We start from the raw sequence: 72,089 nt of genomic DNA on the forward strand, positions 1-72,089 counted from the left end.
ACGCTACCTTTTGAATCAATACATCCCCTCTACCAACAATCTCCCGCAGTACGTGGTACTTCCTCTCGATGTGCTTCGACTTCGAATGGGCTCGTGGCTCCTTAGCCGGAGCGATGGCTCCATTGTTGTCACATAACAACGGGATGGGTGATGTGCTGGATGGAACTAATCCCAATTCGTGAATGAACTTTTTCATCCATATTGTTGTCACATAACAATGGGATCGTGTGTTGTGGAATTCATGGACCCCTATTTGCTGCTTTTCTAGGAAACAACACACGATCCTATCGTTAAAACGTACCCAGATGTAGATTTTCTATCATTTGGATCCGATTGGAAATCGACATTAGTATACCCTTGGATCTGAAACACCGTTAAGTTGTGGTGTAGTAGGAGGAGCCAACTGTGATACTATCCCGTTGACCTTCAAATAGTCCCTAAATTCGTTAGAGAGATACTCACCACCTCAATTTGATCAAAGGGTCTTAATTTCTCTCCTTAACTGTTTCTCGACCTCTTGTCTGAACTCTTTGAACTTTTCAAATGATTTAGACTTGTGTCTCATTAGGTACACATAACCATACCGAGAATAATCATCGGTAAATGTAATGAAATACACATGCTGGTTATTAGTCCTAACACTCAGGGGACCACATACATCATTGTGTATAAGGTCAAGCGTGCCTGCACATTTTTTTAGGTTTACCATTAAATGGCCGTTTCGTCATCTTACCCTGAAGGCAAGGCTCACAAGTGGGAAGATCTTCTACAGTTAGAAAATCCAAAGGACCATCATTTACCAATCTTGTGATACGATCAACACTGATATGGCCAAGTCGGTAATGCCACAAGCACGTGGAATTAACTGTATCACGGATTCTTTTCTTGGGGATATCAGCCGACGTAGTTTTAGCTATGTTATTTCTAGAGAATGATGCAGAACATAGAGACAGTTCTCAAGTTCTTCATATGCGATGAATTTGTTGTTTCTTTTAATAGTAATCGTATTACTAAAGAAAACAAAATATTCATCCGCACACAGTTTTGAAACAAAAAACAAATTTCTTCTCAAATTTTGTACATAAAGACAATCTTTCAGTACAATTGATCATTCTCTAAAAATTAATTCTACGGTACCTATGGCCGCAGCTGCAACACTTGCAGAACTCCCCAAGTAAAGAGTTATTTCTTTGTCACTTAGCCTTTTGCTTACCTTGAACCCTTGCAGTGAGTTGTACGCATGAGTTGAAACCCCAGAGTCAGTACACCAGGTCGTAGAAGTTACCAACAAATTGGTTTCTATGACACAGGATTCGAAATTACCTTTTTTGGATTCAAAGTATTGAGGACAGTTCCTCTTCTAGTGGCCAGTCTGTTTACAAAAATGACAAGCATCTGATGCCCTGTCTTTCCTCTATTTCTTGGGTTTGGTGGCCTTTTTCCGGGGCTTTCTCTATGCCCTCATTTTCTTGCCAGTTTCAACAATCATGGCTAGGGGCTCATCCTTCTTGATCAGTTCTTCGGCCCTCTGCAACATATTGCTGAGTTCCTGAATGCTGACATTCAACTTATTCATGTTATAGTTCATGATGAATGGATTGAAGGACGAAGGCAAAGAGTTGAGAATGGCATCTATCTGGGTCATATGATCCAGCCCGGATCCAAGAGCCTCAAGCTCATTGATGTAGTCCATCATCCGAAGGCAATGGTCATGAACTTGCTGCCCCTTGGACATCTGCGCGGTCATGAATTATTTCAAGACCTTTTGCCAAGTAATGATTCTGCGCTTCATACATTTTCTTTAAACTATCCAATATGTCATCGGTAAGTTCGATCTGATCAAACTGCCTCTGTATCGGATTGTCCAGGGAGGCAATGATATAGCACCAGGTGAGGGAGATTTTCTCTTCCCATTCTTGATAGTCCTTTCTTCGGAACTCTGAAGCCCTATCTACCGGTCGTTCCGGGGTAGGATTCTTAGCCACCTTATCCAATTTTTCAGAGATGAAGACTAGCATTAGGTTACGATGCTAGTCGGCATAGTTTGGGCCTTTAAGCTTATTGTCATCCAAAAGCTTTACAAATTGTCCATTTGTCATTTTCTAATAAAAGAGCAAACATTAGTCCACAACCTAATTTGATTCATGTTATCTACATAGATATGGATTTTAATCTATGTTCTATTTCCATTTATTCATCTTTGAGATTTCCCTCCTATCTTAGTGACAGAGACAACGGCTTATGCCTCTGAAAATGTGAGAAATCACATAGGGTGTATGGAGCCAACTATTTCAGCTGCATAACCCCACCACCTTCCTGTGAAGGCTCATATCCACTCATCGTATGAGTTTTCCCTTTGGCCTCTGTCAGACAAGGTTCATTGCCATTTTCTGGTTAAACTTTTCTGTCCAGTGAGTGCTCACCCATCATATTCGTGAATGCCAAGGTACCATGAGAGAGTCTTCCATTTTCTAGTAAGGCCCCTTCCACATCGGTCTATGATGCCCCTATCATCTTATGAAATACTCCGACAAATCCAACAGCAAATGGGTAACCCAATTTTATGGTGTGTTTCCTCATTACTGAAGGACCCGTCTTCATGAAAATGATGGAAGGCCTTTAGAGAGTTCATCATATGAATCTCCCTATCACATGCACTCATATTTCAGGAAGGAACAAAAGTTACACCCTAGTTTAATTTAGGTCAAACCAAAGTGGCTCCCATTGACTTTCATAAAGCCATATTTCTGGTGGGCCCTAAATGTATAGGGTTCCGCATGTATTCTTTTCAGGGGTATGGGGCCCACTACTAAGGGAGGTCATCCAATGACCCTAAGAGACACCATGGAAACGATGTGCATTCAGCCATGGTGTGCACAAGAGCCACTATCGTATCTGCATGGGCCAAGTACTTATGGCCCATGAATGTAGCACATCACACATCCATACATCACATGCAAGGATATAATTGATCTAATCAATTAATATCTGTAAAGCCCATTATCAAATCCCATTTTCATCCATAATATTACTTATTAATATCATCTAGGTATATGGGCTGAATAGTAGTTAGCAGTTCGACCCATATAACTTTCATGCAGTTAGTGGGCTTTAGTAGTATTAACTCCTTAAAACTGGGCCTTACAGGTGTGGGATGAATTAAGTCTCATTATTAAATGTCAAGCCCTTGACCCAAAAGTGGGAAATTAGGACTGACACTAGCCTCCATCGAACCATAGATCCGGTCCAACCAGTTTGGACCAATTTGGTTCGAATGGGTCTAGGGTTTGATTTTTAATTAAAGATTTAATTCAAGAAATGATATGAAATTAAATTTACTGATTAAAGAACAAACAAGAATCAGTAACAGGGCTATTTGCACATCTCAAACCTGCAAAACAAATGTTAGATCACAGTTTGCAGTTTCATAAACTACAAATCGCATATAGCAATTTTCCAATCTGCGAATTTTCCTTCTCCAACGCATGCAGCTTCGATCTTGAATTAAAATAAAATAGAAAAACCCTATTTTTCTATTAAATATTACATCAGATCGAATACCCTAATTTTCCTGCGCCATTAAAGATTTCGACCTCCTTTTGTACGAACAACCCATAAATCAAGAGAATAATAAATAACAATTCTAAATATATTTCAGATTTATAAAAAAATTAATTTCAGATCATTCACCCTTTAGCTGGGAACCAATTTCTCATAAAAACCCTAATTTCACAAATCGGGTAGAACGCCTTTTGCCCATTTGTGTAGGTTTAGATCTAATCTATTTCGGTTCATGATTTGAACCATGGCTCTGATACCACTTAAGGGATGAGTGATCCATCATATGGATGGCCGAACCCTGCAGGAAGGTAAGGCGAAATTTCAGAGATTTCTCTCTCCCATCTGGGAATCATATTCCCTCTTTTAGAAAATCTGCATTTTCAAGAATTAATCTTGAACCCTAAACCGAACCAGATCTGAAACCAAAAGTAGGAGAGGGATATACCTGATAGAAAAAATAGTATCTCCCAATGAAGGTGTTCACGCCCAAAGAAAATCTCCAAAGACTGTTCCCACTGAAGATGACACAATGTATGGTGGAGCAGAATTAGTAGTGTTCTTCCCAAGAACTGAACCCTTCAGCAAGAATTCGATGGAGGTTGTGAGCACGACTTCAGATCAGCCTTTCTCCAAAGGCTGATATCAAGAACTATTCTTAATCACTCCTACAAATTGGAGATCAAACTAGAAACAAGCGGCAATTGGATGAGAACGCAGGGAGAAGATGGCGCAGTCACAATGTTGTTGTTTTCTCTCTATGTGATCTGAGATCTGATCTCTGGAGTCTTGGATGGGATGAATGGTTCACCCCCTCCTCCTTTTATAGCCCTAAAGAGAGCTCCTAATCTCATTAGGAGTTTCCTAATCCAAAAATGTATTTGGATAAGGAGTTCTCTTTAAAAGATAAGGATAAGTCCTTATTTTATCTACAGATTAGATCAGCTCTCTCCTAATCTCATTAGGAGTTTCTAGATTCAAATCCTTATTTGAATCTATACTCTCTAAGTGGAGAGGGATAAGACCCTATCCTATCTGCTGATCCAATCCTAAATCCGCCCCTCTTTAATTAGACTAACTAAACCAATTCGAAATGGGCTTTAGGCCCAATAAGTCTTATGTGCTCAGTGGCCTTCCAAACTGTTGCCTAGTTGGGCTTCTTTGTATGGCGTGGGACCCAAACATTGATCTACACATCAGTCACATGGGTTCAGCCCAACCTCTGTTACAAGGCCTGGCCAATACATTGTTATGGACAGTGAACCCCTTGAGCCCATCACATGGGCTCCTAATGGGTCCAACACTTACATTAAGTGGTCCCTGGGCCAGACAACCTTATAAAAACCCAGGGACTATGGACAGATGCAAGATTAGCCTATCAGGTATTACCCTTAATGGTTTTATACTTAACCTTTCAGCCCATAATGATCAAACACTACCCGACAAGAGAGGTCCTCTCTCTCGGCTGCAAGGAACAACTTTGCACTCTCTACTCACATGGATCTCAGGAATTAAAACCTTTTGCACACATTTTGGAACCATAATATATATATTGCAAAACAAATTTCAACAATTAAAATCGGTTGTCGGTAGTCTTGGTTTCCATCAGAGAGAGTGCATCCCCGATCATTACCTTTGTCCAACAAAGGGGTTGATCCTATCACTATGATCACCCACTCAGATGAATTCTTAGACTGTCCCAACATACCTAGGTTTTGACCCCCTCTAAGGATCTCACTGATTAGCATATCAAAGACATCCCAATCCGACACCTAGTGCAGTATCATTATCGAGTCTAGGGGTTAGGTGTAACTTTCCAATTTTGCCCATCAATCTCTAAGGTCCAGTTTTGATACCTAGGAAGGGTCACTTTGCCAAGAATAAAATGGCCTAAACATGTTGAAACTATGTTGCATTGGAACTCTTTGTCATCCCACTCCTCCTTCCTCGTCTTGCCCCTCTTCCAATCCGCCTTTCGCAAAAATCTCTGTGTGCTTCTTTTGGTCTTTGTTGTTTTGTAGCTTCCTACCTCACAATAAAGAGGGGCAACTATTAGCACCCGATTTTTGTTTGATTCGCCGCCTAAGCCTCCAATTCACCCCAAACACTCGATCAGACCCTTCCGATCTCAAACCCAGGACCTACCAAAACACCTACTTGTGAAATTTCAACTCAAGATTCCCCTGTTCCCCCCCCCCCCACCTCATCAAACAAAGATTCTATTTTGACCTCCCTCATTAGCCTAAACACCCAGAGCTCAGATTACCTTGATCTTGACACACCGGTACCGATCAAACCACACCTTTAGACTCCAGACACACCAAAACACCTTCCCATGAAGTTTCAACCATAGATTCCTTCATTTGTCCCTCCATTAAACCAAGATTCCATTTTGGAACTCCCATGTGAGCCCCACCTATTGGACCCAGGAGAGGGATGCCTAACCCCTTCCCTCTCCCATCTGAGACCTACCCGGACTAGTTTAGCCAGTGCTTTTGGCTTTGGGGTCACTATAAAAAATAAAAGTGCCTTTTGAAAATTATTCCTACATCACCTCCGATTCCTAAGCTGATGGGTGGCAACTCCATTCCCAGCCCAAATGGCAAGTGAGCCCATTTTCTGACGCTCACAATCAAGTAATGACAAGGAAAGGGAAAGCTATGTCAAGATTACGAATGTGGCCAGGCCAGTCAACATGGACGAGAGAAAGAAAACTACGAAAGTTGATGAAAGATGAAGCTTGTGTCTGTATACCAAATTCCTAGGTGACCCGGAACCCATTAAGGCTATCACTAAGAAAGCATCTGACTGGGAGATAGAATGCAAAACCGATGTGTAGACAATAGGTAACATATATTATCTTCTTACCTTCACGTCAAAATCTGATTATGAAAAAGTTCTGGAAAATGGTCCTCGATTAATAAAATGGCAAATGTTTAGTAATCATCCTTGGAAGATTGTTTTAACCCAATCAAGGCAATGCTCGAATTTGCTGATGTCTGGATTAGGCTCCCAGGTTTCCCCTTGGAGTTCTGGTCTAGAGATGATCTGGGGTACATCCTCCGCGACGTTGGAACCTTCTTAAAGCTTGATGATGATACAATTAACATGCGTAGGACAAACTACCCTAGGATCAGTGTCCAAGTTAAACTCAACAAGCCTTTTGTTCTCACCATTCCAATTAGTTATTGTGGTGAAAATCAACGTATCTGGGTCTTCTATGAGAATTTTTTTGACCGTTGCACCACATGTGGTTAGTGAGGTCATAAGGCAGCCAGCTGCATAAACTCCAACAAGAAGAAATACAATAGTGAATGGGTGATTGTTAATCATAGGAAAAGTGCAGGTCAAAGAAGATTCAACTCTGAGAATAAATTTGGTTTCTCTAATATGAAAGAGAGCTTGGACTAGAAAACGACGTGATTGGGCTGACATCGAAATCCAACATTTTGAAAGAGCAAAGGACCATTCGCGAACAAGATTTTTGAATGTTGGACATGCTACAATCCTGCCTCCCAAGTCTGTTAAACCTAAGATGCAGTGGGGTCAGAAATCAATTTCGACATCAAAGGAACCACCAAGAGGCAAAAGTATCGTCTCAAGTCCTAATATTGCTCCATACCCAAACATAGAGAATGTAGGGAGTGATTTTTCTTTCATTCAAAATAATAATCTTGAGGATGAAAATGAGTTCATTAATGCTGAAGAGGGTGTTGGGGTGGGAAATATGGTGGACGATTGGGATGGTAAAGAGGGGAATGAGGATTTTGACAACAATCACTTAGAGGCCATGATGAATGAGGAAAATGCCAACTGTGACCAAGATGGAGGTCAAGAACAGGACAACATGGGTCCAGGCACAACGAATGTTCTCCAATGAAGACCCTCTATTTGAATGTTCACAGGGCTAGAAGGCCCAAATTTTGTCATTAGACTTTGGAACTCCTGAGGTTTCACAAGCCTAATGTTTGTTGTTTTCTTGAAACTAAAGTTAATCCTAGAAAATCAAAAAAATTATCAGTTCATTTTCTTATTTCAAAGGCCATTTTGTTGTCGATTTGGCTGGTTTTTCTGGCGTTTATGGGTTCTATGGTATAAGAACAAATGCAATATTGATGTTATATTTTATAGCGAAAGACTTGTCCACTCCCTTATTACTGATTTGTCGAACCAGAAATCATATTTCGACACTTTTGTTTATTCTCCCCCTAACAAGACAAGCCAAAAATTGGTTTGGGAACGGACAAAAAACATTGGTGATAATACCAATAGAGAATGGTACCTTATTAGGGATTTCAATGCATTTAGGTCCAGTGAAAGTAAGAGGGGAGGAAGAGCTGTTCTTCCTTCTCATACTAGGGATTTCAATAACTTAATTAGGGATTGTAACCTCCTTGAAATTAACATGATTGGGAATCAATTTACTTGGAGAAACAAATTTACTTGGGAAAGGTTGGATTGGGTTTTTGTCAATGATGAGTGGAGGAGGAAGTTTGCTGATGCAACTCTCACTAATCTTCCTTTCTTATCATCTAACCATTCCCCCGTCCTTCTCTCTACTGATGTGTTAATCCAAAGGGGCCCTAAGCCTTTCAAATTTGAAGCAATGTGGTATGAGGATCCCAATCTTGTTGATGTTATTACCCATTTATGCAGTTGTAATACTACGGGGTATAGAGCTCTCCAATTTATTAAGAAAAGGAATCTACTTGTTCAAAACTAAAAAAAAATGGAACAAGGATCATTTTGGTAATATCTTTACAAAAAAGGAGCTCTTACAAAGGCTTAATAAAGTTCAAAGCAAATTACTAGAGAACCCAAATGATAGAGCCGCCATCAATCTTGAGTGTGCTCTCCACAACATTCTAAAATGTGATGAAATCTTTTGGGCACAAAAATCGAAAATTGATTGGATGAAATTTGGAGACGAAAACAACAAAATTTTCCACATAGTGGTCACTATTAGAAGAAACACAAACAGAATTTTCAGATTAAAAAATGACAAAGATAATTGAATAGAAGACTAACAAGACCAACAATAGTTAACATACTTTATTGTCAAAAAAAATTCATGAGAGATTTCATCAAAAACATAAATCCATGCATTTTGGAGGAGCAAGACAAATTACTTTGTAAAGAAATTACAGACAGGGATTTGGGAAGCTGTAAACTCAATAAAAGACCTCAAAGCTCCAAGCCCAGATGGGCTAAATGCTCTCTTCTTTAAAAATTTTTGGAATATCATTAGAAACACGACGTGCAATGTCATAAGAGCAATTAGAAAATTAAATAAGATTCTTAATGAAACATTCATCACTCTTACTCTCAAAGTTAAAAACCCAAATAATGTTAACAACTTTAGGCCTATAAGTCATTGCAATGTGACTTATAAAATCATTAACAAAATTCTGGTCAATAGACTTAAAACTAATTCTTAATGCAATTATTTCTCTATTTCAGAGTGCTTTGTCCCAAACAGACATATCAATGATAATATTCTTATTGCACATGAAATTCTCCATATATGAAAAAGAAAAAAAGGGAGTTCAGGCTTTTTGTCTTGTAAGGTTGATATGGAGGAGTATGACAAGCTGGAACGGTCTTTTATAAAAAAAAACCTTGAGCCATCTAAGGGCATTAGGAAATGATATCCTCTTTCCTGTGCAATTTTGTATTATATGTTGAAACTTTAACTAAGAACCTAATTGAAGAATCAAACAAGCATAAGAGTCCAATTGGATTTAAAACCTTAAGGGATGGTCCTTGTATCCCAATACTTCAATTTGCAAATGATTGTTTGATCTTTGCAAAAGCTACCATTCTTGTTTGTGTGAAGATTAGGGAGTTTCTTGAAAAGTTCGCTGAAGCTTTAGGTCAAAGTCCAAGGATGCTTAAAATCCCTCTTGAGAGAAAAAATTCCACCTATTTAAGTGTTCCGATCATCAATGGAAGAGTTTGAAAGGAAGTTTTCAACAATCTTAGAGATAAATTAAACAAAAAATTGACCGGATGAAAGAGGAAGACTCTCTTTTTGGCTGGTAGAGCCACTCTTCTTAACTCTACTATTAGCTCTATGCCTCAATTTATGACGAGCTCATTTAAAATTTCAAATAGCATGATTGAAGAGATTGACAAAAGTTAAAGGAATTTTCTATGGTCCAAAGACAATGACAAAAAATCCATTCATCTAATGAGTTGGGGGAAAATTTGCCTCCCTAAGAGATGAAGTGGTATGGGCCTTAAAAATCTTCACAGGGTTAATGAGGCTTGCCTAGCAAAGCAAGGTTGGAAAATACTAAAGGATAAGCATAATTTGTGGGTTAAGTGATTTCCCACAAATACCTTCAAAGTGAATCTTTTTTGAATACCAAGCCTAAAAATGGAATTTCTTAGGCTTGGAGGGGCGTTTTGAATTCTAGAGACTTACTCAAAAAGGGTATGTGTTGGATTGTTGACAATTGGCAATGGAAAAAATATAAAATTTTGGAAAGATAACTAGTTGGACTTGACTCCAATTGAAGGGAATATTGAATAGAGACCCTTCAAGGGTTGTAATTGAGCAAGACGAATTGCTAGTGAGTGATGTTATTAATCATGAAAGACATATTTTGGAGGAGAATAAGATCTATAACTTTGTTCCCCTGACAATTTGGAATGGCATTAGGATCATTTTTATCCCCTCTAACTCGAATGTGGGTAAGTTGATTGGGAGACTGAACCCCAAAGGACACTTTACTGTTAAATCAAACTACAAAGAAGCTATTATTATGCACAGGGGTCAAGGTGATCAAAACCTTCAGCTCAACAAGATTTGGGGGCTTAAAATTCCTCCTAAAATCAAAACCTTTTAATACTTGTTTAATTCTAGAATGCCTTTAGTCCTTCTTGAGGTCTAAAGGTATCTCCATTGATGTTGTTTGCTGCTTCTACAATGCAATTGAAGACACATCACATTTTTAAAAACTGTACTATTGCCAAACAAGTTTGGAGTATCTTAAACCCAAATATTGAGCCTAATGGAAATGATTTATCAATTAGGGAGTAGTGGGATGGCTTACTTCCCAATTAGACCGATTCTATGATCCTTGTGAAATCTTGCTTTATCTTGTGGTAGATTTGGAAAAATAGAAATGAAAAAACCTTCCATAACCATTGTTGCCACCCTTCGGTCAATATACATAGAGCTTTGTCTCTATATGTTAATCACAATGTTGAGAATATTTCTAACTCTAGCCCTATACAAACTAAAGAATGGAAGCCTATCAAATGGAAAGCACCAAAAGGGGGCTCTGTCAAAATCAATTTCGACTGTCTAGAAATGATAAAGGCAATTACGCAATTGCTGCATTGCAAGAAATCAATGGAGGAATGTTCTAGAGACCAAAGCTTATTTTATCGGGAATTCCTCAATTAATGTAACAGAGGCTTGGGCTGTGTGGGAGGCCCATAACTTAGCTCTTAACTATAGGGGTCTCCCCATTTTCATTGAGGGAGATTCTCTTCTAGTGATTTCGTGCTTACCCGTGGAGATTTAAGACCATCATTGAGGAGTGTTTGAAGCTAGCTGGAGATTTGGAATGTAAATTACTTACAACCACGTTTTTAGAGAAGCCAATCAAGTTGCAGACTAGATGTAAAACCAAGCTCTTTCTTCACCTCTTAACACTTCCAGTTTTTGCTCTTCTTTTATCCCTAAGGTTTTAAGTTCTATTTATTTTTGTGATGCTTGGGGCCAAGTTACCTCCCATCTTGTGTATCTCCTCCTATTTCTACCAAAAAAAACAAAAAAAAGAAAGAAAAAGAAATGGCCATGGCAACATTTCTGGTGAAATAGTCAATCGGTAGTCCCAAAATATATATGCACGTAAAGATCAACCTGATCAAGTTTATAAGTATGAGGTCGTGTATTAGGTTTTGCCTTGTCCATAAGGATATAATCATCATCAAACATCCAAGGTCCTCGCGTAGAAACACCATCTCGAACTTCTTGAGAAGGGAACTTTACTCTATAAAAATCATCAATAAACTCAGTAATAGCTGATTTGTCTTTAAGGTGCCAACTCTTCGATAGATCCCCTTTAAGAGATGCCAATTGTCATAGATGGTCAGAGAATATGCCAAAGATTAGACAACTTTCACAATCTTTTTCTTCAATGGCATCTCCTTTAGTTGTTGCTCTGAGAGGTTCAGAAGAGAACAAATCATTGAAACAAGTAGAGAAATCCAATTTGTTTGCCATAGATGAGGCATGGAAGATGGAAGGAGAAAGGGAGGAAGGGAGAATAAAGAACACTTGCCTACTATGAGAAGGAAACTCGGCTAATGCGAGAAGAAAGAACACTTGCCTATTGAAGCATACAATTATTTTAGCACATCATAGAGAGGCTACAATGTATGAACACCTAAAATTCAATTATTCAATCATGTTGAGTATGTGGAAATTTTCCTTTAACGGGTGCTCCTACATGGTTAGAATGCTTGTTTCTTCCAAGAAATTTGAAATATATATATATATATATATATATATATATATATATATATATATATATATATAGTAGAGACAACCAGCACTATCATATCTTGAGAGTAGTAGGCTATGACTCTCCACTTAACATTAAACAAGTGAAAAAAAACCTATAAATCCAATCCTGACCATGGTTCAAAATATCGATATGTATGAAATGCATATGCATGTGTTTTGTTCATGTTGATACTCTTTTTTGAGGCTGTTGTTTCAGGGTTAAGAATGTTGGGAGATGTCAAAATCTTACCATTTACGATACAATTTACGATTTGAACCATGAATTCTTGGGGTTTTAATTTGAATCTTATGTCTGAATCTTTTCTTGTTTTTTTTTTTGCAAAAATCTTATGATTTTTGTTGGAATCCTACACTATGATTCATAAATCTTACAAATTACATGATTTTTATGATTTGATTCGAAAAAATTCAATTAAGAATTAGTTTTTGTATTTAATTTTGCTAATAGAGACTTGTTTTAAATCCCCCTTACTAAACAATAATTTATTTATATTATTTAAAACCAAACATTGGGTTTGTTTTACATTATATATAGGTTGAAGAGCCTTTATATTTAAGTTATTTTATTTTCAAATTAAATTTGATTTTATCATTTTAGGCTTGTACTGTACAAGTGTTAAATTCTATTCTTTTAAATCTATATTTACCATATATGTACCTAAATGAATATTATATTTAATTTTCAGTAAGTTTGTAAAAAATGTAAATAACCTTAATACAATTCACGATTCCATTCCATTAACTTTCTCTATGATTTACTATACAATTACGATTTTCAAAACTTTGGTGCCAAGAGGCCTGAAAATCCATGTAAACATACAATACATATCATACAATATACACCCATACGCTATGATATTCCGAACCTTGACTCTAAGATGATATGGCAATGCCTTGTCAAATAACTAATAGAATATTGAATACCCATAAAAAAATAAAAATAATGAAATATTGCAGATACCCTAGTAAAAATTTGAGAGAAATGCTAGGGTAAAAAGCCATGTATGCTCAAATTCTAAGCATGAGTTATGTAGAAAATCAAAAGTAGCATATACATGAAGCTACTCTCCATAATGGTAAATTATTCATCCTTGTATGGGTACTCTTCTGGGACTTGTTTCAGGAGTTTCACCCGTAACTCATATGCATCATCGCCTCGGAGCATATCTCGAATCCATGTGATCTCAGTCTTCATTGCTACCTGATTTTAGAGGAAGTGAATAGTAGAAAAAGAAACTAAAATCAATACAAGATACTACAAATGGAAATAACAAATGATGCCGTATCTAACAGATATTAGAAGGAATCATGTATTTTGTTAGTGCATCAGTATAACTACAATAAGAATCTACCTCAAAGAGGCATACATGAAACACTTTTTTTTTCTATAAAAAAAAGAACTTTTTATAATCCACTCCCCTTCAGAATTGTTTTATTAATTCCCCAAATGTATTTATTCCCACCCCCTATAAACAACATCCCCATCCCAGTTTGGAATCTTTCCCCTTGAGTTCTGATGGGGACTGAACTCAAATTACGCCCCCCCCCCCCCAAATTACAACAATAACAATAATAATAATAATAATAATAATAATAATAATAATAATAATTATTATTATTATTATTATTATTATTATTATAATAATAAGGCATGGCCCTTTATCCATAGAAGTTCTGCTACACCATGAGACATGGCCCTATATTCAACTTCTACACTCGATTTGGCCACCACACTTTGTTTCTTATTCCAAGTAACAAGATTTCCCCAAAGGCACAATAACCACTAGTGGATTTTCTGTCATCCACAGAGCCAACCCAATCTGCATCAATGTACACTTCAACTTTCATATGCCCATGTTTTTCAAATAAGAGTCCTATCCCTGGGAGTTTTTTCAAATATATAAGAACTCTTTGTATGCTGTCCAGGGAGCATGCATAAACTGATTAAGGACTCTCATTGCATACACAATGTCAGGTCTTGTCATGGATAGGTAGAGAAGTCTGCCCACCAATCTTTGATAATGCTTTGTGTTTGCTATGGGCTCATCACTGCAATCCCCAAGCCTGTGGTTTACATTTATAGGAGTGTCAGCAAGTTTTGCTCCAATCTTCCCCGTATTTTTCAATGTAAAGAGACTGGGCCGAATGGGTCATAATATCTTCTCTTGTAATATTTTTTTCTATTTTCCTATTAGCTAATGGGTCTCTCTTAATGGGCCTGTTATTTCTTTTTGTTTGATTTCTTTATGTTACTGCCTAGCTGGCCGCCCACTTAAGGGCATACTTGTAATTATTTTAACATTAATTTTTAGTAAAAGGTATTAGAGAAGAAAGGGAAGGATTATTCGAACCTTTCTTCTTCTTCCTCCTCTTTTCTCCATCTTCTCTTGTACTACTGCTCTTACTTTTCTTCCTCCTTTTTCTCTCTAATTTTCCAAGTTTACACCTATTTTTGAGGACTAGTTTACATCTTGGTATCAGAGCAGGTTTACTTCTTCCTTTTTTTCTTCTTCCTCTTTTCCCACACACCCTTAGATTAAGAAAGTGTATGGAGAGATAGGTTCTCTATAGCTCAGAGGATCTCTAGCCTAGTTAGTAGAGGGTTTGGAGAGTTTAAATCTGGTTGGATATTGCCAAGAAGTGTTGTTGTTCTGTTGCTACCCAAAACCCTAGCCGACTAGAGATTTTCGAAGGTACAGGTAAAGGTGAAGCTTTGGGTGTGGTGCTTTGTGCTTGGGAGGTGCCTTTTGAATCCTAAAGGAAGGCGGTTCAGATTTGGAAGAGATTGGGAAGCTCTGGTAGGAGCGGCTGCATCTTCTCTCTTCCTCCCCAACAGCTGGGCGGAGTAAAACCCTAGTTTTCAAGCATCTGGGTTATGGCTTGACTTCAAGTAAGTTTATATAGACCAAATTTACGGAAGTGAGTTCAAGCAAGTGTTGGTTTCTGGCCTTGGCTCGGTAGATTCCATTTTGACTGGTGTGACCACAATCAAGCTAGATGGGACAAATTATCTTGCTTGGGCACAACCTATAAGAATTTATGTCTGTAGTAGAGGAAAACTCCGGTATCTCACAAGTAGTAATGTGAAACCCGAAGAAACAGACCCTGAATTTGAGAAATTGATGCAGGAGAACTATACAGTCATTGGATGGTTTGTCAACTCTATGCAACCTCATGTAAGTTAGCATTATCTCTGGGTGTCTTCGGCTAAGGAGATATGGTATAGTGTTACTGAGATCTATTCACAGAAGTTGAATGTAGCCAGAGTCTACAAGTTGAAAAGTGACGTGAAGAACCTAAGACATTGCCAACTATAGGGGGTTACATGTACTTAATCCTTTTTATTGATGACTACTTTCATTACACTTGGATTTATATCATGAAATCCAGGGATGAAGTATCAGCTATTGTGCAAAAATTTCATGAACTCATCCTCACCCAATTTAACACTCAGATCAAAATATTTCGTTCTGATAATGCTAAGGAGTATTTTGAGAAAACCCTCTCTGCTTATCTTGAAACTTTTGGGGCTATTCATCAAAGTTCTTGTTCCTTCATTCCACAACAGAACGGAGAACGGATTGGCGGAAAGGAAGAACCGACATGTGGTTGAAGTTGCTAGATCCTACTGCTACCTTTTTGGGAGATGTTGTTCTTATCGCTACCTTTTTGATCAACCGTATGCCCTCCTTCCTATTTCTCTTCGCAAGGGCAAGCGAAAGTGTACAGCCCATTGTATCTCCAAACACCTGTTTTACAGCCTTCTCTCTCATTCCTACTATTCTTTTCTTGCTTCTGTTTCTTCCCATGTGATACCCAAGTCCGTCCCGGAAGCTTTATCTAAACCTGAATGGAGGGATGCTATGATAACTGAACTGGATGCTTTGCATAAGAACCATACCTGGGATATTGTTGACTTGCCTAAAGGGAAGGAACCAGTGGGTTGCAAATGGGTGTTTACCATTAAATACCACTCTGATGGATCTATTAAGAGGTTTAAGGCTAGGTTGGTTGCTAAAGGCTACACTTAGATGTATGGTATTGACTATCTTGAGACATTTTCTCCTGTAGCTAAGATGACCTCAGTCCGGGTTTTGTTATCTCTAGCCACTACGTTTGATTGGCCCCTACACCAGTTTGATGTTAAAAATGCCTTCTTGAATGGAGACCTACATGAAGAGGTCTATATATCTTTGCCTCCAGGGGTGCATGGGAAGGAAATGTAAGGCAAAGTGTGTAAATTACAAAAATCTATTTATGGTCTCAAACAGTCTCCTCGGGCTTGGTTTGAGAGGTTCAGGGTTGTTCTTGTCTCCTTTGGTTACACACAAACTCAATCTGATCATAACCTGTTCTTGAAGAGAAATGGCTCTCTGGTGACCTTTTTGATAGTTTATGTTGATGATATTGTGGTCACGGGTAATGACACTGAAGAGGTCAATAAACTCAAAAGCTTTCTTAACTCTGAATTTGAGATCAAGGATTTGGGAGATCTTCGGTATTTTTGGGCATTGAAGTTGCTAGATCTGAGGATGGTATCTTCGTTTCTCAACGTAAATATGTCCTTGACCTCCTTGCTGAGACTGGTAAACTTAGAGCTAAACCAATCTCCACTCCTATTGATCCCAATCATAAGCTTTCTGCTACAGATGGTGACCTTTTATCTGATAAGGGGGTGTTTCAGAGATTGCTTGGGAAGTTGTTATATCTTTACATGACTCGGACGGACATTTCCTATGCAATAAGTGTTATTAGTCAATCTATGCATTTTCCCAGAGATACTCATTTAGCTGCTGCAGAAAGGGTTCTGTGTTACTTGAAAGGTACTCCAAGGAAATGTATTATATTTGCCAAACATGGACACATGAAGCTGGAAGCTTTCACTGATGCTAATTGGGCAGGATGTGTTGATGATGGGAGATCCACCTTAGGTTATTGTGCTCTGGTCGCTGGGAACATTGTGTCATGAAGGAGTAAGAAACAATCTGTAGTTGTTAGATCCTCATCTGAAGCAGAATACAGGGCAATGGCACATGGTGTGTCAGAATTACTGTGGCTACGATCCCTTTTAGAAGAATTGGGGGTTGACTATGAGAAGCCAATGATGCTCTACTGCGACAACCAAGTAGCTATCAATATTGCACATAATCCTGTTCAACATGACAGAACTAAGCACATTGAGGTTGATAGACATTTTATAAGGGAAAAAGTTTGTTTTCCATTCATCACATCAGACGAACAATTGGATGATATCTTGACCAAGGGAGTTCCAAGAGGGAAAATGACACTATATAAGCAAGCTGGGCATGATTGACATCTATGCTCAGCTTGAGGGGGAGTGTAAAGAGACTGGGCCGAATGGATCCTAGTATCTTTTCTTCTAATATTTTTTCTATTTTCCTGTTAGCTAATGGGCCTCTCTTAACGGGCCTATTATTTCTTTTTGTTTGATCTCTTTAGGTTACTGCCTAGCTGGCCGCCCACTTAAGGGCATACTTGTAATTATTTTAACATTAATTTTTAGTAAAAGGGATTAGAAAAGAAAGTGAAGGACTACTCGAACCTTTCTTCTTCCTCCTCTTTTCTCCATCTTATTCTCTTATACTGCTGCTCTTATTTTTCTTCCTCCTTTTTCTCTCTAATTTTTCAAGTTTACACCTATTTTTGATGACCGGTTTACATCTTTCAAGAGATCTATAATATATTTCCTCTAGAAGATGAAGATACCCTGATTTGAGCAGGCAACTTAAATTCAAAAGAAATAACGTAAAGGCCTCAAATCCTTCACTTCAAATTGAGTAGCCAAGAATCTCTTCAATCTTTATATCTCTTAGTCACAGTCATTGGTGATAATAATGTCACCGACATACACATTTAAAGATACCATTCTTCCTTGTTCTCTCTTCACAAAGAGTGTGTGATCAGTCTGGCACTACTTAAAGCCCATTTGTTGAACTACCTTGTGGAACCTACTAAACCAGGCCCTTGGAGATTGTTTTAAGCCACACAAATATTTCTTCAGTTTGCAGACTTTCTGCTCATTTCCCTTAGCACAAAAACCTTGAGGTTGGGTCATGTACACTTCTTCTTCAAAGTCACCATTCAAAGAGGCATTTTTAATGTCCAGTTGATGAAGCTCCCAATCTAGATTTGTTGCTAAAGAAAGGAGAACTCAAATAGAATTCATTTTTACTACAAGTGCAAAGGTTTCCACATAGTCAACTCCATACACTTGTGAAAAATCTTTTACAACTAGTCGGGCCTTGTACCTCTCCACTGTGCCATCTGCCTTATGTTTCACAGAGAATACCTATTTGCACCCCACATGTTCCTTTCCCTTAGGAAGATCTACCAACTCCCAAGTGCCATTTTTGTGAAGGGCATTGATCTCCTCCATTGCATCTGTCCACTCAGGAACAATTAAAGCTTCTACAACTCTTAGGAAGGGAAACGTTGTCAATAGCAGAGAGGAAAGCACCGAAAGAGGGTGAAACATTCTCATAGGATAAGAAGTGAGCCATTGGGTTGTGTGGTGCATGATCTGGGACATTAACTGGAACAATAGTACTTGGATGCGGTGATGGATTCAACCCCTGAGAGTCTGATGGCATAGGAACAAAACCTGTCTCTATTTCTCCTCACTTGGACTCTCCCCCTGAGGAGAAATAGGAAAGAAAGACACATCTTCAAAGAAAGAAACATCCATGGATACAAAGTACTTTTTGGAAATAGAATCAAAGCAATGATAACCCTTTTGGGAAAGGGGGTAGCCAAGGAAAACACAAATAATGCCTTTGGGATCTAGCTTACCACGAGTAGGAGACAAATCACGGACAAAACATTTACACCCAAAGACATGCATAGGGATAGGAAACAATGGAGCTATAGGGAAGATGAGTTGATTAGGGGACTTGTATTCCAAGAGACGAGATGGCATCCAATTGATAAGATAAGCCGCAGTCATAACAACATCCACTCAGAACCTTTTGGGAATATTCATGTGTATCAGCAACCCTCAAGCAACCTCTAGAATATGATGATTCTTTTTCTTTGCAACCCTATTCTGTTGAGAGGTTCTAGGACAAGAGCTACGATGAAGAGATCCACAAGTTTCAAAAGATTCAATGAAGTCACCATGAAAATCCTCTTTGGCATTTTATGATTGGAAAATTTTAATCTCTGCCCGAAATTGTGTGTATACCATACGTTGGAAAGCTTTCACAAGTTTAGGAACTTCTTCTCGAGAGTGCATAGGGTACACCCATGTGTATCGAGAGAAGTCATCAATGAAAGATATGAAGTATTTGAGCCATTCTCCGTTGGAATATTTACAGGTCCCCAAACATCAAAATACACAATGGAAAAAGAAACATCTGATCTTTTATTACGTAAAGGAAATGAATTTCTACATTGCTTCCTTAGCTAACACACTTGACACTGAAAATCATTAACTGACACAAACTTAAACAATTCTAAAAAAAAGTACTTCAAAGACTCAAAGGACATATGACCCAAATGATTGTGCCACAAAGTAACCTGACTCTTATTTGATTGACTCAAAGACTTTGAGGCCGCAAGACCAACTTTATTCTCCAACACATAGAGACCATTCACCATGTTCCCTTTACCAATCGTCCTCTTAGAGGCCAAATCTTGAAAGGCACAAGATTGAGGAAAAAATGTTACTAAGCAGTTGAAAGAGTGTGTAATGCTGCTAATAGATAGTAAATTAATATGCAGTTTTGGAACATGTAAAACATTTGGTAGAGGTAAGCCAAATGGAAAAGATATAGATCCTCAAGCAACAATGGAGGAGAATGATCCATCAACTAACATCACTTTATCTTTGCTAGAAAGAAGGGTGTTATGATTGGAAAAAGGTTGACTTACCAATAATGTGATTGGGAGCACCAAAATCAATAATCCATGGAGATTTGGAGGTATCAGTAGACACTTGGAATGCAGAAGCTAAGTTACCCGAGGAAGAAGGAAAAGAGGTTGGAGTGGGTCCAAAATCTGCTTGTGTGAGAGCCCTACCATATTGCTCCAAATGGTCACAGAAGGCAGAGATAATATTTTCCTTGAGATTAGACCTAGGGGGACAATCCAAAGAGTTCACAGTAGTTCCTCCACTCTGTGACTCGTGAGAGATCAAATTAGCCGAGGTGAACCTCTTTTGATTTGGTTTCTTGTTCTATTCTTGTGCTGATTTCTTATTTAGGTCTTGTGCTCGCTTCGACTTTCCATGCAATTCCCAACATGTCTCCCATGTGTGTCGGGATTTTTGACAATGAGTGCACCATAGTTTATCTTTATCATCAACCCTTTTCTGACCATCTCCCTTTCTTGTTGAATTGGTATTACCCTTTGTAGCTAAAGAAATGGTCTCCCCCTCAGGGGGATTCATGGAAGATTTTCTACTTTCCTCGGATTACCAGTGCATACACCTCTTGGACAGAAGGAAAATCCTTATTGCCCAAAACTTGAACTCAAATGGGTTCATACATGGGATTAAGCCCTAACAAAAAATCAAACACCCGTTGTTGTGACACTAACTGTTCGTAGGCTTTGGCATCCTTTTCACTCTCCTAGTCAATGTCCTGATAGTAACCTAACTCTTTCCAGATAGATGTGAGGTAGAGTAGTAGGTGGATAAAGACGGGTTATGGGCATACATTAATGCAAAAAGGCATTTCAAGTGGCTAACCCAAGGAATGGATGTGCGTGTCCGGTGGTTAAAAGATGTGCTAATTCATTTGCAGATGCTTTGGCCAAACAGGGGGTGGGAAGAAGCCATTTGTTTTGGGCTACTAATCTTATTGTTGAGGGGGTGGTAAGAGGGTTTACCTCCCCCCACCTTTGTATTTTAATCTTCTTATAATTTAATGAAAGTTTCTTGTTACTGATAAAAAAAAAAAAATAGTAGGTGGATAAGCTTCTTTCCCCTTGTTTACATGTTGCAGACTTGGCTTGCAATTGATAGATTCTAGCATAGCGTCTCTGCTCGGAGTAAGTTGACTCTACTTGTTCCCATATTTCCTTGGCTGTCTCAGCCCACATAAAATTCTGCTTAACGGATGGTAGTATAGAAGTCAAAAGCCATGACATAATCATGCAGTTTTGCTGGTCCCACTTATCATATTCAACAGTACCAGTCCTAGGTTCCTTGACTTTTCCATTGATATACCCTGCCTTACCCTGGGCTGTGGTGTACAGCCGCATCTCCTTAGACCATGTCAAATAATTTTTGCCATCTAAGGGAGTAATAGTCGTTGGAAAGCTCATAGAGTCATGACTGCTGTTCATTCCTCCTTTGTTGAAAGAAGTTCCAGAGGTTGCAGAGTCTTTAGAGGCCATAACAAAGGCTGCTAGCAGAAGTTTCAGACCTACAACCCTTCTCCCGCAGTCCACACACTCACAAACACACAACCCTCACTGTAAGATTTAAAGTCAAATTGCAGTCACAGTATCACTGCACCTGCTGTCACAGATTAACAGGTCTAACTGACCTCACAAGGGCTAGTTTAAGCCACACATAGCACCTACACAGGTTCTTCACCCACACAGTTTTGGATCACCGACCCACAAAAGTCATTAAACACACCTACACACATCATCATCTTCAACCTCACACCACTTCTCTCATGTTCTTTCTTCAGCCGGTGACAATAAAAAAAGCTTGTAGTATGCTTTAATACAGTAGCTCTAAACATCTTGGAACTAAGTCCCTGTTTTCACCTTTTACCCTGATTCTCTCCTCGTATATTGTTCATATTTGTAGTTGATTCCTCTACCTCCATTAAGTGCCCACAGAAATCTCCAAACCATTTTTAAACACTTAGTGTTGTCCAAAGATTAAATGGTAGTTCTCTGAATCCTATCCCTACCACTCTTGGTTTAGGATATGCGGCAATACATTGGCAGGAGACCCTTTAGCTATCAGCAATGTCTCCCCATGGTGATTCAACCAATGCAGCATAAATTTCTTCAGAGGAATCATTAACTAAGATCAGCACAGCCCTGTCACTGAAGGGTTTTATCTTCATTGGCAAAATCTTCATATGTTTGATTATGAATCCTTCCACTCCACTCCATTCACTGATCTTTCTCTCAAGCCTTATCAAAACATTGTTCTATCACTCCTTTTTTCGCCTGCCTCTCTTGACCAGTTCATTTTCCTCATCCCTTCTGGAATACAAACACTGTTCTCTCCCAGGAGTGAAATTTTCAACCATCTGTATGAATTTTCCCTTCAAGTTTATTTATTTCTGCCAAGTAGCCTTCTGCCACTGCTCATTTTGTTGCTTCATGCCCATCAGTAAGAGTATGGCATCCTCCAACAACAAACCTTTTAGTCATACAACATTTCATTCATCCAACATGATTGTGCCTTTCTACTTTCTTGCACTTTCAGCCTTGTTTTTTCTTTCTATGGTGCCTTCCTCTAGCAATCTTCTCTCTTTTCCACCTCTAAGTTCTCTTCCATCTTGTAGCTCTCCTTTTAAGCACAATATGCAAGGAAAGCACAATGCCTTTCAGCAACCGAGGCATAAGGCAAGGCACAGACCTTTTTGAAATAAGGCACAAATTTTTTAAAATATAAAAAAAATATAACAAAATATTAATACAAAAAATGCAAACTTGGAATTTAAAAGAAATTAAATGTCTTAAAAAGTCCATTGTTTCAAAGTAAAATATATAAATATAACATATAAAACCTGTTCAGAGTGAAACTGTAGAAGTAAAAGCAAACATATCTGAATTACAATAAAGTGTATAAGGCATTTACATATTCAAGCATATGAAACTTTCAATCTGTTTGTTTTTATTTATCTTCTAGCTGCATTATTTCAAGCATGTTAAACCTTCCATTCCTAATTCTAGAAGATCGGCCTAAAGGCCCCATAAGACAAGCCCAAACAGGTTCATGCAAAGGGTAGTTGGTGGATTGGCCATGCATATATGGAGATTGGATTTGTGATTGTAGTAGCAATTCATTCTATTTTAGGATAAGAATTAGAAATTATTTGATGAAGAATGTCTTGTATAAAGAAGGGTGATGAAACAACACCAGAAAAGACTGAGATTTGTCCATACAATGTCTATAGATAGAAATGTTGGCAAAAAAGACAGAAAAGAAATGCACCTTGGATGAGTTGCAAGATGCACCAGGCACATGCCTTGGTGTGTGCACCAGAAACTGGGCTCAGGGGAAATGCATGCCTTGAAACAACACCAGAAAGCGAACATTTTAGCTGTTTACTGTAGGCCAGTTGGGGTTGGTAACTCAAACCCGGAAAAATATGGTCAGTACATCAGGGTTCAAGGATAGAAAAATCCCTCCTCAACTATAATGACTACAATGATATGATTGAGGGGGATTGTCATGTGGTTATGGGTTGACAAAAACAGGACTACGTTATCTCATAGGAATATAGACACACTTTCAGGGAAATAAAAAACTATGATCCCAATACCTGTATAATGGTGCCATATTGTGTTGGATAATTCAGCTTCTAGTGTAAATATTTTGTCTACTACCATATCCAGCCATTTCCTTTCCGTATCCAGGTAACACATCAAAAGGTAGCTTTGGAACTGAGTTCAAGTTATAAATGGATGCTGCAATCAGCCAACAGCATCATTGATAGTCTAGTAAAACAAGGGGTAAACTGAAATAAGTTATTTTGGGGTTCAATTCCCCAAGGAGGGAACTTGTGAAAGGAAAATAGATGAGGCTATCTACCTAAGTGCTTGGCGCACAATTTGTATACCATACAGATATTAATAAAATATGCAGTGTTATTAAAGGGAAGTGCCCCAAGTTAAAGTCAGCAGAAAACTGACACTTAAGACTCTTAGACAAGTAGCATTTTTTTTTAAATATATAAAAGGAAAATTTATTCAAGAATAAAAAGAACATTATAAGGAGAGGTGATAAGAAATCATGCTTGACATAAAAGGACTAAAGCAACCCAGGAAGAAACCAAAAACATCCCATTCCAAGCATCCCTGAAATATTCGAAATACAAAACAAGGCCTAACCTTTTCCGAAAACAATACCCATATCAGCCTTACAACTTAACCCTCAACAAATAGTACAATCTTTCGTTCAGCCCAACAAAGACAACTCCTAAATATATAAAACCCCTAAACCTCTGACAAAACAACAGACCCAGTTACCCATTTACTTCAGCAACTTGGAATGAAACCTCTTTCCTTATCTTAAAGATTTTCTTTGTTTTCTCCGTCTTCTTAACAGGATTCGTCCCAAATAAACCCTCCTTCAGCCTGGTGAAAACTTTTGACACTGGGACTGATCTCTTAAAGATCTCATGATACTCTTAGACAAGTATCATGAGAAAGGGCAGATCCAATAACATGCTGATACTTTGATTCTCCAAATGTTTCTTTAATATCTTACCTTCTATTATGTTTTACGTTATTTATCTTATTTCATATTTAGAATGGCCATAATTCTGAGACAGGATTCATAGAGGTTGGCAAGCAACAGATTTGCAGACACTTATTTGGCATCGCTGTCATGTTCCAAGGTAAAATGCCCTATTGGTTTTCATTTACTGTTACAAGATTCAATTAATTAAGGAAACAAAGTGAGAAATTCATCAAACGCATGAGGCACTCACCATCTCTAGAGCCCCTCTGATAACTCCACTTAAGATATTGCAATAATATAGGCCTTGGCATGTATCAGGAAGCTCAACAAAATCTACCAAGGGATTATCCTCGAAAACAAGACTGCAACTTGTTCCATCAGCATCCCAGTTGGTCACAGATGCAGTGACCCCAAGAAACATTTTAAAGCCAACCTGTTCAATTGAATCATGATTCATGAAAATCCAAACACTATCAAAAATTTCAAGTGGGTTAAGAGTGATGCCTTATGGTTACATCTTTAGAGAATTAGAATAACATTACAAATATAAGTGAAATATAATAATTCTATGATGTGCATTATATTGAGAGAACTTGATCTCTTTACTTTCTGAAATCTAGCCATGACGAACGTTATGTTGTATTTACATGTAAAAAACAGGGTGACGCTTCTGCATAAATAAACTTAAATATACCATAATTCTCTTGTTTGCAACTATTACTTGTGTCATTAATATGTTTTCCAATAAAAATCAGCTTACTCTGAGTAAATTGCTTTTTTACTTGCTTAAATAAACATTGTTAGCAATGCATATCATAATAATTTATATAAACTGTATGGATATTTTAGGATTTGTATTTTCTGAGGTAGCTTTATTATAAATCACATGATAGTGTTTTTTTTTTATGAGCAAACTTCATAATGGTTGTCAACTCCCATGTAAATATGCTTCTTACAAGGTAGAATACATCAAAATATTTCCACTTCTAAAAGTTTGAGTTAATATTGATAATTTGGAATCATCAACGCAAGTAACATAAAATCTCAACCTAATTTAACTTGATGCAGCTCTCCATTTGAAACTACGCCATGGCATTCCTTCACCTTGTATCCTACTGAACTGTGGCATGCCCTACAAATTCATCTTTTTTCGAGAGGTAAAATGAATTTGTATTAAAATGAGGGAGAACTTCCCTCAAACAAAAGGTATTCTACTAAAACATCATTATTCCATATGGTGCTTTACCAATGGACACTGAAGTGCTGATGGAAAACTCATAAATTCTTTACTGATGTAGGCTTAAAAAATAATAACAAATTAGTCTGCAACTTCTTCGCTTCAAAAATTCTATTGTTACACTCTACCTACCAACAGAATCCATCATGTCACTGGCCCTCTAACTATCCCTGCTGTTTGAACTTCTGGTGATTAAACATAACATATAGTCCAAATTTGCTATTTCTTAACATACAGCCTTTTTTTTCTTTTGAAAAGGTAAGGTATTGTATTAAAAACAAAAAGATTACTTCTGAATTTATTTAAACCTAATTAGACTATACCATTTATACCCATTTGTGTATAAACCATACAAAATGTTAGCAAGACATTAACATGACAATAAGATAACCCTGTAAAAAACCTGTTTTTCTATCACAAACTGAAACAGATTCATTAAATTAAAAACACGAAGTACAAGAATGAAAACAGGGAGAGATAAACTCTCTTAGCTCTCCCATAATTAGAAATATGATTACAACATTGCCCGAAAAAGTTGAACTCTTCCCACCCCTTGTTTAGCCAAAGAATCAGCAAAGAAGCTAGCATCTCTTTTCACCCATTGTCGGATGACCTCCATTTCTTGTAACATCCTTCTAATTCCCCTTCTCTCATAGATGTAGCCCCACCAGCCAGCATCCTCCTCCTTTTGCAGCCAATTTATAACCAACATTGTGTCCCCTTCAATCAGTAATTTACGGATAAGCAATACCTTAGCTTTTTGCACCCCTTCCAACACAGCCATTATTTCAGCCCTCAGTGAGTCACTCACACCAATTGGACCAGAGAATAGAACAATAACTCTTCCTTCATCATCCCTAAAACTCCTCCAAGATCGCCTAATAACAACCTTAATGGCTTAAAGGGAGAAGAAGAAGCTCCAAACCACTTCCTCATCAAATCACCAGCAAGAAAGTCCTCAGAGAGTTTCAAGAACTTCACCCAACAGACCACTCTAATGGTAATGATTTCCATTAAGGCACCCCTGCTTCTCTCATTCCCTAAAAAGATTCTTTGATTCCTTTCTTCCCAAGTCGTCCAACACACAGCTGCCCTTGTACACCTCTAAAGAGCTATGTTTTAAAACGCAGAGGCGTGACACGAGGCATTCCACTACCTACATGGTTTAAAATGTCCCTGATATTTCCACGACATCTTTCCATTTCCATTAGTAACATGAAATTTTACTAGAATCGACATTTGCCCAATGAACACTACCACCACTATGTGGAGTACAAGAGATGGTTCCCACAACACATTTCCATTTCCACTTCCATGGGTAGCAACCCAAAATTTTACTAGAATCGACATATTCCCTAGTGAACACTGCTAGTACTATGTGGAGTGCAAGAAATAGTATTATGACATAAGTTGGTGGCAATATTGTAGATATGTGAAGCAACAATGTTATCTTCTGCCTAACTTTCAAGATTGCCGCTTCGAGCTAGTTCAATATTAATTTCAAACATGAAATTAATTATTAGTTTTTTGTTTGTGTAATAGACTTATTGGTTGATCTGTTACAACCATTTACATTTTCTATGAGTTAAAATTTTGCTTTAACTCGTTCTATCATGAAGCTTTGAATCTTAAGGTTTACAGAGCAACTTCAAAACATATTCTTTTGTCTATAACCTTGTTTTCTTAGCTTTATTTAATGATTTGAAACAATACAATAATTTAAAAAGGTGTGCCTACGCTTCTTTTATCATTTGATAAAATATCATTATATATTTTACAATGTTTCCACCGTGTCTATAATTTTACAAAATTTCCATACGATATTTCCGACATGTTTCTTATATTTGGATGGATGAAATTTCCACTAACATTGGCATTTTAAACCTTGACTACCTAGAGGTGTGAGGCATGGTTAAGAACGTAAGAGGTGTAAGCCTCAAGAACACAAGGAAGTGTAAGACTTCTTAAGAGGAGGGAGGTGAGGAGGAAGAAGAGGAAGGAGGATCTCATTTTTCTTTATTTTTAATCGAAATGTTTTATATTAAGAAGAATGAAGAATGCATAGCACTAGTTGAAAGGGGGGGCCTTGTTGAAGCGGAGGCGAGTGAGCGAAGCAAGTGAGTTTGATAATTATTGTTCGAGATTGAGCTGTGACTTTCTCCCTCTCTTGATTGTTGAAGGCTGAACTCGGATGTCTTTGAGCTCTTGATCGAGATTTTATTTTTGACCCAATTTTGGGGACTAGCTATGCCTGTCCTTAATTGGGTCAATCTTGGTCTTGGAGAGTGTTACAGGGGCGTTCTAGTTGGACGTCCACCCTCTCAGTGGGTCCAAAGCATAGTCTTGTGGTTGTTGTTTCCACTGCGAAGGTTGTTGTGGGTCATCTTGATGATGGATCTAAGCACCCAGGGACTAAAGATGCTGATTGTTCAAAGGCAATCGTTCTTCTCGGATATCAAGATGATACCGGTCCCTAACCTTGTTGCTGAGGTGCTCTGAGTCACGAGTCAGTAGGGCAAGGAGATCTTTGGCCCAAAACTGGAGATTCTAGAATTACTCTTGCATGACGGATTGGTTCTCCTGTGTTGCTTGTGATGGGTTTGGTTGTGGTTGGTTTTGTGGCCGATTCTTTGCAACAATGGAGACCTACTGATAGTGAGACAAGGTCTGTGAATCAATTGGTATAGGTGTGAGTCCCCCGATGTATGGTTGTCAGGCTTTTCTATTCAATTTCCATAAATGATGTCAACCTATTGCAGTCGGAATTCGAGCGACAAATAATGGAGAGGGAGGAGTTTGAGAATTAGACGAGCTGAGAAAGTTGCGCAAACCAAGCTACTCCCGAAGGCACCTACAAGAAAGGTAGAGACTCTTGAAGTGTGTCCCCAAGGAGAACTCTCCGATGTTTAAGTTGGTAGATGAGCAAGCGGTCGTCAAACTGAGCAAAGGAGGCTAGGTCAGCAATGAAAGCCAAAGGACAAAGTGAGTAAGGACTAAACGAGGGTGATAGTGTGCTTACCTTTTCACAAGGATGTCTTAACTATTTATAGAGGTGTCATGCTCGACTAGGAGTTCTAATCCTGTTGGAAGACAGCTATCAGGCCTGGCCTGAACTTTTTGGTGATTGTCCCTATTAGGGTCTAGTTACATTGGAGGCATCCAGGTGAGACCGGTTGATCGGATTGGTGGCCAGGCCAGTCCAGGTCATCAATGAGTTCCTTGAGTGTTTCATTTAGGAACACATGGCAGCTCAGATTGGGTCACATATATGTGCACTATCAGTAAGGCTTTGGGTTTATTTTTCTTAGGTGGAGAGGCATTTGCAAGAAGAGCTTCCAAAGAATGTGAGAAGAGAGATAAGGAGAGGCATATGAAGACCATTATAAGGGAAGGGGAGAAGTGTGGACCGAGGGAAAAGGTCAGGGAGAGGATTTAGATAGGGAGCAATACTTTTTTTCTTCTTCGGGAGGAATTTTGGAGCTGCTCTGTGTACTAATCTTTTGAAAGGATGTCGAGTGTTGTCATTTGTTTGTCTTGGGTCTTTCGTTCATGGTTCTTGTAGGATATGAGTTGTTCTTGAAGTTGGGGGATGTTTTATCTTCTCTCTGATTACCTTCCTCTTGTACCCTCTTTTTTTAAATGAATTTTTATTTTATTATAAAAAAAGGAGCTAAACAGGTTCATGTAGCTGGTCCCATATAGTTGGGATAAGGCTTACATGATAATGATGATGCCTATGTGGTATACTTCAATTTTTAGTATAAATTCCATACCTAGACATCTCCTTCTCATATCCCAATAACATAGCTTTACAGCGTCAATGTGTGATGAAGTGACTTGTACTAACAGATAATTGTCTCCCAATGTTTTGAATATATGTTTTACTAATCTCTTAAAAGGAATTAACAGAAAATCAGTTTATTAACTTTGTTTTCCAGGTTTTACAGTAATAGTAATTTAAATGCACTAAAACTATATCATCAGATAACTGAACTTTTGGATTTGTATTTTCACCATCCTGACTCAAATAAAAATTTCAGATTAGTTAATGATAAAAATTCCATCAGCTTAAACTGTAGAATGAAACTAAAGAAAACTCCAATGCTTGGAAAATATTGTATGTATGAAACAAAGGAAGTTTGAAGAGACCTTTGCAATTACTTCAGCTGTCTCCCTGAAGTCAACACATCTGGAGATATTGGACTTCGTCAAAAACTCATCAATCAATCGAATTCCAATATTGTAACCCCTGAAAATGGATCTAATCATGGATGAAACCATATAATCATATAAAAAGAAAACTTCAACTAGAGAGAAGTGCTTATTAATGTTTATATTAATAAAAATGCAGCAGCATTAATATCATGTTCAAGGCTATAAAGTTCCCAAACAAGGATGAACAGACCTGTAAGTATACAAACAAACCCTGCAAAACCTGTATTTCTAGTCAACAATCAACATATAGGAGACAGGGAACACCTTTCTCCTACACCCTACCCCTCATCATCAAAGTTGCTTTTATCACAATTCCAGAAAATGCCTTTCAAGCAGTACATGAAGATTGGGAGGGTAGTGCTCATGAACTATGACAAGGATTATGGGAAGCCCCTCTTGATTGTTGACATAATCAACCAGAATTTACATATAGGCCACATAGATTCAGTACCCACATGATTGCAAATTGTTTTTCTTTATAGATAAAAGGTGATTTTTGTTGTTGCTTGTGATGATTGAGAGAGAGAGAGAGAGAGAGAGAGGAGAGGTACGGAGATAGAAAGAAAAGCAAACTCAGTACTGGCAGCCGCCAGTCTTCTATTTATACTAATCTTTATAAAAAAAAGGAAAAATTACAAGTATGCCCCTGGCAGCATATCCTAGGATAAGAACAATAAGAAAAGAAAGAAAGAAAGAAAGGACTAGTAGCTGAAACTGTCCCACTAACATCAGTTACAAGGAACACTCAAACCTTACAACACTCCCCCTCAAGTTGGGTTGAAGATGTCTATCATGGCCAGCTTGTCACATAGCTCATTGTACCACGAACACAGAAGTCCTTTTGTGAGGACATCAGCAAGTTGTTCCTTGGAGTTGACATAAGGGATACAAATTTCCCTTTTTTCCAGTTTCTCTCTTATGAAGTGCTTATCCACCTCAATATGCTTAGTCCTCTCATGTAGGACCGGGTTGCTAACAATGTTTATTGCAGCCTTGTTGTCATAGTAAAGAGACATAGGATTATGAACAGCAACTCCAAGCTCACCTAGGAGGTTCTTTAGCCAAAGGACTTCATCCACCCATGTGCCATAGCTCTATACTCAGCTTCTGCACTTGATCTTACTACCACACTTTGCTTCTTGTTCTTCCAGGTCACCAGATTTCCTACCGCAAATGTGCAATACCCACTAGTGGACTTTCTATCATCCACGGCTCCTGCCCAATCAGCATCTGTAAAGACTTCCACCTTTAGGTGATTGTGTTTACTGAATAGTAGGCTTATTCCTGGATGTTTCTCCAGGAATCTAAGGACTCTCTCTGCTGCCTCCATGTGTGGCTTCTTAGGAGAGTGCATAAACTGGCTTAAAACTCCAACTAAATAGGCAATATTTGGACGGGTCATGGATAGATAAATCAGCTTTCCCACTAACCTTTGGAGCTGCTTTACATCTTTCAAAGGTTCACCAATACAGTCACCTAGCTTGTGGTTCGCATCCATAGGAGTGTCTGGCAGCCTTGCACCTAACTTACATGTATCCCGTAATAGATCAAGGGTGTATTTTCTTTGAGAGACAAAGATACCCCTATTTGAACGGGCAACTTCAATCCCAAGGAAATACTTTAGGAGTCCTAGATCTTTTACTTCAAGTTTGGATGCAAGGAATTGTTTCAATTTATGTATCTCTGAACTCCAACTCCCTGTAATGATGATATCGTCTACATACACTATCAATACGGCAACCTGCTCCTGACATCTCTTCACAAAAAGTGTATGATCAGACTGGCACTATTGGAACCCCATCTCTTGAACTGCCATGTGAAACTTACTGAACCAGGCTCTGGCAGACTGTTTTAAGCCGTAGAGAGACTTCTGTAGTTTGTACACCTTGTTTTCACTTCCCTTGGCAGAGAATCCAGGAGGTTGAACCATGTAAACCTCTTCTTCCAAGTCACCATTCAGGAAGGCATTCTTTATGTCCAGTTGATGCAATTCCCAGTCAAAGTTAGCAGCTAAGGATAGGAGAACCCTAATCGAGTTCCTCTTAGCCACCGGGGCAAAAGTCTCATCATAGTCAACTCCATATACCTGTGTGTACCCTTTGGCTACTAATCTTGCTTTGTACCTTTCAACTGTTCCATCTGCCTTGTGCTTAACTGTGAACACCCATTTGCACCCCACAGGTTCTTTCCCCTCTGGAGGATCCACCAATTCCCAAGTTTGATTTTTGTGGAGGGCATCAATCTCCTCCTTCATGGCATCTATCCACTCAGGGTATTTTAAGGCTTTTGCAACATTCTTGGGAACAGGGATGCAGTCAACTGCCGATAGGAAGGCTCGGTACGAGGGAGAGATGTGGTCATAGGAAACAAAGTGGGTAATGGGGTGTTTGGTAGTGCACGACCTGACTCCCTTTCGTTAAGCAATAGGGATGTCTAGGTCATCCACAGTGGGAGAAGAGTTAGGGTTTGGACTTACCTCCTGGGATTCTGATGATGTCAATTGCTCAGTGTTTGGCTGCTCCACATTTCTATCATACTGTTAATCTCTTCGACGAGTACGCTGGAAGACACGGAAGGGAGTGAAGTCCGGAATAGAAGGAAGAGACACCTGAACCTACTTCTCCTCTTCCACACCACGGCTCTCCCCCTGAGGAGGAGGGAAGAACGGCTCGGACTCAAAGAATGACACATCCATAGACACAGAATATTTACGACTGACTAGATCAAAACACCAATACCCCTTTTGAGAGGATGGGTACCCCAGGAAGACACAAGGAACGGACCGAGGGTCTAACTTACCTCTAGATGGAGACAAATCATGGACAAAGGCCCAACAACCAAAGACTCTCATGGGGATGGAAAATAAAGGTGACTGAGGGTACAGTAACTGATGAGGGGCCATGTAATTCAATACTCTGGAGGGCATGCGGTTGATGACATACGTAGCTGTAAGTATAGCATCCACCCAAAACCTTTTTGGGACATTCATGTGGAACATCATCTCGCGGGCTATCTCAAGGAGGTGTCTGTTTTTTCTTTCTGCAACCCCATTTTGCTGTGGTGTTCTGGCGCATGAGCTCCTATGAATAGACCCATGGGAGGCGAAGAACTCATTTAGCTCCCCATGGAAGTATTCCTTCGCATTATCGGATTAGAAGATCTATATTTCATCATGGAACTGGAACTGTGTAAACACCATCCTCTAGAAGTCTTGCACTATCTTTAGAACCTCATCTCTGCTACGCATAGGGATTACCCATGTATAGCAAGAGTAATCATCAATCAATGTAATAAAATACCGATATCCACCCTCTGAGGTTACATTCGTAGGCCCCCATACATCAGAATACACAACATGAAAATGAACATTTGATCTTTTATTGCTTGAGTGAAAGGTTGTTCTACATTGTTTACTCAACTGACACGTTTGACACATGAACTCTGACACTAAACATGACTTAAATAAGAGTGGAAACAAAAATTTTATTACTTCGAAAGAAACATGACCTAAACGACTGTGCCACAACAAAATTTGACTCTTATTTGACTGACTATACAGAAAGACCAGCTTTGTTGTCGAGAATGTAGAGACCGTCCACCAGGCTTCCTCTACCAATCGTCCTCCCAGAAGTTAGGTCCTGAAAAACACAAGAGTCAACAAAAAAGGTTACACTACAGTTTAAAGAACTTGTAATGCTACTAATTGAAAACAAATTTATGGGAAGTTGAGGGACATGCAATACACAATTCAGGTTAAGGCCATGGGGAAGGGATATCGATCCTTGACCTGCAATGGAAGAAAAGGAACCATCTGCAAGTCTCACTCTATCCCTTCCTGACAAAAGGCTATAAGAATGGAATAGGTTAGGCTTACCGGTCATGTGATTTGAGGCCCCTGAGTCAATAATCCAAGGGGAATCTGTGGGAGTGACATGGAATGCAGAAGCCACATTACCTGAAGTAGATGCAAAAGAGGTAGAGGGAGTGCCAATAACTAAGCTATCCAATTGCCACAATGCCCTACCATAAGATTCTAGATGCTCTCTGAATGAATTCATTATATCCTCCTTGGGGTCAGGTTTATTAGGAGGGTCCCGGGTACTACCGGCAACCTGAGTGTCTTGGGTTGTCACATGTGTTGCACTCGTTCTTTTCACGTGACCTTTACCCTGTTCTTGATTCTTTGCTGCCCACTTGAGTTTCCCGTGGATGTCCCAACAAGTGTCGCGTGTATGTCGTGACCTTCTACAGTGGGTACAAAAGAGTTTACCTTTATCATCTGCCTTCTTAGGATCACCTTCCTTCCCCTATTGGGTTGTTATTCACCGCAGCCAAGGCAACTTGTTGCTCCCCCTCGGCTGTAACCATCACGCTTCACTTGCTTTCTTCAGATTGGACAAGGGAGTATACTTCGTGTACTGTAGGCAATTCTTTGCTTCCTAGAATCTGCACCCTTAATGGTTCATATACAGGGTTCAGCCCTAACAAGAAAGCAAACACTCGTTGCTGAGAGATCAACTTCCTGTAGGCCTTAGCATCATCATCGTGCTTCCACTCTATGGCCTGATAATGGTCCAACTCCTTCCATATGGAGGTAAGGGCTGAACAATATGAGGGAGAGGACTTAGATTGTAGTTGGTAAATTTTGGCATAATGCCTTTGCTCAGAATAGGTATTTCTGGCCTGTTCCCAGATCTCACTGGCAGTGCCTGCCCACATAAAATTCTTCTTAACATCAGGTTCCATAGTTGTGAGGAGCCAAGACATCACCATACTGTTTCCTTGGTCCTACCTATCATGTTCAGCTGTATCACCCTTCCATTGATGTAACCGACCTTGCCCCTTGTTGTTACACAGAGTTTTACACTCTTAGCCCACTCCAGGTAGTTCAGACCATTCAAGGGGGTAATTGGCATGGAAAAAACCATGGTTTCACCTCCCATACCTGTTGTGTTGCGGGTTGAGGTGTTCCCCAGTGAGGTCAATTCATGACTTGCCATTGAAAATTACAGCCAACCAGTCCAAATGCCACCTAACAGCACAGCCGCCACAACTGGAATGTGGCAACTCAGGGTTTACTCCTAGAATGTGAGCAACAAACTATTGAATATTGCTGAGAGCACAAGAACTACTGCCGAGAATGAGAGATCAGTCACTACAACGTCCAAACAGGACAATAAATAGTCCAGTCATCGGTTCAGCACCACCAATACAGACATTACTGTCAGTCTGAATGTGGTTCCCCCACTCTAACCATCCAATTATTCAAACTAGTAATCATACAATCAAGGCATAAGCCCTACGCACCATTGGATAAAGAATACTGAGATAAACTGAAACAAAACCACACCTGTTCAGCACTAGATCAGAACCTGCTAGGGTTTCATTGCACCATTAACCCCCTCCTTCGATTAGGGTTTCAGCAGACCAGCTCCATCCCACGGCCAAACACAGCTAGGGTTTCCAGTAACTGTCGCAAGGAGCCACTAGGGTTTCAACAGAAGCACAGTCGCAGGACTTACTAGGGTTTCTGCAAGCACAGCCGCCAGAGAAAATTGAAAACACAAGCCGCTGCTAGGGTTTTTTTTTCTTCTTCTGAAACAAAAGTAGCCACGTCCAATCCCTTTTGGAAAGACTGATGCTAGGATCGTAGGTCTTCTCCAGTCCAGAAATTCCGCTCTGATACCATGTTGTTGCTTGTGATGATTGAGAGAGAGAGAGAGAGAGAGAGAGAGAGAAGAGAGGTACGGATGATAGAAAGAAAAGCAAATTCAGTACTGGCAGCCGCCAGTCTTCTATTTATATTAATCTTTATAAAAAAGGCAAAATTACAAGTATGCCCCTGGTGGCATATCCTAGGATAAGAACAATAAGAAAAGAAAGAAAGAAAGGACTAGTAGCTGAAACTCTCCCACTAACATCAATTACAAGGAACACTCAAGCCTTACAACAATTTTATTAATATCAAATGAATCAAGCATTCATTACAAGCAGCCCTTTGAGAGGCATGAGTTGTGACCTCTTCCAACAAAGATATTAAAAATAAAAACTGAAAATACAAACCACAGCTGGTCCCTATTTGCCCCTTGCTTAATTAAGTAATCAGTCATAGTATTAGCTGACCTCCCCATCCATTGTAATCTCAAGTTCATGTTTCTTGTTAACCACTTGAATTTCTTGAATTCATCCCTGTAGCACCCAGAGATACACTCCGGGTCCTTCAACCATCCCATCACCACCTTAGAATCACCTTCAATAATCAAGTTTTCTACTCTTAGCTCATTTGCAATCCGGGTTCCTTGTATAGCAGCAAGCAATTCAGCCCTTATAGTATCTCCTACTCCCACAGCACCTGAGAATAAGACCATAACAATATCATCCTTATCTCTAAGAACCCCTCAAATTCCAGAGGGACCTGGGTTGCCTTGACTTCTCCCATCAAAATTCAACTTCAAATATCCTCCAAGAGGTGTCCAAATCAGATTTATCCTGTCCTTAGAGGAACTACTTGCCACCATTAACAAATTCCTCCAAATATCATCAAAGGAGAATTTGTGAAAAGTGTCCAAGGTCTTTAGCCAATGTATTACCCAAGTCATCACACAGTCCTAAATTTCCCGTCTGCTTCTCTCCTCTTGAAAAGTTTTTGCATTTCTTTCATCCCAAAGGGTCCAAATTACTGCTGCTTTATTACACTGTCAAATTACCCTCCCCCTTTTCTTGGGCCAAACAAAGGTTGATGAGTCAAATAGTATCCTTACGTCCATTGGCCGATTGCACCTGTACTCAAACAAAGAAATGAACCAATCCCAAATAGCTGCAGTGAAGGGATGAGAGATTAGTAAGTGGTAACGATCTTCTCCATTAGATTTGCAAAGTACACACCAGTTTGGCAATATACAAAGAAAGGTATTCTCTTTCCAAAGTGTTTACTTTCCCATAGAACACTTCCCAGCAAAACACATTGATTTTAGGGAGGATAGGCCTGCACCAAACCTTGTTTACAAGGAAAAACTGAGGATTTAAGACTGACAAAGGGACTTTAAAAAAAAAGCACAAGAAAAGGAACCTTTAGGGTGGGGAAACCAGACTCATTTTTCTGGTTTAGGGGGTTCCAAACAAACATTACCAGGAATAGACAAAAGCCCAGCCATTGGAACAGACTCATCACCCTTCAACCCTTTATGAAACCCAAAGTCCCAACTTAAACCTATAGTAAATAAAGAAGGGGTAAGGAAAGATGAAACAACATTTTTTATACAAAGAAATGGAGTACAAGAATGGGTAAACATCCTTAAGAGCACATTACCAACCCAAACATCCTCCCAGAAGCAAACAGAATTCCCTGAATGAATGGCTGCAAATTGTTAATAGTTATCAAGTCATTGCCTATATTCAAGCATTGGGTATTAATACTACAAAAATTCAGAGATGTATGAAGATATCCTTTTGAAGCAAAGTTTTGGGAAACAATTGAACTCGGTGGGAATTCTGGTTAGCATTTCTGTAATGATGTAAAAGTTTGAGATAGCTGTTCTTTTCTTTTGTTTTGGTGATCTCTCAATACCTTCTTGTACTCATCACTACCAAAGAAAAAAACATAGGAAATCTTTTAAGGCCCCTTTCTTTTTGGGTGCACACCCATCCTCTAGGGGTTCCAACATTTCTGCTTATCACATTAACTTACAAAATAAATCTACATTACCAGTACCAAAAAAAAATCTCAGGTGTTCAAACTATATGCTACTAGAGTTCATGCAGCTGTTCATTTATATCAGTTTATTATTTCCAACTGTACAAGAGTAACATGCTTTCTAACCAGAAATCCTCTGAAAGCCTTAATCTTTAGTGTATGAGAACATGTTTACGTGTCTCTACAAGCTCTCTCTCTCTCAAGGTTCCTTATCTCGTTTATATATGGTCCTCATAAGGAAATGCATTTGATGTTGTTCCACACTTGAAAACCTACCTAATAAAGATAGTCCATTACCTGAAAGGTGGTGTCAAACTCTGTTCCATGTACACAGTTCATATGCATGTTAATATTTACAAAATGACATCTTTTTTAGATTTTCTGAAGCCACCAAATCAGGCGCCTAATACCAGTGTCATAAACAGACACACATTGTAGGCAACCTTGTAAGTCATAACAAAAGCAGAGTTTAGATGGGACTTGATACAAAGTCAACTACATTTTCACAAGTAATTTCCTAGCTACCTCTTAGACAGACTCTACTCTCCACAATCAAAGATAAAATCAAAATAATAGAAATGGAAGTACCATTGAAATCTCCTGAAAAGAAAATCCATAGAAAGGATAACATGATTGAAAGACAATGCACTTAATCAGGGATTGAAACAACATAGGCGCATACTTACAAAAGGAAAAAAAAAAAAAAAAAAAGGACAAACTGAATCAAGGATAAAGTCAGTACATTTGATCAAGCTGCTTGTTAACTTCCTCCACCTCCTCCAGATCCGTAAGCAGTTGCCGTACAATTGCCCCATAGGTTAGGGTAAATAACTCTGCATTCTACACAAGATCATATTGAATCAATCTCAAGAATCATCCCAAATCAATAAAAAAGGGAAAATTACTAGCAAGATTGCCTTATATAAAATACACACAATTAGATAAGGGAAGCCAACCAAACTTATTGCACAAATTTCTTCGTCAAAAGACTTTTACCAACTAAACTAGATCCCTTACTAACCCAAGTACCCAATCATAGTACCCTACCCTCCTGTTATCTCATGGTTAATGATAAAACATGAGGCTTTGTCACTCCTATTACAGCTTCAGCCAATGAGACACTTTATCAAGACACCAAAACAACTAATATATGCTAGACAACTTCAGAACCATCCTTGCTCAGTGAAAATCCTCTTATTTCAAATATTTAACCATACACATTTTCAACCTTAGGACTGAATCTATGCAATGGGTATCTAAGAAGTTCCTATTATAATTTAGTCTTCAGAATAATTTGATCTCAAAGTTCTGGTAATGAAGTATAACAGAACTTTTGCAAAGATGATGATGATAAATTGGTTTTGGGGCCGATAAACAAGATTAAAAAAAAAGTGTAATGAATTCCAGGAATTGGAATTTCCCAGGAAGGAACAGCAGTTGAAGGCACAGAGTAGTCCGCCAATCAGAACTCTTGACAAAGTATAAGATCAATGAGATAGCAGTGGGCCCGTCTTCAATTCTTTATTTTTGTTATTTTTCAGTCTACATTATTAGAATTTGGCTTGTGAATTCGTGGCAAGTTTAGGTAGCATGTCTTACAGTGCCAATCCCAAGCCCAGATAAAGGAGGGCTGTGTCAGGTTGGCAGTCAATGCCAAAACCTTTAGCCAATACAATGAGTAAGAACCCTGAGGTTTTTTTGTGCAACTGGTGTCAGGTTTGCAATAGATAATGAAAGAATTAAACTTCTATAGAAATTCAGTTTTGGCCTTTTGGGTGAATGGGTGGTGCCAATAATCCAATTAGAAGAAAATTGGTTTATTTGTTACCATTAACCATCACGAAAAGAAGAGAACAAGAAGGTAGTTTAGTAGGAATGAGGGTTTGGTTAGTAAAAAGACCTAGCAGCAACAACTTAACCCAGGAAGACTCATGCAAGAAGTTCAGCCTGCCTCCCTTTGTTGGGAGAGAATTTTGAAAAGAAGCCTTATCATTAATTTCCCTGTAAGAAAACCCCATGATAGTTTCTTCATATATAGATTAGGATTTGTTACCACATGCTCGACATTGGCAAAGACTGCATCTCCGGTTCTTGGAGCTGGGGGAGCCATGGAAGTGAAAATCTCCTCTGTCAAGCCAAAGAAAAAAGAGCTTTGTAAAAATAACGATTCTGTACAGCAATAATTTATTAAAGAAAAGAAAAGAAAGATAGGCTTCATTTCCTTAGTCCTTACATTGTTTCTCTAAAGGGAATGATAAAATTGCACCAAGAAACAGAATCAGCCTCTACTGGATAAATAGAAATGATAAGAGAAAAAAGGCCTTTACAGACATGGAAACTACAAAACCCCTCTCACTTCCTCATTTTGTTAACAGTAATGGTACTTAATCTTTATTAAGATATAAAATAAACCCCCCCTTTCCCCATGGATAGGGGCATGGGAACCAGTACAACAGAACAGCCCAAATCTGAATAATTATATATCAAATACCAAAAAAATAATAATTATATTATATTACCACCTTTACACTTTGTTAATTATTACCCCCCCCTTCAACTCAGTTCCTGTAATCCCTATCACTTGCTAAAGAATTAGCAAGGCAAATAGCAGATTCAGGGATCCACTTGAAGAAGCAGTTCACATTGGCTGCCAAGCCTTAGCCTCTCTAATCAAACCTCTATGCCTTTGTTCTCCATTTTAAGCAAAGGAATCAGTTAAAAAGTTTACTCCCTTGAAATCCATAAAAAAGATACCAAGACCCCCTTACCGAAAATATAGTCTCCTTGTTATGAAACGCCGGTCTCGATGACCCAATAGCTTCTCCTTTGGTCAATTTGATGGCATTACTAGAACCACCTTTAACTAAGAGAGAGCTAATGCCGTTTACCTTTTCCATCCTAAGAACACATAGAAACTCTTACTTCAGCTTTACTGGAATTTTCTTTTTATCTTAAGGTATTTCCTTGGCAAAAATCCTAGAGTTCATTTTTCGTCTATCGTCCTCATGTTTATGGTGAAGAGAAAATGCCATGGAAAACTAATTTAATTTTTAATTCTTGCATACAATTTGGATGAGAAGAAATTAAGGAAAAAAATAGAAATTTTATTTAAAACTTAAGTGCTAATCATTGGAACGCTATTGAGCATTCAAAGCAATATCCAGTGTCAACATCAGAACACCAAACAATTCCATCATTAACAATTCAAACAGTTATCCACCATTTCCAAACATAACATGTACGATCTACAGAAGAATATGCAGAAAAAAAAAAAAAAAAAAAGAGAGAGAAAGAAAGAGAAAACTAAAGGAAGCATACACCGAAACCAGTGAATCGAGCTCCCAAATGGAGCAAAGCAAATATAGGTGCTCAGCAAATTCGTTGCTCTCTCCTTCTGTAAAATGCAAACCAGTAAACCAGAGAAATCGAGAGCGAGCGAGCGAGCGAGCGAGAAAGAGAGTAGGTAGGGGTGACGGGGAGACGAAGGTCGACGTTTGAAGCCTGAAGGTAGGGAGTAAACCGTAAAGTTCACGGAGCACCCGGTCACAAGTTCTGATCCGTTTGGTTATCCATGATGACTCAAGACACCCGTGGTCTAGTCACCAAAGGGAGGGCAAAAACGAAGATAAAAAATTCAAAACCGTTGATCAGAAAGATCAGCCCCTAATTTTCCCTTATTTTCAGAATAATCCATTTCTTCCGTTAGCCACGTGTCATCATTGACATCCGTACCGCGGATTAAACTAAAAGGTGGCATATTCGAATTTTATATCTGCCCCAAAACCGGATCTGCTCCTCACACATAGCGCCTCAGATGCACATCCTACCATCTATTGAAAATATCTCTCATACTTCTTAATTATTATTCACAATAAAAACTTCTTAATTATTATTCACACGGGAGATGATCCTAATGCACGACAGATATGTATGTGAGGCGCCCATTTACGAGGAGGAAATACCGTCTCATCTGTGCCGCACAGGAGCTCAATACAAGGTGGGAATATGCTGTGAGGTACTGTGGGGCGCCCCTTTGCTAGGCGCAGATAGTGAACAATTGTGATCTACTACGTAGCCTAATACTGAGATCTAATCATGACACTTCATGTTACTAATACTACACATAATCCAGATTCACTCCCCACATAACACGAGATGCTTCTAATTCGTATGACGGTGAAATTTGGGCGGGCCCAATCTGAACCAGTCGAATCCACCCCCATATTTTTACACGACTTGGGCTTGAAATTTCAATCCTCGGCGGGTCCAAAATTTTATATTTTTAATTTTTTGGGTTCAGTTCGGGTCTGACCTTTACGTATAAAGTACAAACCCAGTCCAACTTTTTCTAATTCGAACCTAGCCCGAACATACACATATGGCCTGGGTTATTCATGAAAAAATGGAGGTGTAAATCAGGTCTTATCGCATGGTCCAACATGATTTTGAGTTAGCTTAATTAGATGGTCCACGGGTTGTCTTGCAGTACAGTATCATTGTATGTGTTATGCCCAGCTTAGGGTTTCAAGTCAGTGGGCCAAGCCGACATGGCCTGCATTGTCGTGTCATGTTGTGGCCCACAGGCTGGCTCAGCCCAATATATATATATAATAAATAATTATTTTCAATTTTATTATACTATTTTATTTAATTATTATTATATATATAAGAAATTGTATACATCAAAATTCATATAAAATTAGAATTTTAAGTTTTTTCAATATTTTTGAATAAATAGCTTTGGCCGAATCTATAGCTCGGCCTGACCCAAGGCTCAGCCCATGGATCAATCCAACCTGGCCCAATACGGGTCTGTGTGGACCAAGCCATGACCCATATCAGACCGACCCCTCAAAATATCTTAAGAGAAGAAGGCACGGCCCAACCCGCACTTTGCAGGGGCCACATAAAGGCATGTCATGCCAACTGGCCCATTTTACACCTCTTCAAAAAAAATTCAATGCCCAATAATATGTATTTTTATGCATTTTATTACAATTTTCATGCTAGTACGAACCTTGTTTCTACAGTAGAACACATCAGCCCTCCAAAATAAAATGCTTCAAGCTTTGAATCTGGCGGAGCTCTCTACCCTCAGTTTGAAATCTTTGGACCTCTTCGTGAACAAACTCATGGGGTGGGTTCCCATTTGCTTGGGAGAAAAACTTCGTCTTCAAATTTGATCTCCTTAGAAATCCCGACACTAAGCTGAATAAGCTTGGCGTAGCCATGAATATTGACAATCCGTACAGTCACCAATCAGCAATAAGCATTGAAAGATGCAAGGTGGCAAGTAATGAAAGTTTCGGTGTTGTACACGTTTCATGTGTCCCCAACTCGAATTACCCAAAACAACCTTTTAACAATTTGAGTGTAAGAGTGTTGTTGGGCTACCATCCTTCAGCCCATGGCAGCCAATGCTCCATGACCATCAGCTTAGGCTACTTATCTCCCACCTAGGAGTGCAATTCAGGTGGCTTGGGTCAGGTTGAAGGACAACCTGAGCCGAACCTTAAAGGTGTAAACCTCAGGCTCGGGCCTGGTCCAGCCTGAGGTTAAGCCAAGTTTATCAATTTAGTCCCAGTTTATGCTTAATCTAACATAATTCGAGTTGGGTTTGGGTTCAAGATGGGTCAGGTTGGATTAATTTTGGACGAGTTTGTTGAAAATATGTACAAATTTCAATTATAAAATGTTATACATACATGCTTTATACATTTAACACATACATATGTACTCATAATTAGAAAAAGAAATATCTTAATATAAATATAATATACATGTGTATGTATTTGTTCGTGCGGGGCCCAAGTTGAGTAGGGCCTGGGTTGGGTCAGGCTTGGGCTACTTGAAGCCTCAACCCAAGCCTAATCCTACTTTAGGTTAGGCCACTCCTGGATGGGTCCCAAGGTGATTACGCCTAAGGTTGCCTTTAGGGCAGTCTTCTTGCCTAAGTATTGGAGAGAGCTGGTTCTCTCAGCTCATGAGCTGGGATAGACTTGTCTTGGAGTATTCTCTTTCAGCATACTAGGGTTCTCGAGCTCGCGCTATGGCGAGTTCATTCTGTGGCGAGCTGTAATGTAGCGAACTGTCTTGTGAGCTCGTTGTTAAGCGACGTGGAGTTCTCAAGAAGATTCTTATCTGACAAGACCGTACCCATCTGACAGCATCACGTCTCCTCGCTGACGACACGGTCCCTGCCAACCCAGCAGACTGCACCCACATCCCTCGACAGGTGGTGGCGTGTCTGTCCCTTCCGAGTACGTGTCTCTCATCTGATTGGGTAGTACCCTGCAACAGTTACCTGTGCAGCCCTGGCAAATAACGGTTGTGACAAAGAGCCAGTGGAGGTTACGCCCGTTTTGACAAGAACACCTACATTTAAAGGCCCCAGGGTCGAAGGGGCGAAGGTATCTTGCATCTTGTATCTTGTATCTTGAGTTAATCTCAAACTTTCATTGATCTAGTGCTACCCACACTCTTAGCTCTCTCTGCATTCCTTATCGCTTTCTCTGGTGTTCTAACTTAAGCATCGGAGTATTCCCACCGAGCAAGTCCCCCGGCAGTCCTTCACCGTCTTCTTCTCAGGTACCGTCCGTCACCAGTTAGGAACCAGTCGACTGCTAGTTAGGAGTGCATAGATTGCACAACATCATTTGGCACTGTCTATGGGAACGCTTCAAAAAGCCTTCCTCTAATCTCCACAACTCCCTCTTAAAAACTTAGCATTCATGGCTTCCTCTAGTAATGTTGGACGTGGTGCTAACTAGAATGCCTTTGGGGAACAACCTCAATTCCCCACTGTCTGCATCAGACAGTTTACTGTCCCCCCTCCACGGATGGAATTCACAGCTTGAACGTGCCTCACACAGTGGCACTTGTGAATGCTCCACTCCCTTCCGCGGTTGGGGCAACCTTTAATGAGTCTTCCATTGCCCCCTAGTAAGCAACCAAAACCAGCTTGAAGACCCGGTGCGGTGCATGCGAGCCATGCAAGCTCAAATGCAACAATTCCAGCAGTTTCAACTCTACCAGCAGCAAGTGTTACATCAAGTTTCTTAGTACCAGTACCAACAACAGTTCTCTTCACTGCCCCAAGCCCAGCAGCCGCTTCTCCCTCGGCATCCGGCCTCGAAGCAGGTGAAGCCCTTCCACTGGAGTGGACGTCCTCACCAGGGAGAGGCCTCTCAAACCCAGAATCCTTCCAAAAGCCAAGCCTTGTCCCGCGGCAGGAAGGAGAGACCAGTCACCCCCACCTCGCATCCTGCGGGCAGGTCGGGGGCCTCCTAGCCAATCAGGCCCGCATCACCTCAACACTCTCAGTTTGAGCTCTCGTTCACAGAAAACTAGTTCGAGGTCCTAGCCACAGATTATAGGTAGGGCCCTTTGGTTCACAACTATCTTCAGTAGTCTAAGCCCATCGAGCTCGGTAATACTGAAGCCAGCACCAACGCCGAGCCGACGAAGCAGCAGCGGAGGCGTTGATGAGCTCACTGAACTGCCACCCGCGTCCTGCCCGAGCTCAAGGATAAGGAGGAGGTAAGCTCAGATGAAGTAAAAGCTACTCCTCTCCTGTCGGTCCCTTCCCCTCTGTCATCAGAACTTCTTGCGGTCCCTATGCCGAAGGATTTCAAGCTCCCTCCCCTGGATAAGTACGACGGATCTTTTGATCCGAATGACCATGTGGACGCCTTCCAGTCCTAGATGCACCTGGCAAGGGCCAATGAATCCTGTATGTGCATGGCTTTTTCCACCACCTTCAAAGGGGTGGCTCGCACATGGTACCAAAACCTTGTGCCCAGATCGATAAGAAGTTGGACACAGTTCATGCAAGTCTTCACCTCCCACTTTGTCACCAGCAAGAGGTGCCTAAGAACTCAAGAGAGCCTCCTTGGCATAGTCCATAAGGAAGGGGAGTCCACTCGGAGTTATATCAAGCGGTTCAATGACACTTGTTTGCAAATACCTGATCTGGACCCCGTAGTTCGTCTCATCGCGACCAAGCGAGGCATCACTCATAAAGAATTCAAGTGGCATGTGGTAGTTAACTAGCCCAAGACTGTGACAGAGTTCCTCAAGCTCGCGGTATAGGGACAGAGGAGGAAATCAACCAGAAGCACGCGAGTGCACCTGGAAAGAGAAAAGGGAAGGCGACTCCTCGATTCAAGGGGACGGTAAAAAGAAAAAAGACCCAGCTCGGGGGGCAAGGCCGAGTCAGCCTTTTCGAGCTCCAGCAGCAAAAAGAACGGACTATACGCCCCTGAACGCGAAGCGGGCCGAGATCCTTATGGCGATCAAGGACGCCCCGTATATGAAGTGGCCACCTCGGCTGAAGGCTGATCCTAGTGTAAGGAAAAAAATTTGCATTGTAGTTTCCATAAAGATCACAGTCATAGTATTAAAAATTGTAAAAACCTCCGTGACGAGATAGAGGAGTTCATCCATTGCGGATACTTAAGAAATTTTGTACATAATAATAATAATAATAATAATAATAATAATAATAATAATAATAATAATAATAATAATAATAATAATAATAATAATAATAAAGCAGGTCGGCAGGGGGAGCAGAATAGAGAAGCTCCTGAATCCAGCAGGTAGACAGAGCAACTGCAGAGGCAACCCCCGGAAGAAAGACCAGTTCGGGGGACTATCCACGTAATCGTTGGAGGTTTGATTGTCGCGGGCTGTACCATAGCTGCAGCTCGGACATCAGCTCACGAGGCTGCCAAGGAAGAACAGAACCCATCGAAGCGGCCAAGGACGGAAGATCCAATCTTCTTCACGGAGGATGAAGCACGCGGGGTCCACTACCTCCATGATGACGCGCTCGTCATAAAGATCAAGATCAATGACTTTGAAGTCAAGCGTGTCCTTGTCAACTCCAGCAGCTCGACGGATATCATCTTCAAAACAGCATTCGACCAGCTCCAGCTCCAAGAAAGTGACTTGAAGCACGCAAACACTCCCCTAGTAGGCTTCAGCGGAGAGGAAGTCAGGCCCCTGGGAATGATTACAATATCTGTGGAAGTCGGCACTTGGCCTAGCATTGTGAGGCTCAACCACGACTTCGTAGTGGTCGCAACCCCCTCCTCGTACAATGCCATAGTAGGTTGGTCAATCACCCATGCCCGAAGTGCAATGGTCTCCACTTACTACTTGGTGATGAAGTTCCCTACGGACTTCGGAATAGGGATAGCGCGAGGTGACCAGCTTGAGTCTCACAAGTGCTATGTCGCGGCCCTCAAAGGGAAAGCCAAGGTGGCCGACAACCTCGAGCTGGAGCAACCTACGGAGCAGTGCGAGGAGCGAGTTGCACCCACAGAAGAGACTGTCTCCATCCCGACATCGGTGGAGGATCCAGCTCGGACACTCCAGATCGGCGCTTCCATAGAAGAGCCCCTGCGATCTCAATTGGTATGCTTCTTACTTGAAAATTTAGATGTTTTTGCATGGTCTACGACAGAGATGCCCGGCATAGACCCCAACATCATAACTCACAAGCTCAATACTGATCCTGTAGTTAGGTCTGTTAGACAGAAGAAATGCAACTTGGCCCCAGAGCGATGGAGGGCACTTTCAACTCTGAAGTCCCCAGGCCGGTTGAGGCCCTAGAGCCCCTACGCGAATTGTTGTCAAGGCCCAAGCCTTAACAGACTTTGTCGCGGAATGCACTTTCAGCTCTGAAGTTCCTAGGCCGGTTGAGCTCGAGCACCGTGAGGTAGCAACCAGTGCAGTATCTCTCCTAGTTAGGCCAAGCGCGAATTGGGATGCAGAGCCCTAGATCCTTCACGTAGATAGCTCCTCAAACCAATAGGGCAGTGGAGCCGGAATCGTTCTGTACGGCCCAAGCGGCACAAAACTGAAGTACGCACTACGCTTTGAGTTTGCGGCATCCAACAATGAGGCAGAGTACGGGGCGTTAATAACCGGGCTAGCTCTAGCCAAAGAAGTGAATGCCAAGCATATCATCATCTACAGCGATTCCTAGCTTGTGGTCAATCAAGTCATAGGCGAATACGAAGCTCGTGAACCAACTATGATTGCCTACTTGGCCAAAGTAAGAGAGACTCTGCTCAACTTGCAGTCACACTTCATCAAACAAATCTCGAGATCGGAGAACTCTAATGCCGATGCCATGTCCCGGTTAGCCAACACCAATGATAATACCATGAGAACCGTGTACATAGAGAACCTACCTCGGTCTAGCATTCTCGGGGGGGCAGAGGAGGTCGCTCCTGTCGTTCAAGTAGAGCCGAGCTGGATTGATCCGCTCGCGAGCTTCCTGCTACACGAGACCCTCCCTACAGACCGCAACGCCGCCGGAAGGGTAGAGCGTTAGGCAGCCAAATACGTCATGATAAACGAATGACTGTACCGAAGATCTTACACGCTCCCCTACCTGCGCTACTTGCGACATTCCGAAGCTGAGCTCATGCTCCGCGACACTCATGAGGGCCAGTGCAGCGGACACTTGGGGGGGCAGGGCCCTCGCCCAAAAAGTGCTACGACAGGGGTACTACTGGCCAACAATGAAAACAGATGTGATCGAGCTCGTCAGAAAGTGTGATAAGTGCTAGAAGCATGCCAATATCCACCATCAGCCCGCTACCGACCTCAAGTATCTCACCAGCCCGTGGTCTTTCGCACAATGGGGGATCGATATACTCAGACCGTTTCCACCAGCAATGGGCCAGAGGGGGTTCTTAGTGGTAGCAGTTGATTATTTCACCAAGTGGGTAGAAGTTGAACCTCTCATAACAATCATAGCTCGGAATGTACAAAACTTCTTTTGGAAAAATATAGTGTGCCGCTTCGGGTTACCTCGGGTATTGATTTCTGATAACAGTAAGCAGTTCGAGGACATTAAATTCTAGAACTGGTGCCAAGACATGGGAATTCGGCAGAACTTTACCTTAGCCGCACACCCTCAAGCAAATGGTCAAGCTCTCTCTCCGCTGCCACCCTCGACGACTCCTCCCGGTAGCGAACGCTCTCCTTAGATAGCCGGGTCTGTGCTACCTGGTCCCGGATGAGCAGCTCCTAGGCCTCACTCCCATTTCGAGCCTAAAGGACCTCACCTCGGGCCCGGTCGAGCTCTTCTTGGAGCTTCTGCATGGTTGACCACTGAGCGAGAGCATCTCCGGAATGAATGTTGGTCTGGAGGGCCATGGCATGGATGGCGGAGTTCACCTGCCAACAAAAGGCTGAGGTCAAAAAAAAAAAAAAAGGGGAGAAGAAAGGAAAAGAAGAAAAAAGAAGTCACTTACCACCATGCAGTGAGCGGAGGCTAGCCTGGCGAGCTGCTTGGGGTCCATCTCTCCCCAGCTAGTGACCTCCTCGTGGGAGACCATCTTTCGGCTCCTTCGTGAAGCCACGGTGAAGTCAGTGACACTTTCCCACCCCCGGTGGGAAACCGCAAGAAAGCGAAAGGGTGGGACTACTCAGGCAGAGGGACCGGTGGGACCTCAAGCGGTGGAGAAACGAAGGCTAGATTAGCAGCCTCAAACTCAGTGCTCCCGGAAGTGGAAGCTCGGTTAGGGCGCGATCTCTTCGCCCTACGCTTCTGGTTGCTGGACAGAAGGCGGCATGCATCTACACCAGACATGATGGTTGCCAAAAAATCACAAGGCATTAGTCCAGTAAAAAAAACTTTTTTTACAAGGCATTGCCCGACCTAAAAGGCAACCTACCAGGGCTCAGGCCGGCCTGTGCGAGATTGTCCTCGGTCAAGTAGTCCCACCAATGGAAGCCAACTGCTGCCTAGGATTGCAGCGTTTCCCAAACTTTGGGATCCAAGTCAACACCTGAATCCTGGATGGCGCCCCTCCAGTGAGTTGGTAAGGGCCACCCTTCAGGGTTGCGAACTACAAAATAGTCCCGCTTCCAGGCCGAGATTATGTTCAGTAGCTCGTGCAGGAGCTTGAAGTCGAGACGGGGAGAAAAATAATAGGAACGCCTTTCTGGAGGTGCTCCGAGAGAAGCATTCTTGATGGAGAGGATGGTGGAGAAGATGTCGAGGTTAAGGGGAAGATAATATTCATAAAATAAAGAGATAGTCCCAACTACATTTCGAATTGAGTTGGGGTGAAGTTGGTCAATAGTAACATTGAAGTGGTTCAAAACCTCTACTATAAGAGGATGTAGAGGAAGACGGAGGCCAGCGATGAGCTATTCCTGGAAGATCGCTATCTCGTTAGGACCGTGATCCCAAGGATAGTCAACGGAAGGGAGACTGTAGACAAGGTCTCTGGGAAGGTTAAATTGAAGAACCAAAGTCCCAAGTCTCTCCATTGACATGGAAGAAGGATTGAAGCTGTCTGGCTCCCTACCCCGGGAGGTGGAAGCTATCTTGTCGGAGGCCTTACGAGCCTCTGGGGCCTTCCCCCAAGCTCCCCTTGAGCTCGAGGGGTCATCATCCTAGTCACCACCCCGGGGAAAGTTATTGTACGGGTACCCAGACATACTAACAAAGTGATAAGACTCACCAGGGAAAGCTGAACCAAAAAGACGGTGTGAACGAAAGAAGAGCTCGAGCAACTAGGTGAAGGCACGACCTCAGAATCTGAAGGCAAGGCAAGTTGGCATGAAGGAAATGAGGCCTAGGGCCCTCCTATTTATAGCCACTGTGTCCACAAAACCAACGGCCCAGATTAAGGCAAATCTGACGGTTCGTAGTCAAAGTGACCGCACGTCTCCTAAAACCGAAATGTGATTGGCTGCACGCCTTCCATGATTAAGGTAATGCCGGCTACACGATTTCCGGAGGTAAGAGCCATTTTGGCGTGCTTTTTGGCATTCAAAAAGTATTGACATCCGCATGTGTATTTAATGCAATTGGTCAATCAAGTTTGAATTTAAGGTCAAATCCACCCATCACACTCCATGAACTCCTCGTCCTAGAGTAGAATCCTTTGCTCGAGGAGTGGGGGGCAATTGATGGAGGGTGATTTGACCCGAACTCTTAAGAAGGTGACACGTGGACATGACTCAGCATAAGCAACAACTCAGCATAACAGCCTGGTTGCGACTAAGTAACGAGCTCGCAGGACAGCTCGCTACATTACAACTCGCCACAGAATGAGCTCGCCACAGCGCGAGCTCGAGAACCCCAGTATTCTGAAAGGGAATACTCCAAGACAAGTCTATCCCAGCTCGCGAGCTGTAAGAACCAGCTCGCTCCAATACTTAAGCAAGAAGACTGCCTCAAAGGCAACCTCAGGCGAAATCACCTCGGGACCCATCCAAGAGCTCCCTACAAGGCAGCTCATTGTTAAGCGACGCGGAGTTCTCAGGAAGCTTCTTATCTGACAAGATCGTACCCGCCAGGCTGCATCATGTCTCCTCGCTGACGGCGCAGTCCCTGCCAACCCAACAGACTACACCCACATCCCTCGACAAGTGGTGGCGTGTTTGTCCCTTTCGGGTACGTGTCTCTCATCCGATTGGGCAGTACCCTGCAACAGTTACCTGCGCAGCCCTGGCAAATAACGGCTGTGATAGAGAGTCAGTGGCGGTTATGCCCGTTTTGACAAGAACACCCACATTTAAAGGCCCCAGGGTCGAAGGGGTGAAGGTATTTTGCATCTTGTATCTTGAGTTAATCTCAAACTTTCATTGATCTAGCGCTACCCGCACTCTTATCTCTCTCTGCATTCCTTATCTCTCTCAGGTGTTCTAACTTAAGCATTGGAGTAATCCCACCGGGCAAGTCCCCCAGGAATCCTTCACCGTCTTCTTCTCAGGTATCGTCCGTCGCCAGTTAGGAGCCAATCAACTGCCAGTTAGGAGTGCCTGGATTGCATAACATCACCATCCATTCAAACCGGATAGTCAAACCATTGACCTAGAAACCGGTGACCAAAACAGTTCCATTTCCGGATAGTTTTTTAAAACATTGCATATGGGGTAGGGATGTATTGTGGGGCACACAGGGCATGCCCTATGGGGTTTTGATGTGAACTCCCTACTCCAACCATGCCCCTCAAATTCTTAGGCAACGTTTGCCTGGCATGTGTAAGTATGAGCATATGTCTTAAGGTTAGAAGGGCCCACAGATAAACACCTCCATCATATCATTACCATTGATTGTCCATGAAATGGACTCTACTCATCTAATATAGAGCATCCAACGGCATGCAGCTAGCAAGAAAAAGTTCACATCTGTGCCCCATAGGGCACACCTCACAGCGCGTGTATTGGTAACATCTTCCAATATAAATATGGTAGATGTTCCTAACGCACGTTGAGATTGTGCAATTCTGAATAATTAAAAGTGCAAAAGAAAGTAGTTTCAAAAACAACCGCCGGCTATTAGAGCTTCAAGGTCGATAAAGCAGAGATTACGGTGGGGAGAAGAGCACGTACTACTACTACTAGTTGTACCGTGATAGTTCCGCCTCTTAAAACTCTTGCCATGATACATTTTTTTGGAAAGACTCCTTTCCATATGGGTGTACCTCCACGTAGCTTCCCCAAATTTGTAAGAAAGCTTTTCTTAGAAACTAGGCATGACCCTTCGTACTAAGTATGGGCTAGTATTCTAATATACTTTTTTACTCATGTATGCTTATTATTTTTGTTTAACACCCATTTTTTGTTATTTAATTTAAGAGATTAAATTAAGTTTTATTTTTATAGAGATGAAAAATGGTTTGACATGTGGTTAAACTTGAAGCCTCGTAATTGGAAGTGGAGTTAACCATTCTCAACATTTTTAGAGCGATTTGAATTCTATTTAAAAATGGGAGCAAACCACATTTGAAATGTTATTTCCTCGATTGATAAAACCAATTGATAGGAAGCCATGTATTTGACTGGGAGGGGCTTTAGTTTGACCACATTACTTTAATGTGTGTGCAGAAGAAATGAAGTCTTTCCAAAATAGAGTCAACTATGATTAGCTTATTTGAAAATGACATGGTTTTCAAAACCGGATCAGATCAGACCATGGTCGGACTGGAAAAACCGGGAACCGGTTCTATTTTCCCCAAAACCACTTTTTTCCTCACTGTTGATTTTGATCAGTAAACTGTTCAAACAGTTTTGACCAATTTTCTTTTTTTTTTTTTTTTTTGTCAGAATAGGCTGGCCATTCAGGTCGAATGGTTGGACCGTTCGAACCGATAATCAGACCCCTGACCGGTTCAGTTTTAAAAACTATGGAAAATAACATGGCATTTAAAAAACACAAAATGAGAAAATGAGAAAAATAAAGACTTGCTTGTTTGTGCGTGTGTGTGAATATACACACAAATATTTGAATTCAAACCTCTCAACTCTCTTACGTTTCTTTTCATAAAGTTTAGAAGAGGGTGGACCGTGATGGTTCCGCAGACTCTTGGCATGATACATTTTGGAAAGACTCATTTTCATATGGGCGAACATGGTTTTAACCTCCATGTAACTAGCCCCAAATTTTCAAGAAATATTTTCTTAGGCCCAAGCCTAACCCTGAATTTCTAGGCTTGAAGCAGGCCCAGGCCCAGGCAGGGCTTGAATACAAAATCTAGGCCTAGGCCTAGAAATTTGTAAGCTGGACTGAACCAAGAATTATCATCCCTACATACCTACATACATGGATAATTGACCAACCTAAGCCTAGTCAAGGCTCAAATGCATCAAATTTTAGTGTAGGTTGGACTCGGGTTGGATAGTTTGGGCTAGACCTTGAGCTTGAGAGAGGGAAGAAGGAAACTTTTTTGGGAAGTTTCCATTTCCTATACAATTAATGTTTTGGAAGTTACTGCCTTTGTTAGGGTGGTGAAATAGGAGGCAAGGTTACGTAGAAAAAGGGTAAGAGCCTGATGACGTCACAAAATGAGGGGCTTGGGTAGGGTGAAGGGAAATTTGTATTCGACTTGACTTGTTGTGTTTATTTTTCATTATTTTAAAATTGAATTTAAATTGAGTTTGAACTAACAATTTTTACTTTTATTAAATTTTAATTTATTTAGTAAATTGTTATTGATGTATAATTTAAGTTTTCATATTTTGCTAAATTTATTACTATTTAAAATTTTAATAATATTAGAATTTGTTATTATAAATTAAGTATAATATTATTGTAATTAATTTTAATAATAATAAAAATAGTAATTTGTTTTGAATTTTCTATTATTTTAATCATTTCTCAATGGAGATTAAATTTTGTTACTTTATAATTATAAAATTATTATAATTAATTATTTCATTTTTAATGACAATGTTAAAATATTACTTATAATTATAATAATATTTTTATTAATTATTAAATTTGATTAATTTACTTTTATTATTTGTCTTACTCTATTATTTATTTTTTTATTATTAGTATTTTAGATATTTTTACTCATCTTATTTCACTATTTAAATTTTAATTTAAACTATTTTCAGAAAAATGTTTTAAGTTAAACATTAATATTTTAATACATTAATGCAAAGTTAAATGCATGTATTTAGAATGTGAAGAGAGATAGAAATAGAAATATGGGTTTGGCTATGATATCATAAAGACATGATCTAAAAAAACCTTACAACCTACCAACTTATCATACAATATTTGTCTTATTGTATTATTTACTTTTTTCTCTTATTAGTATTTTAGATATTTTTACTCATCTTATTTCATTGTTTTCAAAAAAAATGTTATAACTTAAGCATTAATGTTTTAATACATTGATAAAAAAGTAAATGCATGAATTTAGAAGGTAAAGAGAGATATAGATAGAAATATGGGTTCAACTATGATACCGAAAATACATGATATTGGAAGAGCTTACAACCAATCAATGGGTATCATACAATATTTGTCTAATTGTATTATTTACTTTTTCTCTCTTATTAGTATTTTAGATATTTTTTACTCATCTTATTTCACTTTTTAAGTTTTAATTTAAATTATTTTTGAAAAATGTTTTAACTTAATTGAACATTGGTGTTTAATTCGTTGATGAAAATTAAATGCATGAATTTAGAAAATGGAGAGAGACAGATATGGAAATAAGGGTTTGACTATGATACTAGAAAGACATGATATTGGAAGAGCTTACAATCAATCAATTGGTATCATAAAAGAAGTGACTGGTGGTATTAATCAAAATTCATGAGGTGCTTTATTGGTCAAAGCTTTTCCAGTATCATAGATTTTCCCTAAAAATATATAAAGAGATAAAGGGGAGGGAAAGAGACGTTAGTATTAGATGGTTTATTGGACATGTGAGATAGACTAGGGGATGTTTTAGGAAGAAGATTTAGGTGGGGGATGTTTTAATAAAGAAAATTATTAATACATAAAAGAGTTTTATGAGGTCACTATAAAGAGGATTTTTAATATTTCACATGTGTGAAGATAGGGAATAAGAGATTTTATGGAAGAATAGATAGATGTCCTTTGTAATCTGATTAATCTCAATTTAACAGAACGGATTCGATTCAAATTTGAATGTTAATAAGATCTGGTTCAGATCTAGATACATCCCTTCTTAATCAAAACCATTGATAGCCTTCAATGGGAGTAATTATATATTTCGCCTCACATTTTAATCTATTTAACTATTTAGCATTGAGCTGAGCCAAGCTTTACCACTTAATTCGGGCCTAGGAATTATTTGGTGGTGACAAGCCTGGCTTGAGATTTTGACAAGTTTGAATGTGTCAGATAGGGATCTCAGTATGTCAAGTTAAGGGTAAACCTACACTGACACAATCCTATTGGGTTAGGGTTGGGTCAACCTTAATAAGGTTTTGGGTCAGGCTTGGATTAAGGAGGACCAATACTAGTTCTAGCATTGAAATATTTGTATTTATTTGGTTGAGTATAGTTGTGCTATATATGAAATGGGGTAGGTTGGGTCTGAGATCTACTCTTTATTAGGTTAGATTGGGTTTTAGTTGGAGGTGCTTTGGGTGATGTTCGGGGTTGAGGTAAGCATATACTGAACCTGGCCCCTTAACATCTCTAGTGTCCAATATTAAGACTTGAATCATTTGGGCTTGTTCATGCAAGTCTTTTATAGATTAAGCCCATTCAAGTCTATAACACACAATTAGGAATGGCAATAGAGCAAGTCAGGAATGGAGAGCAAGGTTCAAAATTTCAATATGATACGCCTTGTATCAGGCATATCGTATCGTATTGGAAGCTTAATGATACACACCTATAGGGGTCGTATCGAAGTGTGACTTGGTTCAGGGGGTAGATCAGCCTTAGACTGACTCTTTTGAACTGGTTTCAAAGAAAAAAAAGGTGGGCGAGCTTCGATACAAGCTGATACACCCCTACAAGCATATCGACCTATAGTGTTATTTTGAACCTTGATGAAGAGCCACTTCCCATCATCCCATGACACACAAAGCCTACAGTTAGGTACGTGGGCCACATCCATAATATCTATTGTAGATCAATGACAACTATTTTTTTCTCCTTTGGAAATCTTTTGTATTAAGGAAAATTCTTGATCAATACCCTATACTTTGTCTCGAGTGACAATTTGGCCCCTAAACTTTAAAATGCGACAATTCAATACCCAAACTTTCAAAATGTGACAACCCAGTACTTGCCGTTAACTAGTCCGTTAATTAGCCATTAAGTGACATTTGAAAAGTCAAAAATGCCCTAAGAATGCTGTCTGATTCTCTTTATCAACCATCCAAACATGGACAATAAAATGAACAGTCCCAAATTCTAGATTCTTCTAAATAGCCACCAACTTTTTTGAATAGAAGAGGCTAAGATTTGGGACTATTCAGTTTTTGTCAATGTTTGAATGGTTGATAAAGAGAATTAGATGGCATTTGAAAGGCATTTTTGACTTTTCAAGTGTCACTTAATGGCTGATTAACTGACTAGTTAATGACAGGTACCGGATTGCCACATTTTGAAAGTTCGAGTACTAGATTGTCGCATTTTGAAAGTTTGGGTACTGGATTATCACATTTTAAAGTTCGGGGACCAAATTGTCACTCAAGCCAAAGTATAGGGTACTGATCGGAAATTTTCCCTTTGTATTAACAACAATAAAATCCTCAATTTATTGTTATAACTGATTTCAAGAAGAAATGAAACAATAGGTCCTTGATGGGGAAACCTTTTTCCCTTTTATAGGAAGCTCTTCTATTCTTTTCTTGTGAAGTAGGTAGACTCTGATATTATTGGACCGTAATATGTTAATATGATAGTGACCAAACATCATGTAGGCTGGTAGCCATACTCTTATAAGAACACTGGTTTATAATAGGATTGAACATCAAACCAACATGAGGCTAGAAAGGACTAGTGCTATCATGAGGGCACTGATTCATTAGGTAAGGTAACTTTATAGAAGTAGAAAGGGTAAAGACATGTTATATTTCCAAATACCATGATCACAAGATTCCCTTGCAACCCCCAATGAAAAATGAACACATAGTAGTTGAAATGAATTAATACATAGCATAGGATCAATAGAATGACAAAACATGATTTATGTAGTCCATCCCATGTAGTTGGGACAAGATTTAGATGATGATATTGAACATTACAGGTTGAAGACCTACCTTCATTTATGTATGCACTAGTAGGTGTGCACGTTGTTACTGACCTAGATTCTTCTAGCATTTCGTGCGGCATTTGAGTTGTAGTCCATCACTATACAAGTCAATCTTCCCTACTTAGAACACTCTCTTGGCTCTTGAGACCAAGTAATTTACCAAATTTCCCTTCACACTAAGGCACACACTTAGGCAACAATGGCACAAAGCACACAAGGAAAGAGAGATGGAGAACTTAAAGGAAACCTTTGTATTACTCAAGAGAGGAATATAACACTTGATTGCTTGGTTGAATGGAAATGAGGGAGGAGGTCCCCTTTTATAGGGACTTCCACCTCCTTGAAGGATTTCTCTAGAACTATGTACACTTGGCATCATCTAGAAGCACCTCTAAAACATTCTACCTTCTACACTCTTCTAGGAGATGCCTTCTCCATAAGACACAAGAACACTCTAGATGAAGTCTAAATTGCTCCCAATCCCTCTAACTTGTTCCTTACAAACCCAGATTGTTCCACAAGATTCTAGAGAGTTCCACCAACATCTAGACCTTTTTAGACACATGGAGAACACCCCAAAAACATGCAGAATTGACTAAAAGCCTCAAGAAACATCTAGAAAACCTCTAGCCCAGCAACCCATTGTGTCACCCCGTGACATTCTCCCTCACCTGATTGCACAACACCTTCATTGCACTTAGTTTTCTTGTGCATCCCATTGCTTGATCAAGTCCTCGTGCCCGATTGCAATCAACTCATCTGCTCGTACATATGATGCTTCTAATGCAGGCAACCTTTTCCGCTTGACTGCGTACTCCACCCATGGAGTTACCCTAGGAAAAGTAGTCATTGGTCTCAACAATAATCTCCTCAGGTTCCCTGCCCTTTGGATATGTAGCCTTCATAACTGCTATAGCCCCCCATTTGCTCCAATCTTGATCAGTTGTTTGTCCCCTGCTAGTGTCCTTGTCTTGGCCTTTTCCTTGGCTTGTTCCTGCATACATGACTTTGTCCTTGCCTTGGACCTACTTGTCACATTGTGCTGCCCTTGGTTGCTTGTCCACCCCTGGACTAGATTGGCCTCCAAGGCCTTTACCCACGCCTAGCTGTAGGGTTGATAATTTTTTCACTATTGCATATGTCCCATCCATCAAAGGAACCATGCATGAGGCCCCTACCTCCATGATGCACAACAACTGTGTGTAAGGTATGGGCATAGCCCACACTTTGTTGAAGAAGTCCATACCTAATATTGTTTGGTAGTCATCCATTGGCACCACGGTCACATCTATGGCACCCTGCCACCTAGTTGGATACTCACCCCCTGAGTAATGCCTTCGATCTCACATTCTTGGGAATTAATTGCCTTGATCATGCCCATGCTCTTTGTGACCTCTAAGCCTAAGTGCTTTGCCTCCCTAGTTGAGACAAAGTTGTGAATCGTTCCTATGTTGATCATGGCTTGGGTCTTCTCACCATTGAACAATGCCTCCACATACATTAGCCTTGACCTAGCTGTGGTCTTGGCTGCCCCCTTAGCTGGCCCCTCTAGCTTCTTAATGCTGCAAAGTAATTGCAGTGACCCAATCTTGGCCTACTCATGGCCGTCTTCTTACTCTCCCTCCTTGGCTATAAGGGAATTAAAGACCTACTTCTTGGGACAATCCCTGATCATGTGTCCACCACATAGGAAGCACTTGAGTGGCTTTTTTCTTTGGGCCCTTAACTTTGTCTCTCCAACCACCCCTTTCCATCCTTCTAGCCTTGAGAGAACTGGGGCTTAAACAATTCTTCTTTGGCATAGGCCTTATCTCTCCCACTTTTACCTTGACTTGGTTTGGTGGGTTGGTCTTTGGTCTCCTTCTCGTACTCAGTTAGCTGCTCAGCAACGACCATGGCACTAGCCATGTCTTGAACACCATAGCACCTTAACTCTTGCTCTACCCATGGTTGAAGACCTTCCATAAAGTGGAACAAGAAGTCCTTATCTGTCATGTCAGGTACGTCCAACTTGAGCGTGGAGAATGCGTTCACGTAGTCCCTTAGAGTACCCATATACTTGAGGTGCCAAAGGTTCTTCCTAGCAAGGTACTTGACATTCTCCGGGTAGAATCGCTTATTGATTTCCCTCTTGAAATCCCCCCAAGTATTCATCGTGCATGTTCCACGTTCAACATCCATGCACCGCCTACGTCACCACAACATGGCAGTGTCTTGTAAGTACATAGTTGTAGTGCATACCTTTGACCTCTCATCCTCAAGGCCAACTGCCTTAAAGTGTTGCTCCATCTTCCATGCGAAGTTGTCCAGCTCACGCACATCTCGCGTTCCCTTCAATGGTTTGGGTTCAAGGGTCTTCACTTTCACCACCTCACGAGCTAGGGTGGATAGTCCTTTATTGGCCATACCCCTCTTCTATAAGGCATGGTCTGCCTGCATCTCCTACATCTTGGCTTGATGCTCGGCAATAGTCCGTTGCATGGCCTCCATTTAGCCTTGATACTCACTGCACTAGGCCTCAATGGCCCCAGTAATAATGCCATTCATGACCTCCTCGAACCTGAATAGCTCTTTCTCAAAAAAGTTCAGGCCACCATTAAACTTCTCAATCTCCTCTTAGGCTTCACCAAGAGTCATCTCCACATTGGTTAGCCGCTGGTCCAAGCTAGCAACCTTGTCCAAGGATGCCTCCTGGTTCTTGTTACCATGCTTGCTCTTCTTGATGGCTCCATCTTGGTCACATCATTCCTTGTGGCATCCTCCACTCCAAAGGCAATGTCCTTCCCGTCCTTAGCCATGTGTTTAGTGCTGATGACGCTCTGATACCACTTATCACAGACCTAGACTCCTCTAGCATCTCGTGCGGCACTTGGGTAGCAATCCATCGCTCCATAAGTCAACCTTCCCAACTTAGAGCACTCTCCTGGCTCTTGAGACCAAGTAACTTACCAATTCGTCCCTTACACTAAGGCACACACTTAGGCAACAAGGGCACAAGACGCACAAGAAAAGAGCGATGGAAAACTCAAATGAACCATTTGTATTGCTCAAGATAGGAATACAACATTTGATTTCTTGACTAAATGCAAATGAAGGAGGGGGTCCCCTTTTATAGGGACTTCCACCTCCCTAAAGGATTTCTCTAGAACTATGTACACTTAGCATCATCTTGAAGCACCTCTAGAACATTCTACCTTCTACACTCTTCTAGGGGATGCCTTCTCCATAAGATACAAGAACACTTTAGAGGAAGTCTAGGTTGCTCCCAAACCCTCTAGGTTGTTCCACAAGGTTCTATAGAGTTCCACCAACATCTAGGCCCTTCTAAACACATGGGGAACACTCCAGAACGCCCCAGAATGCTCAAGAACACCCAAAAAACATGCAAAATTGGCTAGAAGCCTCAAGAAACATCTAGAAAACCTCTAGCCCAACAACCCATTGTGTCACCCCGTGACAATGTGCTTTGCACGTGGAAATTCTAGGTGATGATAATGATAGGAATAATATATCTAAAATTTTATATAAAATTCATGTATTTTTATTTTTATAATTTTTGTTTTTCACTATTAATTGGATGCAAATTATAAAATTTGAATATAATTATGTAATTAGCACCTCATATCGAGCTGACAACTTTGGGTATCATTTGCAGGCCTATCCACTTGGTTGGACTCTTCTTTTTGTAATGTTTTATCTTCTTAGTGTATATTTTTTTGTTCATTTATAAAAAAGGTAATATTTAAAGAGAGGGAATTGAATGAGGTGAAAATTGTAGTTCAAAGTACATTTTAAACCTCAATTCAAAAAATGGGTATTTTAGTCAAAAGAAAGTCCCACAAACTTGTTCACATTTTTAATAGTAGTGTAAATATGGAGTTATAGATGTGTTAAAATTTTTTATATATATTTTTTATTTTATGTGTATAAAAATAATATTGTTATTTACACTTATTTTTTATTAATATGATAAATATAGGATATTATACATGTGCCCAATTATTTTGTAAAATTTATGTATTTCTTTTTTTGTGTTTTTTATATTTTATTAATTTTTATTATTTAATTATGATATTAAAGGTTGACTGATTTGATCCAAAAGTTAAACTTTTGCTCTCTGCTAAATAGGAAAATAATTTCATTTTTGGTTTGTGTTAGATTATGTATTTCATTTTCATCATCAATAAAAATAATTATTATTTATTACACTTGTTTTTAATTTGATTAATAAATAAATATTATAAATGTGTCTATTTTTTTATATTTTTGTAATTTTCTATATTCATTTATACTTTAAAATTTTATTATCTAACTATGACTTCATGGCTTCACCAATTTGATTTGGATAGTTGAATTGCTTAGTAATCACTTTTGATAAATAATGGTTTTGTTTTTGAGTAAGTTTTAAAATATATGAGTTTATATTATTAAAAGTATTGAATATAAATCTAATTAGTAGCATTTATTAGTGAAAAAATAACTTAAATATAGGAATGGGAGTTAATACCTTAAATACAATAGTTAATTAGAGGGGATTAAATGAGGTGAAAAGCATTAATTGAAATTACATTGTCAACCTTTATAATTAAAGATGGACTAAATAACAAATGTGGGAATTTTAGAGAAGAAAAGTTCCTTACCATCATTCATACTTTTTATAATAGTATAAATATATTTGATTGGGATAGGGATCTACTATCAATAAAATGCTCCCAACACTGTCCCAATGGGCCACTATAGCCACAAAGTGGAAAAATTTCCCTTGGAATGTTGTTGGCACCGTGTGTTGGTAGTTGATCCGAACTCTTTGATTGTGATTTTCTTTCTTTTTTTTTGCATTCACTCATTGCATTCTACCCTTAAGCAAATTAAAAATGTGATATCATTGGAATTTTTGGAGTTCGGCTTTAGTCAGGGCAAAACCCATTCGGGCAGCTTTTACTGCCTTGCATTGAAAATATCTCCATACTTGTATGCTTTATTTCATGAGAATATATTCACAATGCAAAGTTGCAAAAGGCTGTTACAATGGTGTGGGCACAGATTTGCCCTGATATAAGCCAATCTCGAATTTTTGCACTAAGTATCTAAGTTTCATTTACAGGCACTAAATTCTAATATAAAAACATTTCTCCGTGTTAGGTTCAAATCCTACTATCTTCAAGAATCAAGGAATTTATCACTTAACAAACATACTTTTTCTTCCCAATGGTTTCTTTTATTTTTAGTCATTTCCATTTGGATAATATTATTTAATAACATAACCGACCTAATCAATCCAACCATGGCTTAACCCTATTTCAACCCTTGAACAGAAAATCAGCCCATCAGCATCTAAACAACTTAGGCTGCATTTGGTGTTAGCGGGGCTTCTTGTCTCTAAATGGGCTTTAATTTTTAAAAGTGCTTTTTCAATAAGTGTTTCTAAAAAAAGTGCTTAAAATCTGTTTGATAAGGTGATTTTTTGTTAATGAGAAAAGCATTTATTTAATAACATTGCTTGGTCCAAAACAGGCTTTTGCCAAAAAAAAAACCATAAACAAGTGAGCAACGTTGTAACAGCAAGGGGTTTGAATCAATCCATATTCATTGTATGAATAAAATGAGAAAACATATGAATCATACCTGGTTCATCACAAAAACCACTGTTCGAGGTGTTTGATTCAAAACAAACAATAATAATAAAAGAAAGTGCTTTTGGCTTCTAAGCACCCCAAACATGGCCTTACTCTCAACTCACAAGTATCTTATTTCAAGAGCACTCTAATGGAGAATCAAACAGATACTAAGGAGGTGCTTTGTATCATGGTTTTCAAAACCGGATGGAACCGGACGATCGGATCGGAAAAACTGTGACTGGTCCTATTGTTTCCCAAAACCGGATTTTTGCAAAAAACCATTGATTTGGTCAGCAAACCATTGACCTAGGTGTTTGAACCATTCAACGGTTTTGACTTTTATTATTTATTATTTTTATTTTTTGATAGAACGGGCTGACCATTTAGTTCGAAAGGTCAGACTACTCGACCGAGAACCAGACCCCCAACCGATTCAGTCTCTGGGTCGGTTTCTTAGAAAATGGTGATGCAATGTGGTTCCGTGTTTTTTTCTTAGAAAACAATGTTTGTTTGTTTGGTAATATTATTTCTGCCACCTAAGATGATGCAATAATACTGGATACTTTTTTCGTTTGGTAAGGTGCGCACAAGATGTCAGGTCACTCCACCATTCCTTGTAATGGTCATCCAATACAAGAAGCATCAAAATTAGGGGTGTCAACGGTATTTGAAAATTCGATATTCGACATAATCGAATCGAATTCGGATAATTCAAATATCTAATCGATTGAATTCGGGTATCCTATTCTTACCGAATAGTTAATTGGATTCGAATTTGGATATGACCTGATTCGATTCGATAAATATCTGAATTCGATCCATTATTTAATTCTTATATATAATATATAAAATATTTTATATAATATATATAATAATTAAGTTATATAAATAATTTATATATTTATATACTTTATATCAATAAAATATTTATTTTATATATTTATTAATTATCTAAAATAATTAATTAATCAAATTTGAATCGAATCGGATATTCGAATTCAGATATTAATTTTCAATATCCATCGGATATCGAATCGAATTCGAATATCAGATTTTCTAATGGAATTCGAATTCGAATATTGCCTGATCCGATTCGAATTCGATCCATTTACACCCTTAATCAAAATTACCTTTCCTGAAGTAGTGTCAATTTTTGAGAATGGATGAAATGTGTTTTTTGCTATTTTTGAGAAAACAATCAATAAAACAGAAGATTTGATCATTGAAGTTGAACCATTGATGTGACTCTGACATGGCACCATTGTTTTCAGAAAACAACAGTGTAACCAAACACCTCCTAAGATTACAAGAAACAACATCTATATTGCGGGAGCACATCCCATACAGGTGCATTTCTCCGTTCTTTTTTATGTTTAGTCTTATTTTTATATGCGATATGGCTTTACGCCCTATAGGGGCAAGGTGCTATATGCTATAGGGATGATGTAGACACAATAAGTAATTATGTTCTATGAGCATTTCATAAATATTCTGACAAGTGTCAAAAGTGATTTTTAATCATTTTCAAAGGTAGACTGGAAGCATATTTAAGGGACAGGTGTCAAAAAAATTTCTAAGTGCTCATTGAACGTGCTTACAACTTTGTGCCTACCTGATCTGGACTGGTTATTAGTATGGTGCATGCCACCAACTACTGAAAAAAAGTGGGATTAGTGGTTAGTGGTCATAGGATGTGTGTATGAATCCACCTTCTCAAGTAGAGGGATACTGAGTGGTCATCGGCAAGCTTCTTTATTACCCGGTAGTTAAGATGGTCACTTGACACCCCTCCAAATAAGAGGCACGGGATAAATCCACGATGATGTATTCACTCTATTATATGTCCAAATGGGCCTTATGTGCACCTAACTCTACCCTACCCCTGATTCCTTGTAATAATGTGTACCCTGATTCCCTCTCTAATGTGAAGTAGTAATACCAAAAAAGGGCGCAAGCTTTTCCATTCACTTAGGATATATACTATTCATAGTTACTTGTGTTTTGGCTTGTTAACATTTTAGATGATAAGTATATTTCGTTCAGTTAGCCTAAATGTGAAGGATGCTTTTTCTACTATAAATCTTAATCGAGCTTGCCTACATTCCGTGTACAAGAGATAGCAACAAGACTTTCTTTGAGCATGAATAGACAAAGGAGCTATGATATCGATTGAGATTCTCAGGTCGTCTTCTACAAAAATAGCACATAACCTAATAATAAATCACCCCTCCATAGCAAGCCATGTGATGAAAGAATGGCAGGAAAGAATAATCTAAAACCAGATTGATGGCTCCAAGCCCCCAACCTCTCTGGTGGCATGTTCCCTTTCATGTGATGGGCCCTTTATTAAATTCTAGCTCTAATATTAGCTAATATTATTGCTAGTTACTCCTTGCCCTTGATCCATACTCGGCTTTTCTATCTAAGGATCCCACCCTCAAAGAGGTCAGCTTTTAGTTTGAGAAAAGAGATAAAATTCATAAAAATATATATAGAATATTGTGGGTATTAAGATTCATGTATAGAATATGGGATAATAGCATATAAGGGCAACTTTTGGGCCTTAATATCACTAAAAGTAATATTTAAAAAAAATTAAAAAATAGGGTTACTTTTGAAAAATAATATCAATAAAGGGCAGAATCACTACTAACATGAATCTTACTACTATTAGTAAAAGTAATATTCATAAAAAAAATCAAAAATAGGGTAACTTTTAAAAAATAATATTAATAAAGGGCAGAGTCACTGTTCATCTTCTTCCTCTTGCAATCTATTCACCAGTGCCGCTGCCCATCGCCGCCCGTCTATCTCCGCCCACCTCTACCTCCGCCTTTGGCAACGTTGTCAGAGGTTGGCGGAGGCAGAGGCGGCAGTGGTGGCGCTGGTGGTTATTTCTCTGCCCAGTGCCGCCACATCCGCGTCCGCCTCCGGCAATGTTGTCGGAGGTGGGTGGAGACAAAGGCAAAGGTGGCGCTGGTGGGTGGTGGTGGCGGCGTTGGGCAGAGAAATAACCACCAGCGCCACCGCTGCCACTTCTGCCTCCACCCACCTCCAGCAATGTTGTCGAAGGCGGAGGCAGAGGTGGGCGAAGACAGGCGGGTGGCGGTGGGCAGCAGCACTGGTGAATAGATTGCAAGAGGAAGAAGATGAACAGTGATTTTGTCATTTATTAATATTATTTTTTAAAAGTTACCCTATTTTTGATTTTTTTAAAATATTACTTTTACTGATAGTAGTAAGATTCATGTTAGGATCTGCTGCAAATACAGCTGTGCATAAAGGGCTATATGGTTCCATATGTAACACTAGCATGTTCCAGTCCGGATGATGAATTGGAGATAAAATCATACACACCAATGTTCAGTATAGATGGGTCCACAGTGAATACTGGCACATTCACTCATAATAGTTAGTGTAGCCCAGTGTGCATGATCTTATCTCCAGCTAGCCAATCCAGTATCGGTACGTTCTCTACTCATGATTGATTACATAGCCTGTTATATACGTCTATATTTGCAATAGATCTGGAGTTATTATGATTTGTGGTCATCAGTCTTCATTTTAGTCAGGTCTAGAATGTTTATTTTTGCAATCTATCTATATATAAACAAACGACTCCATTATTTGTGCTCTAGCAACAATATCATGGGTCAATAAGTTAGAAATGATTCTAATATCGTATCCGGTATCTCTCAACCTGCTTCTATTTTCATTTACAATTTTGTATTTGTATTCTTCCCAAACTGAGACCTAATGATTCGTGTCTCGTATTGCTAGTTGATAGTTGGTAAGTGAATGCAGAATTGGAAATTCATATATATATATATATATATGTATATATATATATATATATATATATGGATCATGCTATGCAAGTTTTGTGCCAAGAAGAGTAGGGCAAAGAACCAGACTTCAACGATATTCTTTTTGTAGAATTTGTTGGTACCTGAATGGACTTGAACAAGCCTGGTGATGGATGGTCAGAAATCTTGTGCGATCCAATCCTGCAAACAAGAACAAAGAACAGCAGAAGATGCTGCAAGCGGTGTTAGTGAAGGAGGAGGAGAGGAGAGGAGAGGAGCTGCTTTAATAGTAGGAAGAGCGCCAATGGAGACTGAAACACGGGAAGTAGTAGGAGAAGAGGATGTGAAGTAGAGCTTTGGTGGAAAGGGCATAAATGGAATTTAAAATTAAATGTCGACAGTTTTAGTAAAAGAAAATTGAATAAGTACTTATTGCTTAAGCACTTAAAAAAAGCTGGAAATTCAGGCTTATCCAATAAGCATTTATTTTGGGCTTATTTTCCAAACATCAATAAGTTCTTAAAAGTGTGGTCCTGACCCAAAATAAGTGCTTATTTGAATAAGCACTTATTGTTAAGCACTTTCAAGCTTGGCCTTAAATGTTGGGGGCAAGACCAATTCAAATCCCTCAAGATTGAAACAAGTGTCTCATTGACCAAGGATCTAATCACTTGGCCATTCAGCCTATACTAAGCCAAATTGATTTCATTGACCCAGTAAGAACTGAAAATGAAATTCAAAGTAATCCAATAATATTGATATCTCTACGCATAAAAGATTTTCAAACAAACAATCAAATAAATTTCCTTTTATAGAAAATAAATAAAGAGATGGATAATTTTAAAAAAGAAATACATGATTGTGCGTGAAAGTATTACATAGAGATAGCCATGAGATGATCATCTTCCATCAACATGTGACTTATCACATGGCCATTGGATACACCAACATTTTGAGGATCAAAGGAGGGCTTGTGGCCACTCTACCATCAAAATTGGTACAAAGATCTTTGCAGAATCAATCTCTAAACTGTAACTTTGCTTTACATATCAATATTTCTAAGGAGGAGGCTTATGTGTATACAATATGCATAATAGGAAAGTCTACCATACTGGTTGCTTTACTCTATTAATTTGTGTGGGCAAGAGTGAGGAGTAAAGAACCTAGACCTCGATGGCGTTCCATACAGAATTGGTGCGGAGATTTTGCTAAATCATTATTTTAAATATTTGCAAAGATCAGGCTTTTATGAAGTAAAAGAATGCAAAACAAGACACTTATTCATACAAATTGAAGCACTATTTGCAATTTGTGTAGGGGTGGTCACAAGTCGAGCTTTTCATGAGCTATTCAAGCTCGGCTCGGCTTTGTTTAAGTTGAACTTCGAGCTAAGCTTGAGCATAATAAAGCTTGGCTTGTGAGGCTTACAAGCCTAATCAAGCTTCTACATACATACATACATACATCCATACATATATATAATGTTTTTATTTTTATATATAATAATAACTAATTATTATAATTATTAATTTTTTTAAATATCAAATAAAAATAATTTTTTACTTTTATAAAGGATTTGACACAGTTGAGCTCGAGTTTATGAGCTTTTGACTCGAGCCGAACTCGAGCTCAAGTCTTTAGCTTAAACCGAGCTCGAGTCTCATATTGTCTTGGCAAGCCGAGCTTGAATAGCTAGCTTTTTGGCTCGAATCCACCCTAGGCAGAGGGTAGCATGTATCTAACTAAATGTACTCAAATCAAATGAAATTGTGAATATTGCCCGTGAAATGGGAACAAAAAACTTCCTCAAGGCTATGTTTGGTTTAAAGGAAAAGGTTGGGAAAGGAAGGAAAAAGTAGGGATAACTTTACAAACCTTGTATAGGTTTTCCTACCTTTCCCTTCCTTTTCCTACTGTTTCCTACAAACCAAACATAACCCAAGATGTACAAGTCTAATAACAGATTTTTTTTATTGAGATAAATAAATGCAAAGTGAAGATTCCTCATGAGATTAAATTAATTAATTAAACTGGTAATGTCTAGGAATGAAAAGGGTTTCTTAGGGACTATAATTAGAGACATTAAACAAGGTCTTCAATTCGAAGAACAAAGAAAATAGATGAGTTGAAGCAAAAGTGATTAACCACCTATCATCTGACTCTAATGAGGCTGAAACTGATCAAACAACAAGCATATACTACAAACAATCTTTGGCATGCCTACAAGGAAGCCAATGTGGCAATTGAAATTGTAGGGGTCATTGCTTGGTGCAATGGTTAAATCTCCAGCCAGACATTTGGTGCGAAAGTTGCCTGAGATAGGTCCACATTTAGTCTACCTCTCCCAAGACCCTGACTAGCCAGGATCAGCATTGGACAATGACTTTTTTATGTAATTGGGAAATGGTAATGGCACTCCTGAACTCATTCCATGGGCCCATTGCTTAGTTTATCAATTTCTTCTAATTTACCAAAAGAAAAGAAAATAAAAAGAAAAAGAAAGACTCAAATTAGATTACTTGTTATTTAGCACTTGGGCTTCTAAGGCTAACAAAGTAATTTGTAATTAAATTTTTAAGTGTACTAGTAAAAGTGCACGCGTTGCACGTGACAATATCAAATGATGATGATGATGATAATAGTTAGCAACTAAATGACCTTACTGGTTCAATCATTAACCTATTTAACCAGGAAAATGAACTATGATTAAGATATTAATTCATTTTTTTCTTTGTATTTTACCCATTTCTATCTTTACTAACAATAATTATTATTTTTCAACATATTTTTGTTTAATATGAAGAATATATAATATTAATGCATGTTCAAATTTTTCTATAAAATTTATAAAAAAATTTATATTTATATTTTTTATTATTTAATTTATAATTATTATTTTTCAACATATTTTTGTTTAATATGAAGAATATATAATATTAATGCATGTTCAAAAATTTCTATAAAATTTATAAAAAATTTTATATTTTTATTTTTTATTATTTAATTTATGAGATAATAAAAATTACTAATTTACCAAAATACTTATATTTTTTTGTTTTTCTTTATTTCAACTATTATATTTTCTTTTCCTTTTAATAATTTATGATTTTTTAAATTAGTTTGGATCGTATCAGATTCAGATATCTAACATCTTGGTTGGATTCAGATTTGAATCAATATTTATGAGATCTGATAAGATCTTCAGATCGAATCAAATTTAATCCCTACCAAACCACTTGCCTACAATGACCTAGCTAATTAAATCATTGAACCATTTGACACGGTTAGTGGGTCATGTGTTAGACATTAATGCTCTTTATTTTTTTATCCTAATTTTTATTCCATTTCTATAATTAATGAAAATAATTCTCATTAATCGCACTTTTTTATATGATGAATATATAATATTATAGAATGCATCCAAAATTATCTACAAATTTCTACGTTTTCTAGAATTTTATGTATTTTATTATTTAATAATAACATCATGTGTTGATCCATTTGACGTGGATAGTTGAACCACTAACCCATCACATGGATGAAAAAATAATTTTTCTTTTTTGGTTGATTTTAAATCATGTATTACATTTCCTTTATCAATAGAAGTAATTCTTATTTTCACATTTATTTTTGCACGTGATAGTATCAAATGATGATGATGATAATAATCAACAACCAAATGACTTTACTGGTTGAACTGTTAACCTATTTATCCAGGAAAATGGACTATGATTAAAACATTAATTAATTCTTTTCTTTGTATTTTATCCATTTCTTTCTTTACCAACAATAATTTTTATTTTTTCAAACATATTTTGTTTAATATAAAGAATATATAATATTAAGTATGTTCAATTTTTTTATAAAATTTATAAAAAAATCCTATATTTTTATTTTTATTATTTAATTTATGAGATAATAAAAATTAATTATTTACCAAGAAGAAATGCAATTCCAATATATTGTTTGAACATTGAATTTTAATATTGTGGTCAAATCAATTATATATATATATATATATATATATATATATAGTATTTATATATAATATATATGTTATTTATTATTTAATTATAAATATGTTATTTATATTGAATTTTTGTAAATTTTTTATATGATGGAAATGGTTGAAAAATACTTAAACTTTTGTTTTTATTTCACTTGTTATATTTTCCTTTTCTTCTAATAATTTATTATTTAAAAAAAAAAAACTAAATTAGATTCTATCAAATTCGTATATCCGACATCTTGATCAGATTCGGATTCGAATCAATATCCATATTTATGAGATCCAGTCAAATCTTTGGATCAGATCAGATTTGAATATACCCTGATTTAAATTTAATCTGATTTGTTTGCATCCCTACCAGACCACTTGCCTTATGATGACCTAGCTAATAATTATTAAACCATTTGACATGGTTAGTCGAGTCTTGTATTAGACATTAATGCTTTTTATTTTTTATCCTAATTTTTATCCCATTTTTATCATTAATGAAAATAATTCTCATTAATCATATTTTTTATATGATGAATATATAATATTATAGAACTTACCCAAAATTATGGGAAATTTTTTATATTTTCTAGAATTTTATATATTTTATTATTTCATGTATTGATCCATTTGACATGGATGATTTAACCACTAACACACCTCATGGATGGAAAACCATTTTGATTTTTCGGTTAATTTTAAATTATGTATTCAATTTTCATCATTAATAAAAGTAATTCTTATTTTCAATTTATTTTGTTTAATATGGTGAATATATAACAATAGAACTATATCAAAATGCTTTATACAAAACTTATATTTTTCTTTGAATATATATATATATATATATATATATATATATATGTGTGTGTGTGTGTGTGTGTGTGTGTGTGTGTGCGTGTATTTAATATTCGTTACTTAGTTATGACATCATAGATTGACCCATTTGACCCGGAATGTTAGATCATTGACCTACCTACCATCTAGATATGGAAATGGTTTCATTTTCAAATTGGTTTTAAATTTTGCATTTGATTTATATCATTGATAAAATAATTATTAATTATCATACTTATTTTTTTTATATTATTAGTACAAAATGTTATAGATGTGCCCAAAATTGTTTCATATATATTTTTTTGTACTATTCTATTTTAAAAAAAATATTTTTAATTATGCATCATGGATTAATCTATTTGACCTGAAAGTTTAAACCACTAATCCACCCCCTAGATAGGAAGATGGTTTAATTTCCCATCGGTTTTAAGTTGTATATTTGATGTCCATCATTAATAATATTATGTGTATTTTATCATACTTATTTTTTAATATGAAAAATATAATAATAGAAATGTGTCCATTTTTTTTTCAAAATTTTTTTTCTATATATATATATTTTTGTTTTTTTATATTTCTAAATTTTTATTACTTATTTATGGCATCATGAGATTATCCATTTGACTCAAATGCTTGAAGTACTTACCCACGACTTTGATGGAAAATATGATTTCATTT

General features: G+C 38.8%; 1 protein-coding gene across 4 annotated transcripts; it reads right to left on the bottom strand.

Annotated features, from left to right (window-relative positions):
• Positions 1–12,872: 12,872 nt before the first annotated feature.
• LOC148874102 (uncharacterized) lies at positions 12,873–41,303 on the bottom strand. Of its 4 annotated transcripts, none has more exons than XR_016104990.1 (7): positions 40,961–41,303; positions 39,696–39,769; positions 38,385–38,482; positions 29,884–29,983; positions 24,748–24,930; positions 23,578–23,722; positions 12,873–13,301 (listed from the first exon to the last, which is right to left on the bottom strand). XR_016104990.1 is itself a non-coding variant. In XM_088964557.1 (6 exons), the coding sequence occupies exons 2-6, from the start codon at positions 39,750–39,752 to the stop codon at positions 13,182–13,184; spliced, it is 558 nt and encodes a 185-aa protein (XP_088820683.1). In that variant the 5' UTR covers positions 39,753–39,769; positions 40,961–41,303; the 3' UTR covers positions 12,873–13,181. The 4 variants fall into 4 exon arrangements, 2 of the variants coding, with proteins under 2 accessions (XP_088820683.1, XP_088820682.1); XR_016104989.1 differs by having other exon boundaries at positions 29,884–29,995; positions 40,961–41,133; XM_088964557.1 differs by lacking the exon at positions 23,578–23,722.
• Between the last annotated feature and the right edge of the window lie 30,786 nt (positions 41,304–72,089).

The sequence above is a fragment of the Nelumbo lutea genome, chromosome 1, assembly GCF_056320005.1.
Source record: "Nelumbo lutea isolate HS-2025 chromosome 1, American lotus-T2T, whole genome shotgun sequence".
Lineage (NCBI taxonomy): Eukaryota > Viridiplantae > Streptophyta > Magnoliopsida > Proteales > Nelumbonaceae > Nelumbo > Nelumbo lutea.

What these genes read in the sequence shown, in the direction of transcription:
- LOC148874102 (XM_088964556.1), bottom strand. Translation starts at nt 39,752, where the DNA reads ATGGCTCCCCCAGCTCCAAGAACCGGAGATGCAGTCTTTGCCAATGTC. An exon ending in AACAAGCAGCTTGATCAAAT is followed by an intron (nt 29,996 to 38,384) that starts GTACTGACTTTA and finishes ATCCATGATTAG; the next exon opens with ATCCATTTTCAGGGGTTACA. An exon ending in CAGCTGAAGTAATTGCAAAG is followed by an intron (nt 24,931 to 29,883) that starts GTCTCTTCAAAC and finishes TCAATTGAACAG; the next exon opens with GTTGGCTTTAAAATGTTTCT.